Raw genomic sequence first — 72,089 nt, forward strand, 5'->3', positions numbered from 1 at the left:
GAGCTTGAAGATCTTCTTCCAAGGTGGTTCAATTGCATACCTGGCAAGCCAGCACTGGCTGTTGGCAGGAAGTCTCCATGTGGCTTTCAACATATGGATCTCTCCATAGAGTTGCTTGAGTGTCCTCATGACATGTCAACTACCTTCTCCTAAAGTGAGTAAGAGATAACAAGGTAGAAGCTATGTCAGAACCTTTATTTTCATAACAATTTGTGGTTCAACAGGTCAGGTGTATATTTTGTATACACTTATATAAACCCCATTCGATGTGAGAAAAGATTACCCAAGTGCATGAATACCAAGAGATGGGGTGTGTTTGCACCCCATCTCTTGGTATTTTCAAAATAGGCTCTCACACAATTGCCTGGGCTAGTATGCAGTGGCATCATAATAGCTCACTGCAACCTCAGTACCTGGGCTCATGCAATCTTGCCTCAGACTCTTGAATAGGTGGGACTACAGGCACATACCACCACACCTAACTAATTTTTCTACTTTTTGTAGGGATGAGGTCTTATTATGTTGCCCAGGCTGGTCTTGAACTCCTGGCCTCAAGTGAACCTCCTGCCTCAGTCTCCTAAAGTGTTAGGATTTACAGGTATGAGCCACAGACCTGGTCCTTCTGGGCCATCTTTTTGGTGGCTATTTCACCTAGGCAATCTTTTTTTTTTTTTTTTTTTTTTGAGACAGAGTCTCACTTTGTCACCCTCAGTAGAGTGCCATGGCCTCATAGGTCACAGCAACCTCAGACTCTGGGGCTCAAGTGATTCTCTTGCCTCAGCCTCCCAAGTAGCTGGGAAGATAGGCAGCTGCCACAATGCCCAGCTATTTTTAGAGATGAGGTCTCACTCTGGCTCAGGCTGGCCTTGAACCTGTGAGCTCAGGAAAGCCACCCACCTCGGCCTCCCAGAGGGCTAGTATTACAGGTGTGATCCACCCTGCCCTACCTCATCTAGGCAATCTTGTTTCATCTATACTTCTATCTCAGTCCCCTCAACATTGCATCATTTTATTAATAACTATTTTAATAGTTATCTCTAAAAAAAACCTCATACCATTTTTGTACCTAAAAAGTTAATATTCTCTTATTGGAATCCAATATTCAGTCACTATTTAAATTCTCTTGACTATTTTGTATACACTTACATAAATATACATACACATAAATCTTTTAATTTTACATAAATCTTTAATTTTATTTATTTGAGTGACCCTACTAAAGTCTATATATTAAAATTAATTGGTATAATTATTAGGTCTCAATCTGTGGGGCCATCCTTCATTTTTTTTTTAAAGATTGCATTTGTCTGCTGAAGAAACAAGGTTATTTGTCTTGTCCTACAGTCTGTAATTTGATGGTTGCAGTGTTTCCATATTTCTTTCCTCCCTTTATTTTTTATAGAGACATCAATATCTAAGGGGTGAGCAAAGAAAGAGGGGTTAATAAATAGACAACTTTGCCGAATGGCCTAGTGTGGAGATTCATATTTGGCCTAAAATTCATGCATTATTCACAGAATGAAATCTTGACCTGTAAGAATAAATTTGAATTCCTATTTTGATATGTAATTATTGTTACTATTTTATTGCTTAAAAATTGAGTATTAAATTCAAAAAACTTGATATTTATAACATAGAAACAATCCGTTCTGAGAACTATCTGTTCCTAGATGTCTTCTGTGGTCAAGGATCTGACTGCTCATAATACTGAATTTTCTTTAGTGGAGAAGCAAGGTGTTTTGGGATACCCTACTATTCTCTAATATTTTCTTCTTTGTATGCTTCAAATTGTTTCCTATGTTTGCATTAGATTTAACTTGTTGTGTCTGGATTTTGAAGCATTTTCTAATTTCAAAATTTTGAGGTGGCAACATTGGCATTTTCCTCTTAATTTAATCTTACAAGACACAAAAGTATCTTAAAAAGGACTATTTCTTCAGATACTCATGGCTTAATGCAATTAAACAGTGGAAAATTAAATATCATTCTCTCTCTCTCTCTTTTTTTTTTCTCGAGACAGAGTCTTACTTTGATCACCGTCCGTAGAGTGCAATGGCTTCATAGCTCACAGCAACCTCAAACTCTTGGGCTTAAGTGATCCTCTTGCCTCAGCCTCCCAAGTAGTTGGGACAACTACTTGTCCCAGGTGGCAGCCACAAGGCCCAGCTAATTTTAGAGAGGAGGTCTTGCTCTGGTTTAGGCTGGTCTTGAACTCAGGTCTTGAGCTCAGGCAATCCACCACCTCGGCCTCCCAGAGTGCTAGGATTACAGGAGTGAGCCACCAGGGGTGGCCTTTAAAAATATCATTCTCAAAAGTAATTTTATTTATTTTTATGAATGCTAGTATGCCAAGAAATCCCACGAAAGAAATTTATGCTATGCATATGCTAGTATGCCAAGAAATCCCACGAAAGAAATTTATAACTTATCTTTACTATTTTGACTTGTATTATTTTTATTTAAAATTTTAGAAATATTTTACTTTGGTTCAGCACCTGTGGCTCAAGTGACTAAGGTGCCAGCCACATACACCTAAGGTGGTAGGTTCAAATCCAGCCGGGGCCCGCCAAACAACAATGATGGCTGCAACCAAAAAAAATAGCCAGGTGGGCTTGGCACCTATAGCTCAACCGGCTAAGGTGCCAGCCACATACACCTAAGGTGGCAGGTTCGAATCCCCAGCCCGGACCCGCCAAACAACAATGACGGCTGCAACCAAAAAATAGCCAGGCGTTGTGGCGGGCGCCTGTGGTCCCAGCTACTTGGGAGGTGGAGGCAAGAGACTCGCTTGAGCCCAGGAGTTGGAGGTTGCTGTGAGCTGTGATGCCATGGCACTCTACCCAGGGGGATAGCTTGAGGCTCTGTCTCAAAAAAAAAAAAAAAAAATAGCCAGGCGTTGTGGTGGGTGCCTGTGGTCTTAGCTACTTGGGAGGCAGAGGCAGGAGACTTGCTTGAGCCCAGGAGTTGGAGGTTGCTGTGAGCTTTGATGCTACAGCACTCTACCCGGGGGACAGCTTAAGGCTCTGTCTCAATAAAAAAAAAAAAGAAAGAAATATTTTACTTAAAAGATGTGATCTTTTTACTAAAGATACCTAGTAATATACCATTTACATTTAAAAGCCATTACAAATCAGGAAGGAAATATATTTCCTTTAAGAATTTGAAAGCCTTTGTTTTTGTCATGAAACAGACAGCTTTCTCAATGGTTATTATGATTTTACTTTGGTAGTGACATGTAGTTTTCAGCTATACAGAGTTGATGCATCTACAGCACTCAAGATTTTCATTCTAAGTTACATCTAGAATGTTTACATTTGAAAGTGAATCTTTTTCACTGATAATAATAATGGAAAATAATAAGTAATAATCCGTTAGGGTTCAATAAAAAAAGATACCGTGTTATTCATAATGCAACAAATTTTGAATAAATCTAATAAGAAATATTAAACAATGATTATGAGTAACATAAAAGAAAACCTGAATAAGTGGAGATATATCATTGTTTTAAATGGTAACATATGATACTTTTTAAAAAGTGAATCAAAATCTCAACAGAAAAATTTCTAGAACTTGACACACTACTTTTAAATTCCTATAAAGAGAAAAGAATGAGAGGCTCTGTGCCTGTACTCAGCGGCTAGGGCACCAGCCACGTACACCAGAGCTGGCGAGTTTGAACCCAGCCTGGGCCTGCCAAACAACAATGACAATTAAAACAAAAAAATAGCTGGGCATCGTGGGGAGCACCTGTAGTCCCAGCTGCTTGGGAGGCTGAGGCAAGAGAATTGCTTAAGTCCAAGAGTTTAAGGTTGCTGTGAGCTGGGATGCCACAGCACTCTATGGAGGGCGACATAGTGAGACTCTGTCTCAAAATAAATAAAAAAATAATGGCAATGAATACAAAAATGCTAACATAAAATACGTAATATTAACTAGTGGATTAAAGAGCCCACTGAAATAAAACACTCAAAAATGCTACATATAGATGTAAACTTAAAATGTTAAAAAGGTTAGTAAAGTTAATAAAGACAGGATAGTTATGATATTGTAAAAATAAATGGATATTCATTGGGTCACTACCTCATGCCATGCTAAAATTAAATTCCAGGTTAAAGAACAAAATATTAAAAAATGAAATTTAGGTTTATAAAAACAGAAACTATCTTTTTGAAAGATCTCATGAATGTTTAGTGTGGGACAGAAAACCCAGAAGTCCAAAGCAAAAATGATGGCTAAGATTATATAGAAATTTTAAACATCTATCTACTGAGAGATACCATACAAATGTTACAATACAATCAATAGACTGAGGAAAGACACAACTAACGATAGATAGCTACTCATAATTCAGAAAAACCAATTACAAGCGAATAAGGAAATGCCAGACAACCCAATTGAAAACAAGCATAATTAGAACATACAAGTCATGTAAGAAATACAGATGGATGGTAAACATGAGATTTTGCTCAGCCTCAAGAGAGTCGGGGAAATGCAAGTTAAAACAATAAAAAAATGTTGCCCTAAAATGAAAAGAATGAAAAAGATTAATAACATCCAATAACAGCAAAGCTATCAGGAAACTTCATTACTATAAGTAAAATATAAAATCCATGGCAAAACCCTTCCACAGAAGAATATGAAAGCATGCTACTAGCATTTCCAGAGTTTGTGAAAATACAAAGAGCCCTGCCTAGCAGTATTAAATGTGTTTTCTTTAATTGTAGTACACGTACACTATCTGATAGACGCAAGTCGGCTGCTTCTCTGTACCATCCTCACTGCAGGGCCAGGGATTTGAATGTTCAGCTTCTATTGCCAAAAGCCCAGGAGTCTAAGAGGCACAGAAAGTAACATCAGAAAAAACTCACCCCTGGTTTCCTTGCCCACTCAGGGGCAGTTTGACTATTTGAAGGGTCAACAGAGAGGGCCTGTGCCAGCCAGCATGGCCTCAGTGTGAACAGCACAGTGACCAAATGGATGGCAAAAAATTGGAAAGTGCCGTGAAGATCTACACTGTACATTCTAATTTCTGACAAAGGATGCAATTCAACTCAACAAGCATTTACGTAGACACTATACGGGGTTAGGTGCTGGGGCTATGTGGATGAGCAAGACACAGTTTATGACCTCAAGAATTTATGTCTTTGTATTTGCTTTCTACTGCAGACACTTAGTGGTCATTGTGACTCCCTGGATCTCAAAGTAAGGCCATGGCATCAGCAGAATCAGCATCTCCTGGAAATATGTTAGATGCACTGGTTCTCAGACCCAGCTCCAAATCTACAGAATCAGAACCTCTGGGGTCAGGGGAGTCCTCCAAGTGACTCGGATGTACCATTAAATTTGAGAAGAACTACTCCTAACTACTACTACATATTAAGCATTTAAGCAATGTCTAGATTGTTTTCCTTGTAAAAATTTTGCTTAAGATCACTTGTAAATCCGAAAGAAACCACTGTGTAATGTGTATATGCTCTTTGATTACAAAACAGTGGTACACATTTTGTGCATATGACTTCTGAGACCGCCCCATTAGCAGAGAGCTACCCTCTGTGTGGAATGTTCCCGTAGCAGAAACTTACTTACAGCTAGATCAATGCATAGTTACTTCTTGAGCTCCTATTATTTATCAGACACTCTAGATAACGTTGTAATGAACAACTTCATATATTAATAGGTAGCTTTTCTGGTCCAGAATTAATTCCATAGGAAAAATTTCCAGGCCTGGGATAACTATGTGGAGAAAAAAAGAATAGGAACATCTTTATAACTCTTGGTGCGTGTTGCCATACTGGTTTCCAAATGAGTTTGTCCTCAAATGGTATCAGCTGTCCTGTGAGTGTAACAGTTTCATCACCAACTTCCCCACACTGGCATCATCATTCAATTTTGATGTGTATAAAATGTTGCCTCCAGGCTGCCCTATTCTACTTTCTTTGTTTTCTAATGAGGTTGCAGATTTTTCCCATGTGTTTCTTTAACATTCTCATTGCCACTGTGTGACTCATCTGTGGATGACTCCTTGGCTATCAGAGATATCACTTGAAAATACACCCACTCAAGAAGTCCCTACTAGACTCTGGGAACAGAATTGTGTTCTGGGTGTAGGAGAGTGTGGAATTAAGCTTCCAAAAGATAAGGAATCGTTCCCTTGTCTGAGTTGGTGGGCAGAGCTTCTGTAGCAGGAGCTGTTTGAGTCCACCCGGGGCTGCTGCTAGCTCCTGTGCAGTCTTTATGAATTTAGAAGTCTTCTCCTGGGGCTGCAATCAGTCCCATGCCCATGCTCCAGGCGAGAGGCTTGGTGAACAGAGGGTTTTTGGTCCCCGTTTGTACCCTAGCCCAGATGCCCTTGAACAGTGAACAATCTGCTTGACCTTATCCTACCACTCAGAGGCTGTGACTCCGAGTTCCAATGCAGAACTTCTGATTTTCTGGAAATAAAGTGAGCAGCAGGCCCACTGCCATTTCCTCATTTCTACAGCCCGAGCTTCCTGCTGGTGGCTTCAGGTTTGAGGGACTTACCACGTCTGAATGTCCTTTTGGCGGTTTGGAGGGAAGCTCTGTGCTAAGGCAGTTTGGTTTCTAACAAAGACCCAGCAGTTGGAGGTCATCTCCTGCCATGGCTCTTGAAAATAAGTGCAATGGGTGTATGTTGCTGTTTCCTGTTAGTGTAATGGGGAGTTTGTTGATCAGGTCATGTCAGTAGAGTCTAAGGAAATGCCCTGCGTCACTAGCACCTAACCTCACCCCTGATCACTGACCTCTTCCTAATTCTTTTTAGTCTTCTAGATGTTGACGCTCTTTTGCACCATCAGCATTATATGCTCAAGCCTTTATCCTTTCAGCCTTCCTTCTAGCTATGCCCTTTCTCCTTCTTACAGCTCAACTTCTACATGATCCTATACAGTAATCTCTATGCTTATGGTCTGAAAGTTTGTGTCCTTCATCCCAAATTCATGTTGGAATACAAACCCCTGCTGTGACAGTATTAAGAGGTGAAGCCTTTTGGAAGGTGATTAAATCATGAAGGCTGAGTGCCTTTATCAAAGAGGTTGAGAGGCATTGCCTCACCCTTTCTGTCATGCAAGGATATGTAAAAGGAGCCATCTGTAAGGAATGGGCTCTCATCAGACACTGAATCTGTGGTACCTGGATCTTGCACGTCTCAGCCTCCAGAATGATGAGAAAAAAGTTTTTCACTTATGAATCACTCATTCTAAAGTGTTTTGTTATAGCAGCAGGAACAGACCAAGACACTCCCCTTCTGTACCTCCCATTCACTACTCAGCCCTTGGTAATTTGGCCTCCAGCACAATTCCTCTAGAACAGTCCTCACCATGCCTACCGACTTCACTTCTTAACTGTCAAGCCCAATGGACATTTTTCGGTCCCTATTTGAGTACTAGCCGTATTTATTCTCACAGCATTTTCAGAAATGTCTTAGTTTATGTAGACAATCATATTATCCACAATTAATGATCACATGTCTTTCTTTTCTCCTATGTATACGTATATTTCATTAAAAATATTTTCCTATCTTGTTTAATTTGTTAGTACAGCTAATAAAATATTTCATGATTGCAGGGATGGCAGGTTTTCTGGTATTTTTTATTTTAATGAGATGCTTTAATGTTTTATCATTAATATGGTCCTTTCTATGGGTTTCTGCTATCTTCCCTTATAACATTTGTTAGGGCAGCACCTGTGGCTCAAAGGAGTAGGGCACCGGCCCCATATGCCGGAGGTGGCGGGTTCAAACCCACCCCCAGCCAAAAACTGCAAAAAAAAAAAAATAATAATAAATAACATTTGTTAAGTTAAAGAAATTTCCTTTTATTCCTTTTTCGAAGTTTTTTTAAATTTTCAGATCAGAATGTGTATTGAAATTTACCAAATGCTTTTCCAGCGCTATTAAAATTTGTATATCTTTTACTTTGATCTTTTATTATTTTATTATACATAGAATAAATTCTACTTCATCGTAACATCTTATTCTCTTAATATTCTGCGGGATTCAATTTCCCAATGCTCTGTTTGTATCAGTTCATAAGGGAAGTTTGCTTAGGAAGCATTAATCACATACTGACCCACCGAGCCCCCTCCTGTCCTCTGTGCTCGTTCAATCCCAGTTGAGGTTCTGTGGGCTTTCCTAGTCTTTATGGAATTTTTATCTGGTGTGTTTTGATTCTCAAACAATTACTCATGATTTCTAGTCACTGAGGAGACGTTCTCCTATTTTCCTGTGCTTCTTGGGCTTATTGCTGTAATATTAAAAAAATTTTGGTGGGTATCATCTTGATCCCAATCCAATATAGTTGCTGCTATATTTAGGAAAAATGGTATGTATGCCTGTTTTATAACTTTCTGCCCTATTAAATTCTCTTTTTGAACTAGTAGGCTTTTTTAATTAATTGCTTTGAGTTTCTTAGTCAATGATATTATACACAAACAATTTTATCTCTTTTCCAAAAGCTACCTATTTATTTTCCTTTCCTTGTTCTATTTCATTAGCTAGAAATTTCAAACCCTTTTAAATGCTCATGGAGAGAGAGGGCATCCTAACCTTATTGCTGATGCTAACAGGCCTCAACTTTTTACCATGTATATAATCTTCATTGTTGATTTTATATAGACATTCTTTATCTTATTTGGGATATATCTTTGTTCCCTTTATTTCTAAATTATTAAGCAATTTTTTAAAATTAGGTATGAGTATTAAGTTTTTATCAACATTGATAAAAACAAGGATCACTCTGTTGCCCTGGGTAGAGTGCCCTGGTGTTACTGTAGCTCACAGCAACCTCAAACTCTTGGGCTCAAGCCATCCTCTTGCCTCAGCCTCCCCAGTAGCTGGGACTACAGGTGCCTGACATGATGCCCAGGTAGTTTTTCTATTTTTAGTAGAGATGGGGGTGGTGGAGATGTCACACTTGCTCAGGCTGATCTTGAACTCCTGAGCTCAAGTGATCCACCCGCCTCAGCCTCCCAGAATGCTGGGATTATAGATGTGAACCAAGGCACCCAGCCAACAAATTCCTTTTTGTCCTTTATTTGGGAGGTCATTTTCTCTCCTGTTCACTTATTGAAATAAACACATACCCTAACTGAGGGAGGTCACCATCTATCCTTTTCTCCTAGTTTTTCTTCAGTTGTCCTATTGCCACTGCATAGCAAGATGAACAGCAAACCCTGGCAAGAGATAGGGTGTCTTCTGCCAGGGAAGATGGCAAGGTGAATAGACTGAAGTACGTTTTTCTAGGTTTTTTTTTCTTTTTTCAGTAATGGTAAAGCATTTTCATCATTCTTCAAAACCTAAGCCATCCCAGAGAGAACAAAGGCGTGTTGCAAGTCAGCTGCCTGGCCAGGGTGCTAGGTACACACTGTAGCCATTGCACAAAATGAAGCCAACTGGGAAACAGGATAGAAACCACAGCCCTGGCCCTTCATCAACTGCATAACCAGGCACAGACATCACAGACAGCAACATGCAAAGGGGGACATGGGGGTAGAGTGAACTGAGATTCCCTCCATGGAGCTTCCATGCTCCCTCCCATATTGTTTGTTTGCTCTTTGAACGGGGGATTTATTCTGAAATACTCTATATTTGGCAATTTTTCTTGATGCTTAAACTCTAGAATTAAGTCTCAGGATTTCAGATCTCCATGCTTTTCTTGTGGATACTGTTTGTTGACTGTGCCCAATTAACTCTTAGGCTCAGAATTATTTCCACAAGGAACATTCTGAACCTTTCTAACGGAATACAAGGATAATAAATTATGTATGTGGGATCTTTCTCTTTCTCTTTCAGGTATTTAGCAGAGTCATGGTAGGTGAACCATCTTTCCATGAAAGTATGATTGTAAAGGCCTTTCTTAGTATTTAATTACAGGATAAGACAATAGCCTACAAGCTGTGTCCTAGTGATGAGCTTTGTAGGCTAGGTGCTCAGATTTTGAAAGAGTATTTGAAGTGTTCTTGCTGCCCAAAAATATTCTCCATGAGGGGAGATCTAGGAAACTCTAATATGACCTCAAGGTTGTCACACTCAAGACATCCAGCACCTTTGCCATTTGGACCAATGAAGAGTCTCATAGTCCACCCCAAAGCTCTCTTCTAAAAGGCAGTGCTGTGTGCAGTGAGTGGTCACAGTTGTTATGTTACGTGCATTTGTCCCCATTACTACTGCTCCATCACATGGACATGTAACAGACTAACTTAAGGATGATCCAGTGATGGGCAAGTTAGGGACCTTGCTCAAAATGTTTTGGATAAATGATATTCCTCTTCCAGCAAGGAAGAATTGGGGCACCGTGAGACCAAACCAGTGAGAGATCATAGTAAAGTTGGGGTAAGAGAAGTCTTAGGAGGCCAAGTACAAGTTAAAGTTATGAGGGAAGAAAGACTGTGAAAAAACAGAGGAGAATGGATGGTAAGAAAGAGCAGGAAAGAACAGATGTGCTGAGAAAAGCAGATGAGTCCTAAGAAATAAAGTGATGTTGGATCCTGATGGTTCCCCAGCACATAAGGCACCGGGATGTGATACAGTTTCCTGTCTCTGGGCTTCTGTGAGATCCCCACGAATTCTCATAATACCCATCCTTTCTATGTGTCAACTTGAGTGTTCTTGCGATCAAAAAGGCCTGGCCTGAAATACTGGCAGTGTGAAAAATCCACATTTAGGCAGGCAGTGGAACTTTTAAAACTCTATTGCCAACCAGTTATTCTTAATTTGCCTTTCTCCTTATAGGAAACCTCATGGAATTAGAATGTAAATTTCTTGGTGCAGGATGGGAGTGCCCAGAGATTGAGGCCTGAAGGTTTACTGGCAGGGCTGAGGGCTCTTCACACTTGTACTCTAGAGGCTTGGCCATCTTCCACCACCTCAAGAAAGTTTCACCTAATGCTTTCAAATTGTGAGTGATTCTTTACAAATCATGCCAGATAAACAGTCTCTGACCTGTCCACTTACACCTCCAGAACTGTTTATGGGGATGAAGTCACTCAGTTCTCCTTTCAATTATTTGGTCAACAAAAGATCAAAGAAACAAAAGGTGACATTAATTATAGGGAGTGAGCATATTAGGAAAATATTTCTGGAATCAGCAGAGATAGAGAAAGCCAGAATGGGATAGAAGTCTGCTCTAGGAATTTTCTGAGCACTAGGATTCTTTTTTTCTTGAGACAGAGTCTTACTTTGTCCCCCTTAGCAGAGTGCTGTGATATCACAGCTCACAGCAACTTCAAACTCTTGGGCTCAAGCAATTCTCTTGCCTCAGCGTCCCTGAGTAGCTGGACTACTGGCCCTTGCTACAATGCCTGGCTATTTTTAGAGATGAGGTCTTGCTCTGGCTCAGTCTGGTCTTGAACTTGTGAGCTCAGGCGATCCACCCACCTCAGCCTCCCAGAGTGCTAGGATTACAGGCATAAGCCACTGCTCCCAGCATTTAACACTAGGATTCTTATGAACTTGTTGTCATCCTTCAAGGTCCAATTTGTGAAGTAGCTTTCCTTGAATTTCAAATAGAAGGGTAGGTGGGATTTGGGCATGCAGCCTTGAGAAGAGTGGCATTCCTTATTGAAAAAAACAACATCACCAGAGAGACATGTGCACTATACGCATGGAAAACTAAGGATAATTCAATCTGGCTGGGGTGCCAGGTACACATAAACAGGGGATGATGGGTGTTGAGTCAAAAATGTAAATTGAGACTAAACTCTGCAATGGGTCTGGGCAGGCAAAGTGAACATCAGAGATTCATAAGCAGGGGAGTGATTCATCTGCTGCCCTTCAGAATAATAACTAGGGGCCAGCATGGTGGCTCACACCTGTAATCCTAGCACTCTGGGAGGCCTAGGTGGGTGGATTGCTCCAGCTTGGCAGTTCGAGATCGGCCTGAGCAAGAGCAAGACCCCATCTCTAAAAATAGCTGGACATTATGGTGGGCACCTATGGTTCTAGCTACGGGAAGGCTGAGGCAAGAGGATCACTTTGAGCCCAAGAGTTTGAGGTTGTTGTGAGCTATGTCACCAAGGCACTCTATCTAGGGTGACAAAATGAGACTTGGTCTCAAAAAAAAGAAAGAATATTAACAAGGAAGCACCATATTGTGAGGATCAGAGAAAGAAGGGTGGGGAAGTCAGGAGAGCTGGTGGGAGATAAGAAGACAATAGTATAGTTTTTTAACAAAAGGAGAACAAGGCGAGAAAGAGTCTGTGTTACCCTTGGAAGTTTCCTGCTTACATTCTGGGAAGGATGATGAGGGGCCTTTTAGGAAAGTTGGGAATGCCAGAGAAGGAGGGGAAAGGAGAGAAGAGGAGGAAGACATGGGGGAAGGGAGGCCATTTCTGAATCAATTTAAGAAGCTTCAAAGACTCAATTGATTGTGTGAACATCAGATTTAAACATACCCTGTCTCTGTTAGGGACAGACTCAGACTGCTATGTTATGTCATGGCTTAATTAGGCTGAACGTTTCATGTCTGCACTGGCGGAAGTGTGTTGGTCTATGTCTGTAACATGTATGTCATTAAATTCTCCAATGTGTTTGCAACTTGTACAAAAATCTCATCTCCCCCAAACAAACAAACAAACAACCCAGTCTCCCACCTGTCCTCCAGGAGATTAAGCTATCCTATGTCCTATAGCCTCGGATTTTTATTTCATTGTTGATAATTTTCTGATCACTTGAAAGTTTCTTGCATATTACCATGTTATGACTTCAAATTAGAAGAAACTAAGACTTTCTGTCTTAACATATTGCATCTCTGATAAGACATCTTTCCACAAAGACATTTGAAAGGTAACACTGATGAGACAGTAATTTTGAGTGGATTTAGAGTTTTAATTACTGTTTTATTGAATTTCAAGTGGGTTCTGTGGGGAAAAAAAAAAGCCATCAACAAAGGAAATAATTGTTCCAAGGAATTACATCTGCACTGTATTCTCTGTCAAAAATTTCTCATTAAAAATGTGTTTCTTTAGAAGTAACTCAAAGCAGCTGATGAAATACAAGAGCATGGAAAGTTTCAAATCCCAGTGCAAATTTGGATTCATCAAGGATCATTTGCCAGAGACTTGACTCAATGGCAAAAGAGCCTCTCACCATTTCTCACATCCATTAACTGGATTTCCTACTTACATTCAGATGGTGGCAGTTTTATTTCTGTTGGGGACGTTTTTCGCTTGAATGCTCTTTTCAGGATGCTTTTGATGCCTCAGGAGTATGATTACTGTTTGACTTTTCCCAATAGTAGTGACACTCTGACTCCTGTCTCTTTCCTTTAAAAGAGTGGATAAAGGAAGAAAGAAGCTCCACGCAGCTCTCCTAACCAGGTGAAAGTCCCGAAAACCATCCCGCAATGTCTGAATCGCTGTGTGCGAAATGATATTATAGTTATTGAGATTGTTCCCAAACATTTTCTCTAGTTTTTTGGAAACTACAAAGATCAGGTTTGTGTGAGAGGTCACTGGGGTGAATCTTAGAAAAGAATAAGGCCATAGAGGGGAAAAATGGAATAACCGTATGACCCAGCAATCCCGCTTTTGGGCTTATACCCAAAGGAAATGCACTTGCCCTCTCGTAAAGGGATCCTCACGCTCATGTTCACTGCGGCATGATTCACAAGAGGAAGACATGGAAACAACCTAAGTGTCCGCTAATGAGTGAAGGAATAAAGAAAGTGTGGTATATACAATGGAGATTAGTCAACCTTAAGAGGAGTGACTTCCTACATTGCCCACAACCTGGATGAGCCTGGAGGACATTATGCTAAGTGCAATAGGCTAGGCATAAAAAGACGAACGGTGCATTATTCCATATGTGGAACAAGAAAACATTCAAATCTACAGAGATAAGAAGGAAACAGTGGTTACTAAGGCAGGGAGGAAATGGGAAGGAACAGATCAGAAGATGCAAAGTAGCAGATGTGTGGGAGAAACAAGTGTAGAGATCTAACATGACAGGCAAGGACTGGGACAGCCCCAGTGGCTCAAAGGAGTAGGGTGCTGGCCCCATGTACCGGAGGTTGTGGGTTCAAACCCAGCCCTGGACAAAAACTGCAAAGAAAAGGCAAGGACTTCAGGTGGTGAAATTGTACTGTATACGCAGGATTCATGTGTAATGAGCAGATTTTAGCTACTCTCACCACAAGAACCAAAAAAATATGAATAACCGTGTGAAATAATGGATCTGTTGAGATGCTTTACTGTGATTATATTGACCTTCTAAATGTCTCCCATACAAACATATACCTTGAATACACATAGAAACATACTTCCCAAAGCTGGCACTGCTGATGAAAGCGAAAGCAATAGGTGGAAGAATAAAGACAAGGTCACATCTCAGATTGGGGCGATAGTTTCCAAAAGGAAGGTGACTACCTCATCCACAAATTTGCTGAGCACCTATCATGACGTGAGGACAGATTGTTAAAGGCTATGGGAATCCCTGTTTTGAGGGTGTATAATTATAATGTCTATTCAGGGAACAAGGCACATATATACCAAAATGATTTATTCTAGCAAAACAAATTTGTTTTGACACAGGGTTTCTCTCTATTGCCTGGACAGTAGTGCCATCGGAGCTCAGGACTTCCTCATACTCCTGGGCTCCAGTGGTCCTCCTGCCTTAGCCTCCTGAGTAGCTGGGACAACAGGTATGTGCCACCATGTCTGATTAATTTTTTAATTTTTTTGTAGAGACAATGTTGTCCAAGGTAGTCTCCGACTCCTGGTCTCAAGTGATTCTCTTGCCTTGACATCCCAACTAATATAAGTGGCAAGATAATAGAAATGGAAAGATTACCAGTAGCTACTGAGCACTATATATACCTTGTTTACTTAATATTTACCAAATCAGATGATGACGTAAATGCGTTAGTTGGAATGTATTTGTTGGCTAGCAACAGAATAGCCAAAAAAATACTGGCTTAAACAAAGAAGGAGGTGATTTACATCAGGACACCAAAAGCCTGGAGTTTGATGCCTCAGTCGTGGCTGCCAGGGTCGTGGGCTGCTCTCTATTTCTTGTCCACAGTCCTTACCCCTACAGTCCCCTTGGCTGCCTTTCCAAGGGCCACATCTGGGTGTAAGGCAGGATAAGGAAGAGTAGAGGAGAGGGCGGCACTCACAGAAGAAAGGCAATCCCGGAAATCTCGACAGTGTCAGTAGGTCACCACTGGCTTCAGGGAAGCCAAGAGATGGAGCATTTTAGCTGAGTCCATTGTCACCCTGAATAAGACTGGGGTTCTGTAAGGAAGGAAAAGGAGAGAAGATGCTACGGTGGATTGACTTCGCCATTTCACAGATAAGCCTTGGAGGCTCCGAGAGGTTGAAGTGGTTTACTCAACCAGTGAATGGCAGAGCTAGGGTTAAAATCCAGATGCGGGTGAGGCCAAAGTTCTTGCTCTTAATTCCCATTCAGTACTGTCACCTGGCAGTTCAAGTGAATGACAGAAATAACTTCATGGTAAATTCAGGGTGGAAACAGATCAATACGATTTTGGTAGGTCAGCAATAGGGAGCAGGATCTTTCAGAAAGAAAGATGTTTCCTACCTTTAGGGGCATTGAGAGGACAGGAAAGCGTCCCCGTGGACTACCAAAGAGTTATTGTTAAGAGAGCATGAGAGGGAGGCTCAGAAAGAAAGGCCGGGACTCCATGATTATGTGATAGCCCCAAGATAGCAAATCCAAATGGAACTTCTGATTTTTCCGTTCCCTAACCTGTTTTCCACTTCCACCTTTTCCCATCTCAGTAAAATGCACATTTGTATGCCCAGGTGGTTAAGCGGGAAATCTGAGGGTGAGCATTAGTCTCTCCCTAGCCTCACTCCTAAAGCATTTACCTCCAAAGTATCTTCACACACATCCCTCCCCTCATTGCCACTGCCTCAAGCTTAGGAATTGAAAAAGCCTTCTGAGTTTTTTCTTTCTTCTTTTCTTGTCTCCTTTAGCCAGTTTTCTGCTTGATAATTATTTTTTTATTTCCAATTAATATGAGGGTACAAATTTTTGGTTACATTGTTCTCAATACCAGGGCAAAGTTCCATTTGTAAAAGAGCCCCTCACCCAGGGTGCGTGTTATACACCCTCACAATGCACATCAGGGGAGATCCCACCTCGTGCCCTCCCTCCTTCTGCCTATAGTCTTTCCCCCTCCCCTTTTCCCCTCCCCCCTCCTGCCTCCCTCTACCCCCATACTAGACTATATTTGTGTCTTATTGTTCATATGAGCATGTAGTTGTTTATATACTGGTTTCATATTAGTATGGGATACATTGGATATTTATTTTTCCATTCTGATGATACTTTCCTAAGAAGAATATATTTCAACTCCATTCAGGTAAATGTCAAAGATGTAAAGTCTCCATGGTTTTTAATGGTTAAATAGTGTTCTGTTATACACACACCACAGTTTGTTGACCCATTCATGGGTTGATGGGCACTTAGGTTGCTTTCACGACTTGGCAATTATGAATAGAGCTGTAGTAAACATTCGGGTGCAAATGTCTTTGTGGTATAACAATTTTTGTTCTGGGTAGATATCTAGTAGTGAGATTACAGGATCAAATGGAAGGTCTACTTTTAGATCTTTGGGGATTCTCCATACTTCTCTCCAAAAAGGCTCTATTAGTTTGCAATCCCACCAGCAGTATAGAAGTGTTCCCTTCTGCCTGACAATCTTAACCAAACCTTAACAGCCAGATCACGTCACAGCACCCACTCACATCCCTCCAGTGGTTTCCATGGCACTTGGAAAAGACCCCACTTATGCCTTTGGCTTTGACCCCGAGTATGTGTGAGACCCTGCAGAGTCCAGCATTTCCCAACCCCCTTTCCAATCTCACCTGTGCCACTGTCCCTTTTGCTCAGATTAGTCTCCTCTTTGCAGTTTCTGAAATGTTCACTTTCCTGCCCAAGATCTTTCTTTATGCTTTGAAGCACTTTGCCTGTAGTTGACTCCTGTTTCTTAATATTTGTGCTTAAACCTCCTCTCCTCAGGCAGGGTCCCCCAGGGGCTCTCTCTTTATTCAGCATCCCTCTTCTTCTTCTCCATTGGAACAGTATGATTTTCTTTTTTTTCTTTCATATTTAGAGCATTTTCCTACATATCTAACTGTACATTTATTTGTTTACCTGTTTCTCTTGTTCCCTCCATCCCTTTTAAGAACAATGAGGGCAGGGTGGTTGTGGTGGTTCATGCCTGTAATCCTAGCACTCTGGGAGGCCGAGGCAGGTGGATCACCTGAGCTCAGGAGTTAGAGACCAGCCTGAGTAACAGTGGGAACCTATCTCTAAAAAAATATCTGGGCATTTAGGTGGGTGCCTATAGTTCCAGGTACCTGGAGGCTGAGACAAGGGGCTTGCTTGACCCCAAGAGTTTGAGATTGCTATGGGCTATGACACCATGGAACTCTACTCAGGGTGACAGGTGAGACATTGTCTTAAAAAATAAATGAGGGCAGGAGTTGTATTTATTTTGCTATTGCTGTTAATTATATCAAGTAATTAACACAGAGCTTGGCACAAAGTATGTGTTTAATAAATGCTTTTTTGAATGAATGAGTGAATGAATAACCAAATAAGATTGACTTGGGAAAGTCTCTAATGCCAGGAGGATGTGGTGTACAGGCAGGTAGAAGCGAGCTTGTTAAAGCAATGTCTGGCAAGCAGGCCTGTTTTGCTTACCAGAATCAAATCTCAATGGCAGGTGAGAGGAAGCTCTGTAGCAGTCCCCACAGGGGCCTAATAGCTGAGGACTTTCTGGAAACAATACAAGAATCAAACGATGACTTAGCCGGGCTATTAATAAAGAACTACGTATATATAATTCTACAAGAACTTAACCATCATACTATATTCAGAGGGTAGAATTTTGAGGATGGCAACCACTTCCTCTTCCCTGAGGAACTGCTGAGAAACCTTGTACTGTGTGGTTCAGGGGACAGTTTCTGTTCTGGCTCCATCCAGATTCCTCTTCTGCCCGCATCTGCTGACCTCCTTCTGAGTCTGACGTGGGTCCTTAACCTTCTCTGCTCAGGACTTCCTTGTTTCGGAGTCTTTATTACTTACTATTTGTAGATGATTCTCAGTGTCTGAAAAATGTGATTGCTCAAATTTCACTTTACATACAATCTGTATCAGTTGGTATTTATAGAACTTTGACTTCCCTTTAATAGACGCTACAAAAAGCTGTCTGCTGGTTTGAAATCTGTATCTGAGTTTTTTGCCTCAGTAATAACAATGACAATTTCAACCAGAATAATAGCATAGCCACTATTGCTTAGTACTTACTGTGTGGCAGGCATTGCACCAACTCCTGTAAGTGATTAATTTTATCTTTGCCGTAGATGAAGAAGCTGAGGCCTACAGAATGTATTACTGAATGGAGGGGGAGAACAACTGTACCACACAGCCTAACTTTTTGCTTGTGTCCATGAAGTTTAGTGGTCAGTGGTGCCCACTCCACATAGTTCTTCAGGGATTCATTCAGGCTTCTTCCATATAGATATGTAATCATACTCTAGGTCTCAGGATCCTCCCTTAGATCCTCTGAATCTCGTCACAACAAATAAGAGAAAGGGCAGAGAACATGAACCCACACACAAGGGTTCAGGGTCCAGGCCTAGAAATGGTATAGCGCTTCTGTTCAAATTCCACAGGCTAGAAATCAGTTACAGGGCCCATATAAATGCGACAGGTCTGGGAAATATTGTTTCCTTATTTACCTAGGAGAAGAGAAAATGATTTGGGTCAGTATCTAGCTAGTCTCTGCCATACAGATGTTAAGTGACTTGTCATACCATACATAAGTCCAGATCTGGGATTCAAACCCAGGTCAGTTGCACTCCAGGCTAGCCTATTAACCACAGATCTATATTCTCGTGCTGTGCTATAGCCACACCATAAAGAAAAGGTTGTAATCTGCTCTTCATCAGGAAGACTCATTACCTGGTTAGGGGGCAAGCTGACAAAGTCTTCGAAGAGACAGAGAAGTAGATGCTATGACACCTCGTGAAGCTGTAAAACCTTCCTGTTTATGTCAGCAACTCAGGGGTGATGATCCTGCTTAATTAAATTCCTGCCAGGTATCAGGACCACATTAGATTAGGACTTTGGACCTTACCCTGTGGTTGACCACTGTGGAGCCAATAGTGGGGATACTAGTAAACAAATGAAACTCTTAGTTGGATGTCTTCAGACTGCAAATCATAGTGTCTCATTGCTGTCCAGAGAGGGCCTTACACTTGGGCCTAACTCTGTTCTACAAGTTTAGGGATGTAAGAAATGTACTTTAATTTTTTTAAAACTCAAATTGCCATATTTAATGAATTCTTTTTTTTTTTAGCTTTAGAGGACAGGGTCTTTCTTTGTAGCCTCAAATTCCTGGACTCAAGTGATCCTCCTGTTTCAGCCTCCCAAAATGCTGAGATTATATATGTAAGTCATTAATTCTAATACATGCTTTTTTGTATGGTAACATCTCTGAAATCAGAATGTAATAATTGCTGACATTTTAAAATTGCTTTTGGTCAGTGATATTGCTGATATACTCGGCATTGCCTGTGCATATGGGAACTGGTCTAATCTCTAGTTGAATTATATACATTGTTGATATTACCCAGAGAAAGTTTAGTTGCTGTTTGAAATATTTTCAGAAAGATTATTCTGAGTTTCAGTAATGAAATGAAAAGTTCCAGTGAACAGATATGATATTAGCAAAAAACAAATATATTTAGCGGAATCACTTCAAAGTGACAGTGTCATACAGGGTGAGAGAGATAGATTACCACAAGTATATGAAACTATGATACATTTTGTTACTGAGTTACATAAAGGGCATTGCCTGTTAGTACATGCCAAGCAAAAATGTATCCACGTTCAACCTTTCAGAATGGGCAGTGGCATCTTGGAAGAAAACCTGGAGCCAGCAGCGGGTAGAGTAGTAAAGAATGCTTCATAACCAACACAGAGGATGATAATGTAGTGAAAAATATGAACCTTGATGCAGAAGAGAGAAGACATTTTCAGGAATTTCTTAGTCAATTTGTTTTCCTTATATATGCAAGGAATGATATACTCTTGTACTTTATGTTCCAACAAGTCTTTTTTTTAATTTTAATATAACCAAGGAGAGACTTCTGTGACACACAAGTCTTAAAGAGATTTTACACCAAGTATAAAATAAAAATTCTAAGTGATGAGGAAGCATTGTTTCACATTAATGGGAGGCATCATTCTTCGTGTTACATACACTACGGACGCATTTTATAGTCTATGGCAACTCAGTATCAATGAAATAGCTAATTACTTATTTGTGTTCCTATTCCTCTGGGTATTGGAAACTGAACTTAAGTCAGTTCAGCTGTTCCTCTCCCCCTGGTCGTTACATAGCGTTTCCTGGTGGCTTAGGTAGGCAGCTGCGAAGATGGTGAGCGTTCTGCCTGACCTCAGGTCTTGGGCCGGAAACTTCTCCTTCTCATTTTAGGGCTCCGTCAGAGCTGAGGTGCTCTTTGTGCTACTTCAGTGTCCCACCTGGATCGCAGGAACTCTGAGCCTGCTGAGGCCCACTGTGTCCTGCAGGACGGCTGGCTGGCCGGGAACTGCCACAGCTCCCTCCTCTAGGCCCTCTGAGGCCTGCCAGACTCCAGCTTTTCTCCTGCATCCTTTTCGCGTGGAAACCCCAGCAGGCTCTTTGCACTGTCGCTGTCTCTCAGGCCAGGTTGTCTTCCCTGGCGTTCTGCCAGCGCTGTGGCTTTGCCTGGGAAAGGGGAAACACACACCCTTAAGCCTTCGCCGCTTTGAGGCCTTTCTCCTCCCTTACCAGACAGTCAGCAGAGGAGCCAGGCGAGGGACCCGCTGTTGGGGACCCACCAGTGTTCAAGCCGCTCACCTCCCTCTCCATATCTCCCTTCATCCCAGTCTGGGCACTGCTTTCTAATCTTGAGGACCAGTTAGCCTCTCCCTCACTTCACACCCCAATTCTCCTCCTCAGGGGCCCTGGGCTCTAACACCCAGGCCAAAAAGAGACGTTCTTTTTTTTCTGACAAGTGTCTCAGAATACAGCTGACCAAACGGAAGAAATGACTAGAACTGGGTGAAAAGAAACATGAGAAAATCACATTGAGTAACATTTCAAAATAGGGCGGTGCCAGTAGCTTAGTTGGCAAGAGTGCAGCCATATACACCTAGGGTGGCGGGTTTGAACCCAGCCTGGGTCTGCTAAACAACAATGACAACTGCAACAAAAAAAAAGTAGCCGGGCATTGTGGCTGGTGCCTGTGGTCCCAGCTACTTGGGAGGCTGAGGCAAGAGAATCGCTTAAGCCCAGGAGTTGGAGCTGTGATGCCACAGCACTCTATCCAGGGAGACAGCTTGAGACTTTGTCTCAAAAAAAAAAATTTGTTTTTCAAAATAGTATCTGAAAGCAGGTCCTCAAACCCTTAACATGTTCATTTAGGTTCATTTCCCTTCCCTTCTTTTCAGACAAAGTCTTTCTCTGTCTCCTGTACTAGAATGCAGTGCAGTCATCATAGCTCACTGCAACCTCAACTCTCAGGCTCAACTGATCCTCCTGCCTCAGCCTCCCAAACAGCGAGAACTACAGGCACCTGCCACCACATCAGGCTAGTTTTTCTATTTTTAGTAGAGATGGGGTCTTGCTCTTGCTCAGACTGGTTTTAAACTCCTGAGCTTGAGCAGTCCTGCCTTGGCCTCCTGGAGTGCTAGGATTACAGGTGCGAACCATTGCACCCAGCCATTTAGGTTCATTTCTTACCTTGCTGGTTTTTCGCACACTGTTGGTTTTCTGCCTTCCATGTTCACAACCTGGTGCCGAATTTCAGCAAACCCTTAGGTGTTCCTTTTTTCCCTAATCGGTCAGAAACCAGGGTGAAGGTAGAGTTATTCTCTTCCTCCACCTCCTTTTATATTTATAATATAAAGTTTGTGATTTTGTTCCATTAAATGGGTAACACAAAGAGAAGTAGAAAAGTGGGGGAAATCGTTCAAAATCTCACTACTCTAAGACATCCCCCAGTTGGTGACATTTTGTTGCTTTTCCTTCTGGTTGGTTTTTACTGCTTCTCTGCTGTGTGTGTGTGTGTGTGTGTGTGTGTGTGAACACACAGTTAACATTACACCAGACAGAGACTTCTGCCTATCCTGAATTATTCATTCAACACTAAGACTAGCTTTTCTGCGTCTTATAAAGTCTTCAGAAACGTTAAATACTATAACAGAGTTTACTCAAACCATTTTTCTAGTATTGAGCATTTAGCTTATTCTGACTGCTGTTGTTATAAATAAATATGATAGGTGTATTTGTGCATGAAACTTTTTCTACATTTCCCGATTATTTTCTTGAGATAGACTCCCAGAACTGGTATAACTAAAGAGACTACCATTTGAGAAACAAGACTTGAGGCAGTGTCTTCTTTCTAAGTAGGGAAATCTTTTGCCCGGGGACACCGTATCATATCAGGTTTTACTTGATGTTCCCAGGGGGGAAACATCTAATTGCTGCTGCTGCAGATCACTGTATATCTTCATGAAAATAGGATTGATCATACAAAAATGTAGAGGTAAAGCTTTGTCTATTCTTTCCCCATTTGTCAGTAGTGGCAGTGACGCTTATCTGAGGGTAATACAGAGGGTGCCAAAAAAATGGAAATACATTTTAAGACACTTTACCAACTTTTTGAAGTTGAATTGAAGACACCGTTATTGGTCACATGTACCTAGACATGCTACACACATCCATTTTTACCTGCAGTTCATATACATTTTGGGAATGATCGATTTTACTTCCAACAAGATACCTTAAATGTGTAAATTTTTGGCACCCCTGGTATATACTGTTCAGCTGGAAGTTTTCCACAAGCTGCTTTCTTTCACCTCCAGCTTCATGGATCTTGTGGACTCTTCTGATCTCAATATAATAATTGGACATTTATTCATAGAAGGAAATGTACTCTGCCTTCAACTGCAAAGCCTGACTCAGTTACATCTGAGTATTATGATTATTTTTTAACCTAAATTATGAAGAGATAGCCCTTGGTATTAGAACTAGAGGATTGTATCGAATGTTATAAGTTACGCGGTGGGCCGGGCACGGTGCTTCACATCTGTAATCCCAGCATTTGGGGAGGCCAAGGTGGGTGGATGCTTGAGCTCAGGAGCTTAAGACCAGCTTGAGCAAAAGCAAGACCTCATCTCCACAAAATAGCTGGACATTGTGGCAGATGCCTGTAGTCCCAGCTACCTGGGAGGCTAAGGCAAGAGGATCACTTGAGCCCAAGAATTTGAGGTTGCTATGAGTATTCTATCCAGGGTGAAAAAGTGAGACTCTATCTCCAAAAAAAAAAAAAAAAGTACACAGTGTGTTTTGTTTTAAACAAACACCCGACACCCAAAGCCCAAAACTGATCTATTCCAAGCACTGTGCTCTTTAGGCAGCTACTGTAGGTGGCTGTTATTCCAACAAAGTGTCATCAGTCATGTTTTAGCCTCCTCTTTTGAAACTACCCTCAGAATGTCTGGCACATTCTTTTGAATATCCTCAATGAAGACAAATCTTAATCCTTTGAGGAAAAATTGGATGTTTTGAAACTTGCACTGGTATTCAGAAACAATCTGAGTGGAAATAAGGTAAGTAGACAAATAGACAAAATTTAAAGAAATAAAACCCCAAGGTACTATTATAAAACAATGAGACTGACTTTGCTGGATGATGGGTAAGTAACGCACATCGTGAGAACAATGCTGTCAGGGTAAGGAGTTGGATTTCAAGCTGTGGCAGGATCATTTTGATGGCCAATTGAGGTGCTTATACTCCAAGGTGTATGTATAGATGTGTGTATTTAATCTAGGTTCATTCTTTACTAGTGATACAGCTTATTTATTTATTTTATTTTTATTTTTAAGACTGAGTCTCACTTTGTTGCCCTTAGTAGAGTGCCATAGCATCATAGCTCACAGCAACCTCAAACTCTTGGGTCAAGCAATCCTCTTCCCTCAGTTTTTCATTTTTAGTACAGATGGGGTCTCACTCTTGCTCAGGCAGGTCTTGAACTCCTGAGCTCAAAGGATCTACCTGCCTTGGCCTCCCAGAGGGCTAGGATTACAGGTGTTAGCCATCCTGCCCAGCCTCTAGTGATAATGTTTAAATTAAAATATTTACCTTTTTTCTCTTTTTTTGGACAGAGTCTTACTCTATTGCTCTGGTAAAGTGGCAGTGGCATCATCTTAGCTCACAGCAACCTCAGGCTCCTGGGTTCAGTGATCCTCTTGCCTCAGCCTTCCAAGTATCTGGGACTATGGACAAACATCACAGCACTGGCTAATTTTTCTATTTTTAGTAGAGATGGGGTCTCACTCTCGCTCATGCTGGTCTGGAACTCCTGAGCTCAGGCAATCCTCCTGCATTGGCCTCCCAATGTGCTGGGATATTACACATTGTGTGAGCTCTTGCACCCGGCCTAATATACATACCTATTTTTAAGCAAAATCCAGTTTGAAAGAAAGAAGAAATATAAAATCTATGCATTGAAATCCATTAACTTGATTAATTATAACCCAGCTAGAGAGGACTCTGCCTCTTTTAAAACAATGTTATTTTATTCCTTTAAAATAAGTAACACAGACTCATTGAAAAGAATTTAGAAAACTCAGAAATTTCATCACTCAGAGATATTCCCTCATAATATGTATATTTTTAAATTGGCAAACTTTTAGGGATGCTTTAGGTTCACAGCAAAATTGAGCAGAAGGTACAGAGATTCCCATATTCCTCCTTTCCCTTTCCCCCACGGTCAATGTCCCCACCACAGTGGTCCACTTATCACAATTGAGGAACTACACTGAGACAACTTTCTCTCCCAAGTCCACTGCTTACATTAGGGTTCATTTCTATTGTTGTATGCATATCCTTCAGGTTTGAACACATTCTAATAACGTGTATCCTGCCCAGAGTGATGGCTCACACCTGTAATCTTAACACTTTGGGAGGCCAAGGCTAGTGGATCGCTTGAGCTCAGGAGTTTAAGATCAGCCTGAGAAAGAGTGAAACTCTGTGTCTACTAAAATAGAAAAGTTAGCTGGCATGGTGGTGGGCACCTGCAGTGCCAGCTACTCGGGAGGCTGAGGCAAGAGGATCTCTTGAGCCCAAGAGTTTGAGGTTGCCGTGAGCTATGACAACGCCATGGCATTCTACCCAGGGGGACAGAGTGAGACAAAAACATGTATCCACTATTACAGTTTCACTGCCCTAAAAATTCACCCTGCTCTACCTCTTTGTTATGTAAAAATTTCTTAGACTGGGTTCCCTGGAAACAGACTTTGAGAGCCGCCTGCTGAATGTTTATTGCAGGGGTCCTCAAACTTTTTAAACAGGGGGCCAGTTCACTGTCCCTCAGCCCGTTGGAGGGCCAGACTGTGGGCCCTGGGACCAGTCGGCTGCTAAGCAGGACAGACAGTGGCGGCAAAAACACCCAGTGGGCCAGATAAATGTCCTCAGTGGGCTGCATGTGGCCCACGGGCCATAATTTGAGGACGCCTGGTTTATTGCAAGAGTGCTGTCAGGAGATGCCTCTGTAAGAAAGCAGGGGAGAAGGCCCAGAGGGAGACTCTAACTCCAAAGGCTGTTGCAACTCAGACTCAGTTGATGGGGGCAGGGGGCTCTGGCCTCAACCCCTTAGCATTGGCCCATGGTAAGGTGGGTGGGCAGGCCTTTGTATCCTTGCATCTGCGAGTCATCGGCCCCCTAGAGGGGGCTAATTTTGGATTAGTCTATATCCTAGGGCCAAGAACAATTCCCAGTAGGGGATGCAGCTGTGAGCTATCAGCAGCAATAGTCTCAGCAGCTGGGGAGGGACGTGGCCTCCACAGAGGGGATTTGGGCAAGGACTGCATTCGTTCTCCACTGCTATGTTATGTCAAAATCCAGATCATTTAGTACATGCAACTTCTCAGCCTACTGACTTAACATCAGTCGATAAACTGTTCCCATTTCATTGCCTTCTGCCTGAAAACAACATTTAAACCATCTACCTATTTTATTATAGGCAAGTATCATTTATTTAACTGTTCCCTTATTGTTGAACAATTACTTTATGACAAATGTTGGCTATAATTGTAGTATTGCAATGGACATCCTTGTGTCTTTGTAATGAACATGATACTAATAAAAAGAGAAAACTGAGGCAAAGAGGTTAAGTAGCTCATCTACAGGAGCATTGGAATAGTGCAGGCCCTGTAAATCCAGAGCTTACGCAATACACCTGGGGCCCTCTGGCTGCATGCTGAGGTTGTGAAGGCTTTTTTGCTTTCAGTGGTGTCCAATATCAGGACAAATATCCACAGACCATTTTTTTTCTTGCTAATTAGCTTTCATTAGCGTTTGTGTATTTAATGTGTGGCCCAAGACAACTCTCACTGTTCAAATGTGCAGCAAAGGAAAAAAAGGGTGGACACCCCTGCAATACATGCTACATGGTGCCATTTCTCTCAGCCTGTGTTTCTGGTGCTTTTTCTAAGTTTATATCCTTAGCAGGAGAATTCCAAGGTCAAAGAACTTGACTTATTTTCACATTCATGATAAGAATTGCCAGATCAGTTTTAAGAAGTAGTGAGAACTTCTGCCAGTGGAGAATTAGAGTCTTATTTCATCATAGTCAACAACAAAGAACCCAAATTCTTCTATGATAAAGAACAAGTAATCCATTTTCCTGTCTTCCACCAGACTTGATGAACATTGGTTGTCCTTAAGTAGGACTTCCCTTTTGTTTTTTAGTTTTTAGATCATCTTCTAAGTGTTTACTAAAATGGATCACCTACCTTTCAGAGAAGGATTTTTTGTTTGTGGAATGAATGAAAACAGGAGATTAGGGAGAGCCTGGGTCAGGGAACTTGACTTGATATATCAGGTGCTCCATGAAGCAGGCAAGTGGGAAACTTGCAGAACAAAGTCCTTCAAAAACTGGGACGTGAATTTTGACAGTTGGAGTGTTTTTCAAAATTTTTTTACTGGGGTCTTTTCTAATTTCTGTTGAATTGCTCATGTAACAAACACTTACTGGAGTCTCTTACCTACCAAACTCCATCATGGGCATGAAAACAATGCCTTTTAATTCTGGAAGGAAGTTTGGGGTCATGTGACCCTTATTACACAGAGGAGGAGCTTGGAGCCTCAGGATGGTTTCCTCTTCTGGGGGTGGGAGGTGCTTCTACAGGTGCTGGGAGGGTGGGACTACAGGTGCAGGTGGGGGCCATTCTGCTTTCCTCCATTTGAAGTCAGAGGAACTCTTCAGAAATGTGCTAGAAGGCACTTGGAGTTATGTTATGTTATTTTAGCATCGACTTAGACTGCTCTTGCCTTTTATAGCTCAATATTTAACTTATTTCTGAATCCTGAGGGATTTCTTTGGAAAACCCAAGCTTTTCTGCTCACTTCTGACCTTTGCCACTGTATTGAACCTCTCAAAGTTCATTTACTTACCATCTTGTCTTCCATTTGGGTTGTTGCGAGGCTTCAATGAGCCAAAGTATGTAAAGTTCTTAGAATAATATTTCCATGGAGTAAGCAATCGATAAATATTGACTTCAGTCCCTGCCTTCTCCGTGCTGCCCGTGCTTGCTCTTTCCCAGAAGGGTGTACAGTTATGTGACCTTTCTGGGCCCCAGTTGTCCTCATCTGAAAAAGTACAAATCATGCTTCACTATATACTCACCACGTAGGGTTTTAGTGGGGATCAAATGAGGTAATCCATCTCCAGCAACTTGCATAGCACCTGGCACAGAGCAGGCAGTCAATAATTTGTAGCTGGGATTACTTTAAAACCTGTTAATGTGCTGCAAGCCAGTGGTTGAATTCGCCGGGCTGTTTAGAGAAATGGATCATATGCATTTGATTAACTTGTGGCCCTGTTGAATTTATTTCCCCTCCCTCCAGCTTTATGGATGCGACAAATAAAATGATGTCTACTTTACATGTCCAATGTGATGTTTTGATACACAAGAGTCCACCCTTATCCTCAGGTTTGCTTTCTGTGATTTCAGTTACCTGCAGTTAACTGAGGACTGCAAATAGTATAAGACATTTTGGAGAGAGAGAGAGAGAGCAAATTCAACTTTTATTATAGCATGTTGTTATACTTGCTTTACTTTGTGTTGGTTAGCTTTGTTAACCTCTTCCTGGGCCTAATTTATAAATTAAATTTTATCATAGGTATGTATGTATAGGAAAAATCATGGTATGTGTAGTGCTTACAGTTTCAGGCATCTACTGGGGGTCTTAGGAACATGTCCCCTCAGACAAAGGGGGAATGCCTTTACATAGACATTGTGGAGAGATTACAGCAATTAACATATCCATCACCTCCTAGGGGCTCCCATATATGTGTGTGTGTGTGTGTGTGTGTGTGTGTGTGTGTGTTGAGCACATAAAAGATTTACTCTTGAAAATTTAATACAAGAAAGAAGTATACAAATATACAAGTATTCTTCTGAACTATAATTACTAGGTTGTACATTAGATCTCCAGAAACTAATTATCTTATAACTGAAATTTTGTGTCCTTTGACCCAAATTCCCCCATTCGCCTATCCCATGTCCCCTGGCCAGCACCTTCCTCCTCTGTTTCTATGATTTTCATTTCTTTCGACCCCGTTATGTAAGTGAGAGCCTGGGCTGTCTGTCTTTCTGCATCAGGCTTGTTGCACTTAGCATAACATCCTTTAGGTTATCCTGTGCTGCCTTAAAATGGAGGGATTTCCCTGTTTTGGGACAGTCCTGTTTTAGATTAAGTCCAGAACTGGCATAGAAATGATATAGGAAAATCGTAAGATAGATTTTATAAGGCTGGGTGCAGTGGCTCATTCCTGTAATCCTAGCACTCTAGGAGGCTGAGGCGGGTGGACTGCCTGAGCTCACAGGTTCTAGACCACCCTGAGCAAGAGTGAGACCCCGTCTCTAAAAATAGCCACCTATAGTCCCAGCCACTCAGGAGGCTGAGGCAAGAGAATCACTTGAGCCCAAGAGTTTGAGGTTGCTGTGAGCTATAACGCCAGGGCAATCTACTGGGGGTGGCAAAGTGAGACTGTCTCAAAAAAAAAAAAAAAAGGTTTTATAGATGAAATGTAATGTCAGCCCTGTATCTTTGATTTTTGTGTTTTCTCATCCTTTTTCCTTGATTTCTTCTTTCCCTTTTTCTGAGTCTTCACTGTTTTCTATGGTGATAACTGAAGTTCCCTCTTCCTTAGGCTTTGGTTTGAGGAATAATTTGTGCCAGTGAGAAGCAGCTGAAATTACTGTCACAAGGCCATGTAGTCTCTTGGTTGTTAAATCCACTGGATTGGTCCCCATGGCCTCTCCCAGAGTTTGGCATTGCTGGACCCTCCTCCCCTGGGCCTGAGGGACACCACTCCCTCCTTTCTTCCTCTTTGAATAAACTTTAGGGACTTTTCCTCTTCCTGCACCCCCCACTCCAGTTCTGAAATTCCCCTGCCTCTAACACGCAGCCCTCTCCTCTCCTCACTTCCCACTCTTTCTGGGCAAGCTTCTCTCTTCCCACGATGACTTCACCTTCCTTGTGTTAAGCTCCAAATTGGTGCCTCTGACCTAGACTGCTCAGCGACGTGCAGAGCCTAGACATGGCCTCTTGGAGATGCCACTGCCCAGTCAAGCTCAGCCTGTAGAGAACTGACCCCACCATCATTTCCCCCCAAACTGGCTCTACACCTTCAAACTTTGACCTCTCTGCCACCACTAGGACAAAAATGGTCAGTTCAGATGGCACAGAATGAAATATGATTCTTGCCTTTTCTGAGGAGAAGTTCCCTTATTTTTCAAATGTTACCTTTTCCATAAAGACTGATTGGACACATCATTTCATTTCCTGTACCTATCCGTGCTATTTTATATTTTGCAGAGCTCATTTTTTTCTATTGCTATGCTTTACTTGTGTTTCTTTCCTTCTAGACCAGAGGTCAGTAAAATTTTTTGGTGAAGGGCCAGAGAGTAAATATTTTAGGCTTTGCGGGCCATATGGTCTCTGTTGCAACTACTCAACTCTGCGGTTATAGCATGAAATCAGCCATAGACAAAACAAATGAATGAGTGTGGCTGTATTCCAATAAAACTTTATTTACCGAAACACCAGAAAGATAGATCTTGCCCATAAGCCAGGGGTTTATGGAGCCCTGTTCTGGACTCCTGTGGACCCCCTAGAGGGTTATCTAATAAGAGTTCAGATTTTAGAGAGCCTTTTACCTGCCAGATAGATGCAAGGTGCCTGAAGAACACTAGGCGAGTGAGATCTCGTGTGGAAAGCCAGCACACACGCTGTGGTTGAGGTGTGGGATAGTCCCCTGGGCCTGCTGTAACAAAGTGTCACAAATTAGGTGGCTCTATATAATAGTAATGCATTGTCTCACAATTCTGGAGCCAGAAGTCCAAAATCAAGGTTTGGTAGGGTTGGTTTCTTGTGAGGGCCATGAGAGAGAGGTTCTGGTCCATGCCCCTCTTTTAGCTTCTGGTGGTTTGCCAGCAATCCTTGGCTTAGAGATGCATCATTCACCTTCACCTGACATGTGCCCAGTGTCCTCTTTGCATGTGGGTCTCTGTGTTTACATTTCCTCCTTTTACAAGAACACCAGTTAGATTAGATTAAGGCCCATCTTGGCTGGGTGCAGGGGCTCACACCTGAAATCCTAGCACTCTGGGAGGCTGAGTAGGGAGGATTGCTTGAGCTCAAAGTTGGAGACCAATCTGAGCAAGAGTAAGATCTTATCTCTACTAAAAATAGAAAAATTAGCCAGTGTCATGGTGGTCACCTGTAGTTCCAGCTACTCAGGAGGCTGAGGCAGGCGGATCACTTGAGCTCCGAAGTTTGAGGTTCCTATGAACTGGGCTGATGCCACAGAACTCTAGCCTGGGCAATGAAGTGTCTCAAAAAGAAAAGAAAGAAAAGGCCCATCCTATGACCTTATTTAAGTTTAATTCAATTACCTCTGTGAAGACCCTCTATTTCCAAATAAAGTATCTGACTTTATTTGGACTGTTTCACATTGGGCCAGATATTTTGACATCAAAATATCATCTTTGCGGAACATAATTCACTCCATAATAAGGTGCATGTATTTACCACTTATATGCCGAGGGGACTGAGGTGAGGGAGGTCCATCCTCCTACAGTGGTGGATAAAGAGAGGGAACAGAAACCAGTACAGCATTTGGCCTGGATGGATGACTAACATCTTACTAGAATAAAGAAGTCAAAATGGGAATTCCAGGTTGAGCAAATAGCTTGAGCAAATGCAGGAGGGCAGGATCATAAGAGTGAGGGATGTCTATTGAATAATTGGCCTGGTGCGGCTACAGAATGATGAGGTTGCTGGAAGGTGCTCAAGTTGATGCCAGAAAGAAAAGCCGGAGCAAGATGGAGTGTGTGGTGCAGGCTTCAGGACTCGCCTAAATAATGCTTGCTGACCGCAGGAAGTATTGGAGTTGAAAATGGAAAGAGTGTTTGTGACAAATCGACAGCTGCGAATTCCCACTCAACGTCTAGGGGGGCTCATTGTTCCGGGTATTCACTAGCATCTGGACGGTTGTCCCACAGGCCCTTCTTTCAATGCTACTTACTTGGGTTCATAGCTACCTTGTAATTTTTGTGTTTCTGTGTGTACTAGAAGAATTCAAGGATGATATAACTGAAGATCTAACTCCTAAGTAAATGTTCTCTAATGGAAATATGCAGCATGCTTGTTGTTCAGTAATCACAATAGCCAACATTTGTTGACTGTCTACTCAGAACGGGGCGCTGTTCTAAGCATCTTACGTATTAACTCATTTAATCCACTTGCTCCAACGTGAGATGCTGTTGTCTCCCTTTCGTACCCCACGTGGTTGGGGTTCAGCGTGATTAACTGGCCCAGTGTGAACCAGCTGATGAGTAATCTCTAACCTCAGGCTGTTCTGTGTCCCTGTCTCTCTACCCTCCCCATCCCTCTCTCAAGCCACGCTTGTCTCTCTGCAGCCCCTCTTGGGTCAAGCATCTTGTTTCCATTTGCTTCCACCCACCTGTGAATTAGTGTCTGCCATTTTGATTCTTCTCTGTCTCCCACCTTCTCTTTCCTCCCTTATTCTCATGCTTTCCCCATTTCTCGGTCTTTCTTTCCCTCTCTCTACCTTGGCTTATTGGTCTTTCCTACTTGGTGTTGGTCATAGATCTAATTATGTTAAAGGACTTTTCATTATTCTTAATTCTCAATGTCTAAATTCTTACTAGCTACATATTAAAACGCAGCCCCCTACAGATCTCACAGCTAACCCCATCCCTGTTTTTGAGGGGGCAGAGGATAGTCAATAGGCTGTACGTTCACATATAAAAATACAAAATGTCATCGTAGCTATCAGAGTCCCACTGGAGAATGGGATGATGAGAATGCTGAAAAGAATAAACTTTTAGTCAAGTGTGTACAAAGCACTTGTTTTTTGTTGGCCAGGGCTGGGTTTGAAGCCGCCACCTCTGGCATATGGGGCCAGCGCCCCACTCCTCTGAGCCACAGGCACTGCCCTGTACAAAACACTTTTGTATCTTGTGATAACAGCGTCAATTCTGAGTTACTATTATTCTGACCTTTTACACAAGTCTAACTTTACCCATACATGTTGAAGATTGAGAATATTTTCCTAAATTTGTCATTTCTGATTCTATCCGAGGACTAAGTTTAGAGAGACGTCACGGCTAATCACCCAACAGTGGCTTGCTAGAACAAAGGCCATGAGCTTTGTACTGAGGGAAGCTTTGGAATTTCAGAGGAGTTAGTCTTAAGAGGAATTCTGGGATGATGGTCGGTAGGAGGTGGGGTGGGCACTGGGGCTGTTTTCAAAATCATCATGCTAGATTTAGATTTTTTCCTCTAAAGCCTTCTTCAGGGGCCCTTGTGCTTTTATCAGAGTAACTTTCTTGGATAGAAAATAAACAGCAGACTTCTGGTTCCTGACCACCGCGGTACCTACAGAAAGTGGCTTTTTAGAACTTGCGGGCGGCCTCATGTGTGTGTGCACGTGTGCGTGTTTGGCAGGAATTTTCTGGAGAGGCATGAAGCACTACTTTAATTCCCATGGATGCTGTTTGTTCCCCAGAATGGAAAATGTTCTATTTTTGGCCACAAGAATATTTCTGAGGAAAAAAAAATTAAACAAAGCATGGCCACAAGTTCACATGTGTAGTTTTCCGAGTTTTATGAAATTACGAGTTGAACGGGTTTGGGGGAAGAGCAGCTTCATGGAGACAAGGGTTTCAGAGCAGTAACAGAAACTGCTCAATTTGGATTCCTGAGTTAGGACCCAATGCCTGGGCAGAGGCGCACAGCTGGGTGGGTCCTGGCTATCAAGACAGCAGCCTGGCCTTTGATGGCAGGAGACAGATTGGCTGGCCTGGAGAAAAATGCCTTCTGCTCCTGAAAACCCTTGAAGACGGGCCTCCGGGGCCCAGTGCCTGTAATGAACCTGTCTTGGGTGGTGAGCTAATCTCCCCCAAGGCAAGACGGTCCCCCTGGCAGCCCTGCTTCAGCCTTACCGTCAGCCACAAACCTTTGAGGGGAAAGACTTCTCGGGGCAGGCTTCCCGCTGCCTCTGATCTCCAGACAACTCTGGGGAGTGGCCAGCCCTGTGCCCACACAGTCTGTTCTGGTCCATCCCCTGTCAGATACCTTTCCAGGAAATAGCTTTTTCTTGCCACACTCTCTTTGGCTACTGTTTGACATCCTTGATATGAAAAGTGGGAACACAGACAAGCACCCCATTAACCAGCACCTCTCAAGGAGCATCATGGCTGGCTGAGGGATCCTTTGAGATGGGGCCTGATGCCCAGCCAGCAGCACCCAGGGGCCTAGGGCATAATCCTGAAGGTAAGGGCTGCGTGCTGAAGTAGGTGGAGTAGCTGGGAAGACCCATCACAAAAACCGTAAAACCCTAAACGTCAGGCCGCCGCCGAGCTGTGCCCTGCGGCTCGGATTCGGAAACGCAGGCCTGTGTGGCTGGAGCTGTCATTTGATCCCCGGAGGCGAACCTGGGCGGGGCCCTGGGAGGCAGCCCGGGAGTTTCTCTCCCCAACGGTGCTGTTGAAATATTCTCAAATTCCAGTTGGTTGTTTCTTTCATCTGCTTCTGCCCTAGCCCTTGGGTACAGATGCCGTCCTGTTTCTGGGTAACGCTGCATTCTTGGTAGGAAGGGCTGTTCTCTTCTCACGAACAGATCCCATATCTCTGGAGTTACGCAATGAGGTGCCGGTGCGGAGACCTGTTATTACTTGTTGCTCCCCAAGCAGAGTGTTTCTGAGGAGCGCTATTCTTGAAAGCCTCTGGGCTGATGATGGCCTGTGAGCTCGGGAGTTTTTCTGCTCGGCCCCGGTCTTTTGAAATGTGTGCTGGAGACCGAGGAGCTCTCGGAGCACAGATTCAGAAATGTGTACAGCCTGCGTGGCCACGTTTGCCGGGAGCCAGCGGGATGTCTTGTGCCTTTGCACTCACTGATTCCACAAATCCTACTATGTGGAGCAGGGCAGGAGAAGCACCTACTATGTGCCGGGAGGAGGGCAAATACAAGAAACAGTCTCTGCTGATGTGCTGGCAGTCCAATCGGAAAGACAGACAATGTATAAATCCATCCTGGGGAAAGCTTTGAAGAAAAAGAACCAAGTGCTCAGAGACAGAATAATGATACATGTATTTTAGCAAGGTGGGCAAGGACTGTCTCTCGGGAAAGGTAAAATTAAAGTGAACATCAGAAGAAGACAGTTCTGTGAAAAAAGGAAATGGAACTTTCAGGCCCACGTGCAAAGTGGTGTCTGGAGAGCCTAATAGCACCTGTGCAGGTGGAGCCGAGCCAGTCAGGAAGAGGAAGCCCCGAGGGGGCTTGCAGAGGTAGCCGTGGGGCTGGGTCACTCAGTGCCTCCCAAAGGCGAACCAAGGAGTTTCTGTTTTATCCTCTGATGTCTAGAAAGCCCCTGGAAGGCATGAAGTAAAAACAGGATGTGATCTCCCTACAGTCTCCCGACAACCTCACTGCCGTAGATAGAAGGCTGGAGACAGAGGCAGGACTGGAAGCTTTAGAAGGCTCCTGCTGATGTCCAGGCAAAAGGAGACCGTGGCTTAACTTGGAGGGTGGCATCAGCTCCTCCATGCCCATGTTCCTCTGGTCTCCCACACATGGATTGTCCTTCCTGCCAGTGTTTTCTGGGGGAAAGCTGCCCTTCCTAACAAGCTCCAGGGAGGACTGGTACTTTAGACTTCCCCAGTGCTCTTTTACGGACCCATTTTATTTTATTTATTGATTTATTTTTTGAGACAGAGTCTCAAGCAGTCACCCTGGTTAGAGTGCTGTAGTGTCACAGCTCACAGAAACCTCAAACTCTTGGGCTTAAGTGGTTCTCTTGGCTACAGGCTCCTGCCACAATGCCTGGCTATTTTGTTATTGCAGTTGTCATTGTTGTTTAGCAGGCTTGGGCCAGGTTCGAACTCGTTGGCGCTGCCCAAATTGACCCATTTTATTATCTCAGTGACCCTGTGAGGGATTCCAGAGATTAGGATATTGTTCCCATTTGACAGATAAGTAAAAAAGGAGGTTCTAGGAAGTTCCTGGCAGAGCCCTGCTAGCCCTGGGCTCCCTGCTGCTCTAGGCAACTTACCCTGTTCTTCTGGTTTTGCACTAGCACTCAGAACTTTCGCTTTTGTTAAAAAAGTGCTGGGCAGCACCTGTGGCTCAGTGGGTAGGGTGCCGGCCCCATATACCGAGGGTGTCAGGTTCAAACCTGGCCCCGGCCAAACTGCAACAAAAAAATAGCTGGGTGTTGCGGTGGGTGCCTATAGTCTCAGCTACTAGGGAGGCTGAGGCAAGAGAATTACCTAAGTCCAAGAGCTGATGATTGCTGAGAGCTGTGATGCCATGGCACTCTACCGAGGGTGACAAAGTGAGACTCTGTCTCTTAAAAAAAAAAAGTCCTTTCTAAAAAGTTAAAATCTGACTCAGAAATATAAAAAGAGCTTAAGTCAAGGATTTTATTTAGCTCATTAATTAGCTAAAAGATCTTACTCCATTGAGACATGATAGCCCATTCAAAGACTACGAAGTGAGGATATTTACAAGCAATTTTAATAAAAAAAATTAGAGTAAGATTGCTGAATTAGATATAAACTGGTTAATGTCCAAAAAGCCATAAATATTTAGGGTAAGCTATTCCACCAGACAGAAATTATTAATATCTCTACTGGACAAACATTTACAAGGTAACAGGTAACTTCCATAAGTCAGGGACCTCTTAGTCAATAGCAAACCATGAGAGGAACTCCACATACTTTCCTAGGAAATCCTTGGGTGGCCTAGGAAAGATGTGTGGCTCATCTTTCTTTTTTCCTTATTTCCAAGCTTTGGCTGATGGTTGTGATACTGTTACTCAGAGCAGTGATTCCCCTGGTATAATGCCACTACGATGACGCTAATAGAGAGCCTAGGAATAGAGATCAAAACCGAGAGGTCAAAGACTGAAAATAACAATTATTCCGAGACATGAGGGGAAAGGAAAATGGAATCGAGGCTCTGTGTGGGCAACAGTGGCCTTTATTTCCACCCGGGTGAGGGCGAGCTGCGTTTGATAAAGAAGTCAGCGTGTGGATAATGGTGGATGGGGTTTTAAAGGTTGGAAGGGTGGGGGGATTGGCCCACTCAACTTTCTTAGGTGGGACATCTATCTATGGGGAGAGGGAAGGGCTTGGCCCATCCACCTTTCCAGGGTAGGACTCCTGGTCGAGAGGGTAGGGGGTGATCCACTTAGGCAGGTCTGCTCTGTTTGGGCAGGGTTCCTACGTACGACTGTATCAAAAACCAGTAAGAGACCGATAAATTCAAATACAACCCACCTTCTGAGAATGCGTTAGAACTCAAGTCAGTTTTTTAATTTTAGGAAGACTTCTGTTGAGCCCTGCCCATGCATATGCAGAACCCTGGGCTAGGACTGTGGGAACGCAGAGCTTAATACAAAACAGTTCCTGCCCTATGGACCTCAGAGTCTAGACAGGGAGACAGACACATAAATGGACACATTCTGATTTGTTGTGGTAAAAGTCAAGCAGAGATGTGGGGATCGTGTGGGCGCTGGAGAAGAGAGTGGTACCCCTCACCCTGGGAATTCAGGGGCACTTCATAGGGAAGGTGTGTTTCAGTTCCATCTTGAAGGATGGGAAGAGGATTGCCAGGCTGAGAAGGCCACTAGACAGGATATAAATGACAGCTCTGAGAAATGGTGAGATTTACCTTCTTAGTATGGCAGATTTAGAATTTTTCTCCTTAATTCTCATATTAGTCACGGAAATCTAAGTTTCTGGGGAGTGGGGAGGGGATGGGAGTGGAAGGAGAAGTTAGAGTCTCTTGGGCAAGCTTGCAACATTTTCTTTAAATATTAGGTCAAATTCTCTATAAAAACCCTATTTAAAACTTTTTCAAAGACTTTGAAGTCCCAGAGAAACAGGAAGTTAATTAGAGTGGCTTTGATATCTTAGGGTATGTTTTAACAGCTGCTTAAGACAGTTTAAACAATAAGAACTTATGTGGTTTGGGATGCCTCTGTGATAGCCCTGGCCAGAGTGAAATATCACTGCATCTGAGAATTAACAGCAGTTGGCTTTAATTTTAGAAAGACTTCAAGCCAAAAAGTTCTCTAAAACTCAAGAGAGGAACTTCTAAAGAGGAAGACTGCTTCTAGAGAATGTGTTTGGAGGTGAAAGATGAATCGAGTAGGGAACAAATGATCTTAACTTGGTCCTAGGAGGAGCGCTGAACGCACACATTTCTGAACAAATCTCTTAAGGTGGATTTAACTAAGGCTATTGTTGGCAGCTGCCATTTGTAAAGAGATCCAAATGGGGGTGGATTAGCATCTGTAAAGAACACTTGAAAAACACAAGAGGTGTCCAACCAATTTAAATTTTCTGGGGATTGTCATTGTGCTCCGATTAACACTTAATTTGTTTCCCTCCTCAACACCTTTAGCACTCTTAATTGTTTAAAACTTTTTCGACAAATGGTTTCTCAGACTCTGCCCCTGATTGGATCTCTCCGGAGTGGAGAAGAACGCATGCAGGAATACAGCACTGAATAAGAAGGATCTGCCTGGGGAGTGGGCTTTTATAGATTAAGGGAAGGCTGCAGCTGGTGCCGATGGTGCTGATGGTGGTGGGGGTGGTGGCCATGGCGATACTGATATTAACTAACATTTGGAGAGCCAATGTTTCTATAATGGGCACTGTGCTGGGCATTTTATACCCTTTCTCATGTGGTAGGTATTTTTATCCTCATCTTACAGATGTGGAAACTGAGTTTCATCGACTTGTTCATGCATTCTTTCATCTGCCACGTCTTTGGTTTCCATCGAGACTTCCAGTTTCTAGCAATTTATACATTCGTGTATTGTAGCCTCCTGCCCTATATGTAAAAACTGACTAAACTCATAAAAGTGGTTTGTAGAGAGGTGCTTTTGGTAATGGGTCAATGGCTGGCTGACAGATGACTGTATCATCCCATTCAAGAGGGACAAATTTATCTTCCAAAAAATACTGCCTTGGGTGTGTCATGCCTATCTTCCAAAGACTTCCCATTTTCCACGGAATAAAGACCAAATGCTTCTGCCTGGGCTAAGTATGTTAGTCCTCTCTGCTGAGGGATGGGATTTGGGTCCTGATTGAGCCCTCACTGCTCAACTGTTTTGTGAAGACACTTGTTTGTTTCTTTAAAAAAAAAAAATAGGTACCATAAGCACAGATTTATTTTCTGGAGAAAAACTGGGATTAATCAATACAAGAAAATGAAATGCAAACTGCAGAAGACCACATTCTGGCAGCACATACACTCATACTAGACGGACTGAGGAAAGACTGTGCGGGTCCTTCCACAAAGATAACATGACTGTATTTTAACAGCTCCATTTTTGGTGTAGTCACTGCCCAAAGAGCTTTAATACATCCTTGTGAGCGGTGTGCATTTGTAAATGGAGAAATTTTATAAAATGTCCATGAACACACAATAGTTTTCCATAATTAGTGATGATTTCTTGGTACATTGTTGACATTAAACTACTTAACTTTTTTGGGTTTTGTAATGTGTATGTATCTACCTTCCTTCCTTTTTCCCCACCCTTCCTGCCTCCCTCCCTCCCTTCTTTCCTCCCTTCTTCCCTCCCTCTCCCTCCCTCCCTTCCTCCCTTCCTTTCCTTTTCTCTGTTACCTCTATATCCAGGTACACATGGGCTGCCCAAGTCCCACGGGGAAGAGTGTATAAGAGGTGTGTGAGAAAAGCCCCCATAGAAAACCCAAAGGGAATAATACCCTTTTTAAAAGAAGAGGCACTTCCCATATAAAGGAGAAGGCTATGGCAAGATGTAGAAGAGGAAGCCCAGAAGCTTCTCTTTTGTTTTTTACTCAGATGTAAAGTTGCCTATTTCTCAGGAACAGGCTTTGGTGTTCACTGTGTGTGTGTGTGTGTGTGTGTGTAGGGGCTGTTCTTTGTTGTCTCTGTCTCCTCTGATTTTATCCCATTTGATAGGTCCTGGCATTCTTTGACTGATCACTCAACCTTTTGCTATACAAATATGGGTAGAAACTTTTGCCTGAGGTCTACACATTGTCTCTGGGAAACAGAGCTTGGGGCTTCCTTCCTTTTGGTTAGGTTGGGCTTTATCTTACCATTGGGCACCTTGAAGTGTCATCAATATTCTTTAGATAGATAACGGTATGGGCTCACTTCATCAAAAGCAGACTGAATTCTGGCTTGACGCCTGTAGCATAGTGGTTACGACGTCAGCCACATACACTGAGCTGCTGGGTTCAAACCCGGCCTAGGCCAGCTAAACAACAATGACAACTGCAACAAAAAAATAGCCGGCACTGTGGCAGGCGCCTGTAGTCCCAGCTACTTGGGAGGCTGAGGCAAGAGAATCGCTTAAGCCCAAGAGTTGGAGGATGCTGTGAGCTGTGATGTCACAGCACTCTACTGAGGGTGACAAAGTAAGACTCTGTCTAAAAAAAAAGCAGACTGAATTCTGCACACCATAGGGAGCCCTGGAGTTCATTACTGATCACAGGTTTCTTGCCGGGAGAGATTCCATCAGCAGTGACACGTTAGCAGCCGGCTAGTGGGATGAATTGAGTAGAGACTGCTGCTCTTAATTCTGAAAGCTTAAAGGAATAGACTCTTGACAATGCAAAAGGATCTATTCCACTCTACCCATTTAATTTAGGAATTCTAGTGTTTTCAAATTTTCAACAGATATTACTCTTTGGGTATGAGAAATCATAATTCCAAGAATTCTTAGAAATTTACTTAAAAAGAAGTTATTTAAAAATATTTTAGCATTCTTCACATTTTTTATTAATTATCATGGGTATTCAAGAAAATGTATTTAATACATTAGAACTGTTAAGTTTAGTAGTATAGGTTGAATATCTCTTATCTGAAAAGCTTGAAACCAAAAATGTTTTGGATTTTGGAATTTTTAAATTTTGGAATACTTGTGTTATACCAGTTTAGCATCCCAAATCCAAAAACCTGAAATGCCAAATATTTTAGTGAGTATTTCCTTTGAGCGTCAAGTTTCAGATTTTGGAGCATTATAGATCTTAGATTTTCAGATTTGGGGCGCTCAACCTGTATTTACAAAGAACCTATGTCAAATATTAAAATGCTTGAAAATGTCAGCATTTGGGTGAGTTATTGGGAAATGTTCAAAATTGAAATTGCCAGGTTAATGACTTATTTGCAAAAATTTGTATTTTTTGAAACAGCACTCACAGGATTTCTATAAAGTATGTTTGTATAACTTTATTAATATTACTTTTTTCTCCCCCAATGACAGCGTTGCCAGCTAATAGGATCATGCACACACATTTATAACACAGCAACAGCTACAAGCAAGAGTGAGGGACTGGGCTGGGGCATCTTCCCTCCTATGGCACCTGTACTAGTTCCCAGGAATGTGCACTTGAACCTCCAGCTGTGTGTTACCTGTTCCTGTTCTTGCTTTCTATTTGACATCAGTAGATTTCTTCAAACCAGTAATGTTTCTATACTGACTGCAAGCTTTAATTCTCACAGTAAATGAATACTTTTTCCCATTTTCCCAATTTCTTGTCTGACTTTTATTGCAATTTGGAATTCAGAAAAACATAAATTTCCCAAGATAGACTGGAAAAGAGGTCTTTCCTGGACACACTGAAGTATTCTAAATTAGTTTCTGAATTCTGCCCATTCATTATTGCATGTCCAATCTTGGATAGAATCACTCTTTCTGGGAATAATCCAGGACACCATCACTCTTCAAAATGGGAGGGTCAACTCAAAAAATTCCCACTAGCTGACCACGGATGCCAACCACTGTCTATTATTCAGTTGTGTTTACAAGTTAACAAAGAGCTACTTTAAACAATATAAAACCGGGACCCTAACAGGCAAAGAAAATTCATAACAGGAGTGAGTTAGAATAGAGCATTGATCTGGGAGCCCTGTGGCCTTTGATGGAAATGGCTGCCTTGGGCCATTTTGAAGCCTTAGATGTTAGTTACCTCATTTTATCATGGAGAACAGAATGACAGTACGATTAAGAGCGTCAGACCACCTCATTTGAGATTCTGGCACTAACCAGCTATGGAACAACAGCAGTGACTTAGCTTCTGTAGACCTGTTTTCTAGTCCATGTGGACCTCACAGGGTGGGTGTGAGGATTGGATGAGACCACCTGCCAGGGCACATGGTAACTGCACCAGGAGGAAGCTGTGTTGTGCTGTTTTCTTCTAGGAAAGGACACACAGGGTTACTGGGAGGTCACCCAACCAGCACTTTCACTCAGTACTTGGGAGTCTGAGTTTTATTCCTGGTGGCCACAGATAGAACCCTGCTGTCTGTCTTGGCACTGTAAACTTCTAAAATAGTGTTGCCATGATCAGGCTGGAGGCCTCAAACCAAATCAAAACGATGGTACGAGGAAGTTTGGTGACTTCTCATCTTGACATCACAGGTCTTCCAGAGGCAGCTGTGGGCTTGTGTTGTTGGGCACTCACGGGCAGGGAATGGACTGCAGCCTGGCAGCCTTGAGACCAACTGCAGAGCACTGCAGACTCCCCCACTCTGAGGCGGGTCTTTGGGGTGTTCTGCCCACACTTCTCTGCAATTTTCAGGGGTGAGCACAGATGTTGTAAAGGAATGGGCCACTTGGGAAGGGCTTGTCCTTGGAATCTCTGTCAGAGATGTAGGACCTCTCAGATACGGTCACAGAATCTGAAGTTGTTTCGTCACAGGGTAGCCAGTGAACCATTTGCCTTGGTTTATGGTAGAAGGTTGTAGATTAAGAGCACAGGCACAGACTTTAGCACTTCTAAGTTTAAAACCACGTTCTTCTTTTACTATCTGTGTGACTTTGGATGACTTCCTGTTCATCTCTCAAGTCCTGTTTCCTTGGCTGAAAAATGGTAATAATAATTATACCCACCTTGTAAAGTGATCTTGAAGTTTAAATAAAATAATACACGTGAAAATGGGTAGAGAGTTTCAGTTTTCTGAGGTGAAGGGTCGGGGAGCTGGATGGTGGTGACGGCTGTACAGCATTCTGATCATACTGAATGACAGCAAACTGCTCTAAAATGAGTAAAATGGTACATTTTATGTGCATTTTACCAAAATTTTAAAAATTGGAGGAAAGAAAGCTTTCAATAGAGCTTTTAGAACACAGTAAACAAGAAATATTAGCTATTTTTATTATTGCAACTGAGTTAAGTAGGTATATATATATATTCCTTGACAGACTTTAATGAGACATCCTTTTTGTTATTTTGTAATTTTTAATTTTTTTTTAAGACCGTGTCTCACTTTGTCACCCTCGGTAGAGTGCCATGGCGTTGCAGCTCACAGCAACCTCAAACTCTTGAGGTTAAGCTATTCTCTTGCCTCAGCTTCCCAAGAAGCTGGGACTACAGGTGCCCACTACAATGCTCTGCTATTTTTAGAGATAGGGTCTCGCTCTTGCTCAGGCTGGTCTTGAACTCCTGAGCTCAGGCAATCCACCCGCCTTGGCCTCCCAGAGAGGCAGGAATACAGGCATGAGCCACCATGTCCAGGCGTGAGGCATCCTTTTTAGAACATCAAAAATGAATTTCTCATAAGAACATGATAAAGAAGAGAGCAAGATGAGTTTAGGCACCCTGGGGAACCTAATCATCTCTCATCTCGGCCTATGTTTGTACAACATGGTGTTTTGGATATGGATGGTATTGATGGGTGGGGTGAGAACACGGGAGGAATGACTACAGGAGGACCCCTGTTGGGGGTTAGGTGAGGAAGAGTGTGTCCTGGAGACTCCTCCCAGCACCACCAGAGTGTGAAAGCTGGAAAATCTCCTTCAGCCTTTCCCTGCCAGTTATTTAACTTCTCTAACCTGTTTAACTTATTCCAATCCTAGTGCAAGATTTTTATTTTTTTCAGAGACTTCTTGAGTAGTCTCTTGTGAATAAGGCTTTTTAACGGCACCCGGATCCACTCCCTGCCATGCCTGCTGGATAGGAACCATTCTTTGCAAAGACCAAGTTTATCTGATCTTTTCAAGTACCATTGAAGAGACTTCAGGTGATGAAAATATCACCTTTCACTGGGGCCAGGTGGAAAGTTATTCTTCGGCATTTTTTTTTTTTTTTTTGATTAGAGACTGGAAGAGATGAATCTTCCTGAAAGACTTCATTTCCTGATCCATCCTTAAATTTCTGATCCATTAGCTATTAAAATGAAATAAAAAGAAGTGTGAAATTAGAAGCTTTCAGGGCCTCTTTCTCAGACTAAATTGGCTATTCCCACCACTCCTGAGAATGTGCAGTCAGCAATGTCTTGTCAAGATTGTGATGTTCTCTCTTCCCCAGAGGGCAGGATGGATTTTCAACCTATATATATCATGTGACTCCTCCCTTCCTGGAATGATTTCTGATTTGGAGCATGTGTGATAATAATTAACATCACAATAACAAAAGAGGCTATTTTGGGTGCCTTCTGTGTGTCAGGCACATACATCACTAGATACTTAGATTATTTCACTTAATCCTCACAACAGGTTAAGTATCATTATCTCAAGTTTACAGAGGGTGATACAGTGGCTTGGAGAAGATCACTCATTTGCAGTGAATGGAACTGAGATCTAAACCTAAATCTGTTTGACTCCAAGGCCTTTGCCTTTAACCGCTAAGCAGTGGCTTAAACTGCCACAGTCATGGCATCAGCTCCTCATTTTGGAGGATGGGAGTGACGTAGGAGTGAATGTACGTGGCAGACGACTCTCTCTCCTTGACACCAGCCATGCCCTAGGAATTTACACCAAACACAAGTCTCTCTTGGTTCTCTTTTTAAGACAGATGCTCTTCCTTCTTTTCTGCCCCTGGATGTGGGGTACTGGCAGTTCTTGTATTAAGCTTATGACATTCTCTTATTGGCTGACATTCTGATCTTGTGGTTGTTAGCTAAGAACTCAAACCTGGAGTCGGAGCCAAACTACAGTCCTTCAGGCAGGTGGGGTGGCTCACACCTGCAATCCTAGCACTTTGGGAGGCCAGGGCAGGTGGATTGCTGGAGCTCAGGAGTTTGAGACCAGCCTGGACAAGAGCGAGATCCTGTCTCCAAAAATAGCTGTGTTGTGGTAGGTGCCTGTAGTCCCAGCTACTTGAGAGGTGGAGGCAAGAGGATCACTTGAGCCCGGGAGTTTAAGATGCTGTGACATGAGCTATGATGCCACAACACTCTGCCTAGGGTGACAAAGTGAGACTCTGCCCCCAAACAAACAAACTATAGTCCTTCTACTGTGATCTGTGACTCTAGGAAAGTTGCCTAATTTCTCTCAGTTGTTACATCTGTAAAATGGGGACAGCAGCAGGACCCATTCTTAGGGGGTGTTATAAAGTTTAAATGAGGTAGAAGAGCTGACGGTTTATATAAGCTGCTTAATGTAATCATTCACACCTGGGAGAGTTCACTGAACCATAATTGTAACTAGGAAGATGCTAAGCATTTACACACCGCCACGACAATGTTTAATTGTTCCACCCTGGTTTGGTTCCTTTACACATTTATTGAATGCTTACTGTATGTCACTCATGGAGATGTCATAGATACAGAGGAGAATAAAACACCAGTTGTCCTTGTTCCCAGGAAACTCAGAATGCAAAGTTCGTTAGGATCCTGTGGGGGGATACATACATTAATCTGGTTTTTCAAGGAAGAGCAGGAGGTAGCTACATGTAGAAAGATGGGACAGGATGTTTATGCAGAAAGAGTGTGCCCAAAGGACACAAATGTGGGAAATAAGGCAGGTGGGAGGGCGTATGAGTGATTTCTAGACGTTAGAATGTACATTTTAAGCTAGGAAATGAGGCTGGAGACAAATGTAGGGGATGTGGAGTTTGCGCTGCATTCTGTAGGTCATGGGAGAGCCACTGGTGGGATTTTAGCAGGATAATTACAGTGTGGAGGATGGGTACCAGGGTGCAGGAGGAGTGGTCAAGATCCGAGCAGGGAGACCAGCTGAGAGGCTTTTGAGAGTCAGAATGGTACAAATGGGAGCAGCCAAAGTGGGAGGCAGTGGAAGGGCTGAGTGGAGAAACATTCAGGAGACAAGATTGCGGGACATGTAATTGACTGGATACGGGGGAGGGGAGGCAGGGCCACGTGGAGACGGTGCTGACTGCCTTTTGCTGCCGTAAATCCTGAGTTAATGCATCCATTCCCTGGGAGTTCTCATTGTGGAGGACAATTCTTATTCCACGTTTTCAGAGGGATCAATTTAGACAATTAATTGTATAGGCTCTTAATGGCCAGTAGAGAAATCACCTGAGAAGTTGAAGTCAGTTCTAAGTAGTCAACTTATAAAAAAAAACCAGTGGAGATACGATAACATTTAGTGTCTCTGTGTCTTCGCCTGTAAAAGGCAGTGCTGGCTCCATCAGACTGACATGAAGACTAAATGAGACAAAGCTTTCACAGCAGCATCGGCCACAGAGCAAGTTCGCAACATAGGTGAGCTTGGTTGTTGTTGTGACTCTTATTTATTTTGTAGCACAGCCTCTGACTACCTGGATTCAAATCCACCCTCTGAAAAGTTGGAAAAAAAATTATTTAACCTCAGTAGGCCTCAGTTTCCCATCTGCATTTCGAGGACATAATAGACAATAACAAAAAATGTCCTTAGTGCAGAGGCTGTGTGCAGATGGAATGCAGGAATGTATACCAAATGTGTAATGGAGACCCTCACTCACATCGTCTAAGGGTAGGGGATGTGATCTCCATTTTATAGATGAGGAGATTGAAGTATGGGGAGTTTACGTGATTTGTCCAAGGCTACACAGTGGTAGCTGAGCTGGTGTAAGCTGTTCCCTTTAGAATGCTGTGATACTTTCAGGATCTTTAGGAAAGTTCCTCTAGGCCCATAGGGAAAAAAGTTTTCAGTTATATTCAGTTTGTGACCATACTGATTTCTACCAGAAGGGAATTAGAAATCATCATACAAAATTTGAGTTGGAAGTCGTTTATTGAGTACCTGGAAAAACCAGTGGCAATCCTGTGTGAGTCTCCCTACTGGTTGTTAACAACAAAACAAACTGAAACAGCAATAAAATGCAATATACTACAAAACTTATGCCAAAATCCAGTATGAAACACAGATCATGTGGATCTATGCCGGCTAGAAGAAAGGTAGGAGAATTCGAGCCTTTGCCCCATCTTTCTAAAGGGTGCAAAGCCCTGAGGAAACCACAGATTAGTCCCTTCTTTGAGTGATGAGAAAACTAAAGTAGAGGAAAAAAGTGACTTTCCTGTGTCATGTACCAGGGACTCACTGAAGTCAAAGGTGGCAACTGATCTCTGATGGTCACTGCAGCTGTGGGGTCACCCCTTCTGCATACCATGCAGAGCCTTGATGAAGGATGCTCCCTTTTAGATAAAAACCTATATTAATGCCCATAGTACTGATACTTCTCTTGTATCATTTTCTCTGCATTCCAAATTTTTTGTAATAAATATACATTACTTCTATAATCAGAAAAAAAAATTTAAAAATATTAAATTTGGGCTAGTCGTGTTGGTGCATATCTATAATCACAGCAGTTTGGGAGGCTGAGGTAGAAGGATTATTTGAAGCCAGGAGTTTAAGCTAGCCTGGGCAACATAGTGAGCTTCTGTGTCTACAAAAAAAAAAAAAAAAAAAAAATTAGCCATGCATGGTGGTGCATGCTTGCAGCCCTAGCTACTTGGGAGGCTGAGGGAGGAGGATCATTTGAGCCCAGAAATTTGAGGTTACAGTGAGCTGTGATGACGGCATTGTACTCGCACTTGGGCAACAGAGTAAGACCTGGTCTTTAAAGAAATAATTGTTTAAGAGGGAGGAGGGGATTTGTATGCCCAGTATAGAATAATCCCAAATTTGTAGACTTTTCTCATCTTTTGATTTCTCTGACAAGCTTGTTGCAGTGACTTTGGATCGGGTTTGGGTACTGCTCCAAGGGATATGGTACTGTTCTGTGAAGGTGTGTTTGTTCTCTATTTGCTCATTTATTTTTTTCCAGTTTTTGGCTGGGGCTGGGTTTGAACCCACCACCTCCGGCATATGGGACCAGTGCCCTACCCTTTTGAGCCACAAGTGCCGCCCTATTTGCTCATTTTTAATGCTGCCCCAAACAAGGCCCAGCCTTGGAGATCTTTCCTCACTTGTCACCAATCTTACTCCTCTAATATCATCTGTTATCATTTCCCATGACCCTAGTTGAAAATGGCTAATTGCCTGTCAACCACACCAAACCAATTTCTGCATCTGTTTTTCTTTGCCCATATAGCCCCCTCTAAGAAAGACTTACTTCTTCCTCTCTCTCTGCTATCAAAGTACTCATATTGTCTTTCAAAGGCCTATTTCACATCCACTTCACTCATTCATTGATTTATTAATTCACCCACAAATATTTATTAAGTGCCTCCATATGCCAGACATCGATTGTTCTAGGCCTTTGGACTAGAATGGTGAACAGAATGTACATGATTTCTGCAATTACAGAGGTAAATCTTTAGTGAGAGAATGATATTAAGCAAATAAACTTAAGAATTCATCCATCCATCCATCCATCCAGCCAGCCATCCTTCCTTCCATCCATCCATCCATCCAGTTCCAAAATGTACTATGTGCTATGAAAGAGAATACCAATGTTGTCCTACTTCAGAATGTGTGTTCAGAGAAGGCCTCTCAGGAGAAGTGACTTTGAAGCTGACACCCCAAAAATATAAGAAGAGGGCTGCGAGAATGGGGAGGGAAGAGCATTTTAGGCAGAGGGGGTCCTCAGGTGGTAGAGTTGGAGGAATTGAAGGAAGCCTAGGGAGTCTGGAGCAGAGTGAGCAACTAATGACCATCCTACACGCTAACTCTTTTGCTTACATATTTTATTATTTTTGTCTCTCTGCTAGAGTGTAGACTTCATAAAGCAATGTGTTTTCATCTGATTTGTTCACTACTTTATCCACAGTGTCTAAAACAATGCTTTGAACCAATGCTTTGAATGCAGAAATGAATGAATAAAGAGTGAAATGAACAGATACTAGAGAGGCAGGGGTAAGATCAGATAGGAGATCTTTCCTCACTTGTCACCAATCATACAGGACCTGTGGATTATGAAAAATACTTGGATTTTATTCTTCATGCAGTGAAGTAACAGGAATTTTAATAGAAGAATTATGCAATCTAGGGTGGTGCCTGTGGCTGAAAGGAATAGGGTGCCAGCCCCACATATCAGAGGTGGCAGGTTCAAACCCAGCCTTGGACAACAAAAATAAAAAAACTGCAAAAAAAAATAATTATGCAATCTGATTTATACTTTTAAAAGATATACTCTGGGGCTGGGCATGGTGTTCATGCCTGCAATTCTAGCACTCTGGGAAGCCAAGGCAAGAGGATCCCTTGAGCTCAGGAGTTTGAGGCCAACTTGAGCAAGAGTGAGACCCTGTCTCTACCAAAAATAGAAAAACTAGCCAGGTGTTGAGGTGGGTGCTTGTAGTCCAGCTATTTGGGAGGCTGAGACAGGAGGATTGAGTTAGCCCAGGAGTCTGAGGTTGCTGTGAATTATGATGATGCCATTGCACTCTACCCAGGGCAACTAAGTGAGACTTTGTTTCAATAAAAAACAAACAAACAAAATGAAAGATATACTCTGACTTTTAGGTGGAGAAAGGCTTAAAGTCGGCAGTTGGAGAATCAAGTTAACTTTAAGGTCTATTGCAGTAACTCAGAAAAAGGCATTATGGTGCTGCTGGTAGTGTAGACAGAAAGAGATGAATTCATGATGTATTTTGGAGGGAGCCAAAGCAGGACTTGCTGACTGCTGAATTTGGTGGCAGAATTCCCAATATCCACTACCTCCTCTTCCTTACTAATATAATGCTATGGAATGTAAATTATATAACATTTTAGTATAAATGGTGTTTGAAGTGACAAGGTACCTAACAAAAAAAAAATTCTATATTTTCTAGCTTCTGTTGCCACCAAGGGTAGACATTGACATTGTTGTATCTGACAAAGTATAGGAGGGAATTTCTGGGTAGGATTTTGGGAAAGTTCTTTAAAAGAAAGTGGATTCAATTACCCGGATACATTTCCCCACTGGTCTTCTCCTTCTTCTTGTTTGAATTATAGATGCTGGTGCAGAGCAGCCACTTTGAGGGCAAGAGGTAATATGCACGAAGAGAAAGTCTCCAGTGAGGAAACAGAAAGATAAGAGCCTGATCTCTGATCTGGAGCTGCCCTCCCATTTGAGATTGCTTTTTTTTGGACTTCTTTTGGGAATAAATAAATAAATAAAATGAACGCCTAGTTGGTGAAATTATTACAAGTTTTGTTTATACACAGTCAAATTTATTTCTATCTGATTCAGATTAGATGCGGGAGAATCAAGAAAGGGGAATTCTGATTTTTTTGGGCTTTTCTTTTCTTCAAACAACTACTTAAGTGGAAGATCAGGTGAAGATCAGATTTCAGGTGAGAGTTGTGTGTGTCAGTATGCACATGTGTTTATGTTTGTGTGGGGGGTGGGGGAGAAAGAGAGAAGACAGAATCTAACTTCAGGACTTCGGTTTTGGATATGTTAATCTTGAGATTTCTATAAGATATCCAGGTTGTGAAAGTTAACCAAACAGTTGGTTATATAGCCCTGTCCTTCAGAGAAGAGTCTGGAATAGAGATAGGAATCTGGCAGTTGTGAGCATAGAGATGGTATTTAAAATCATATAAATGGCTGAGATTTCCCAGAGCAGGAAAGTCCAGAGATGTAAAAGAAAAAGGCCCATGGCTAAACCTGAGCATGTCCACATTTGCAAGGCGAGGAAGAGCTGCTGTGAAAGAGACTGAGAAGGACCAGCCCCTGGGGATAAGTGGGAGGTCCAGCGGTGGGCTTCCTGGCCCTGTGTCACTTTTGCACTGTGCATTTGTGTGGTGTACCACCCACCTGGCACCTTCCACATCCTGTATGGAGATGTTATTTCCCCTTTGGTGTATAGCCTGCTTTCCCTCAGGATGAGACCTGAGGTCTCCAGGACCCGAGGCCATGTCTGTCCCTTGGAACTCCCCACACCAGACACAGCACTTTCCCCTCAAGGTGATGCTCCCTAAGGCTTGGCAGTGACAATCTGCTCACCGGGGTCAGGGAGAAAGAAGAAGGTGCTGTCATAGAAAACTGGTTTGGAAAAGTGAAAAACTTGCAAAGTGTGCTCAATCCCAGGTTGGAAGACTGACTGAGCAGCAGACAGAGATGCGTTGTCTGACCAGAGGGGAGCCTGTTGGAATTTAGAGAGCATAGGTTGGCCGTAGGTCCCAGGGCGGAGGAAAAATCAGAAAGCTGAAAGAAAAGTGATGTAAAATCCAAGAATTCCATTGTTTCAGGGTTTGGGTGGGGAGGGAGACTTCGACCAGAAACACCAAGGGCTTATTATACCGGAAGCCGAGCAGGAAAAGGCAGCATGTTCTCAGGGCTGGGATGAGCTCATAATGGTTGCTGGGGTGAATGAAAGAGGAAGGAACTATAAAATCCAGGCTACACATGACCCACAGCCGTGGCATAGGCGGACTGTAGAGATTTCCTATAGTGGTCTTTGGCATGAGGTGCTGATGCCCAACTATGGAAACCCAGGCTGTGGGAGGGAAGTGAAGCCCCAGGCTAGAAGGCCAAACTCCTAGTGATTCATTCGTATTTGATATGCAATTACTATAAACAAGTCCTGGGGATAGAGTGGCACAAAAGAGAAAATACATACCTGATTTTATGCAAGCCATACTCTAGTAGGTGTGATTTGTGTGTATATGAGAACAATAAAATTAGAAAAACTATGAGCTATGATAAGATGACCAGACACGATGATATGCTGCAGCTAGAGCTCCCCAAAGCCTGGTCCTTGGATCAGCAGTAGGACGTTGTCTATGAGCTTATTATAAACAATCTCAGAACTCACTGACCTCTGATTCAGAATCTGCGGTTTAACAACATCCCTATGAGATTTGCATGCTAATGTTTGTAAAGCACTGTGCTAGAAGGTTCTTGAGAAGCGGGATCCTTTAGGTTGGGTAGTTACGGAGGTTTCTCTGCCCAGGTGACACAGGAGCTGAGACCTGTGGGGGGAGAAGCATCCGTGGAAAGATCCAGGAGCAGAGCACTACAGACAGCAGGAAGGCAGGGGCCAGGGGCCAGAGGGGAACAAACGAAAGATCTGCTTCTTCCTCATGGAGCAGCTCCTTTCTTCTCTCCTCACCTGGCTAGTTCTCACCCTGCTGTGGGACCTCAGCCGAAACCTGGTGCCCTCTGAGAGCCTCTCCCTCCCGCCTCCTTACTCAGCTCTGGTCCTGTGAGAGTGGTCTGTTTGTTTACCTCCGCAGCATGGCTGTGACCTTACTGTAATTTTGTTTAACGACTATTTACATGAAAGTGAAAAATCGAGAAAGATGGGAGAGGAAGCCTGTAGAAGCAGTTCATAGCTTTGCTGAAGGGCATAGTCGATAACTCTTGAAAGCTCCTAGCCTTAGCCTGGCAGAAGCACTCCCACCCAGCCCTCTGTGCCAACAGTCCTCACACTTCCCTCTCCCCTTGGTCCTCATTACTCAGATGGAGATCTGTGGTCAGACCCTCCCTTAATACTTTCTTTTAGTCAGGGTTTCAGGGTCCGGCAGAAGATATGGGTTATTAGAAAGTAGGTGCCATTGAGTCAACTACAACACTACGTGCTGGAGACTGAGAACATGGGACTGTGGGACCTCAGAGAGGGGCTGGGAACCAAATACTGGGTTTTTTAAGAAGTTTCAATTCAGCTGGATTTTAGGAGAAGAAGAATTTATTTTTCAAGTTTAAGGGGGTGATGATGAGGGCCTGAGTGGTAATGGTGACGGAAGACAGTGATGGCGACACTGCTGATTTGCAGAGGTTGTGTTGGCAGTGATGGTGGTGGGAACAATGACAGTAATGGTGAGGTGAGTGGCAGTGGTGAAAATGGTGATGGCAGTGGTCACGGTAATCATGGTGCTGGTGAAGTATATTCCAGACAGAGGCCACAGCATGCCCATGAGCAAAAAGTCATGAAAGATCTTATTAAAGGTCTTGTGGCAAGATGGTGAATCAGGAAGACTGTTCTGCTGGGCTCTGCTAGAACCCGTGAGAGACGGGAGTTAGTCAGGCTGTGCTTGGCATGAAGAATTCTGCCTGGAACTGTGACTAGGGGTGCCCTGCCAGGCAGCGGGGTGCTTGTTGCTGTGTGGGAACCGGGGTAGCTGGGTTGAGTTCTGACATACCAGGCAAGTCTTGAGCCAGCCAGGGAGAACCGCAGGTGGGGGCCACTGGGGCTGAGGGGGAGATCTGGGATTTGAGGAAGGCTTTTTGCACTTTTCAGTTTTGGGGGGAAGCTGCAGGTTAAATGGAAAGCCTGCAAGTGTGGGTGCACCTGAACAGTGTACAGCAGCCAGATTTGAGGGCTGGTTGGAGTGGATTTGCCACTGGTTTGGCTGCAGTAGACGGCCATTCTGGGATGTCCTGGCAGCAAGGGGGTGGCAATTGTAGAAAAGTCACTAGAAGGTCGTGAGGGTGGGCCTCCTACAGGGACATAGCTATCTTGGGGTCTGTGCCTGCCAGGATCAGACCTCCAATCATGACAGGCTCAGGGATGCCCTCCCTCCACAGGAACTGTTGTCTGGTGACATAGTGAGACCTGTCTCTGAAGGATTCCGGAGAGATCTGAGTTCCCAACCTGGCAGAACCTGAAGGCTGAGGAAATAATCAGGCAATCACTGTGGACAATTAAGTTGGGGATCAGGTCTATGCCTGGGATCTACAGTGAGGTTATTAGCTGTGTTGTCCATTCCCTAAAACTACAGTGTTAACTGACATTCCAGCAATATATTGCAACATAAACATATTTCTACTAAAGTCGGACCCTCCTGCTATATGTATGCTATTATATATGTACATAGATAATTAGTTTTTAAAATTTTTTTTCTTGTTGTTGTTAGTATTTTCTTTCTTTCTGTCTTTTTTTTCTTTTTGTTCCTTCGTTTATTTGTTGCTGAGATTGCTTATTTTTGGTTTTTTTGTTATTTTGTATGGCTGTGTTTTGTTTCTTGCTTATTTGTATGGTTGGTTCTTTAATAGAATTTTTCTATTTCATTTTCATTCTACTTAATTTTTCCTTATTATTCTTTGTTTTTGCTCTTTTCCTTTTCTTCGTAGTTTTTGCAGAGGAAGAGTCTGGCTCTGCTCAGGCTGGTAAGGAGCACCTGATTTTGAGGAACCCTCCTAGTCCATTCCCCTCAAAACCCTTGAGTTATGAGCATGGCCTTAGCCCCATGCTGATCAATACCATTTCTTCCATCACTCTCAGCTTTTCTTCCTGGTCTCCTTCTCTCCTATTTTTCATGTTTTTTTTCTTCTTTACTCCCCCTGCCTTTTTTCTCCAACTTTTTCTTTTCTTTGACTCTTTCCTTCATTTTCCTCTTTCTTTCTTTTCCCCTGTTTCTCCCTTCTCACTCCTTACCTTTCTCCTCCTGTTGGCCTCACACTGAGAGGCCTCTTCATCACCTAAACTCTGAGACAAGGTAATTTGAAGCGAAGGAGGAAGGGAGAAGGAAAAAGGAGCACAAGGAGGTGAAGAAGAAGAGAGCACACATGAGGAGGAAGCAACAGAAAAATTCAGGCACCATGAAAAACTAAAATAGAGCTCTCCTCCAAGGGTCCATGAAGTTGCTTTTACAGAAGATGCCTCCTGTAGAGAATTAATGGATCTGACAGAAAGGGAATTTAAAATACGGATGATTAAGACAATGAAGGGGATGGATGAGAAAATGGAAAGACAGAATGAAAAGTCAGATGAGAGATGTGTAGTATACAGAAAGGACATGGCAGAGCTTAAGGAAATGAAGGACACAGTCAGGGAATGTGAAGATGCAGTTGCAAGTATCAAAAGTAGAGTAGATCTAAATGCCCACCAATCCAGGAATGGATTAATAAACTGTGGTATGCGTATACCCCGGAATACTATTCAGCCACTAAAAAAAATGGTGATTTTACATCTTCCGTATCAACTTGGATGGATTTGAAATACATTCTTCTTAGTAAATCATCACAAGAATGGAGAAGCAAAAATCTAATGTACTCAATTCTGATATGAGAACAATTGATACTAGCACCTGAGGGAGGGGAATTGGGGCGTGGAGAGAGGGGGGAAGGGAGTGTGGGGCCACAGTGTGTGACACACCTCTTGGGGATGGGACACTATTATTAGAGGGACTTGACCCAGCAAATGAAAGCAATGTAACAAATGAAAGATTGACACTTTGTACCCTCAATGATTCTCCAACAATAAACAAACAAACAAACCCTAAAAGATCTCATTAAGTCTAAAAATTGGAAAAAGTTCTCTTGGTAGGGTGGCTATAGGCAAAACAGACAGTAAAGTCAGAGCCACATGTAAGGGCCTTATGGACCAAGATGGACACATCTTCATTAAAGATCTAATAAAAAGAAATTGTTGGCTGCACTGCAGGAAAGGGGAGGTGATAGTCCCTGTCTCCTTGTTTGGTAATTGTCCAGTTAAACCCCAGTAGGGAAGGACCAAAGGAGTGTATGGCATATGCACAAATCTGCTTCTCCTTAAACCCGGTACCCTAGGAGTGAGTAGAATTTCCCTTTTGGGGTATGGTAATATTAAAATTACTCTAGAAAGATATTTAGTTATCTTATTTATGTGCTTTCATCTACTCAATCATTCATTAATTCATTTACTCACTCAAAATGTTTTTATTGAACGCTTGCAAAGTTCACAGAATAGGGCATGACAGTCAAAAAGAACAATAAATAGCTTCCTTAAGACTGTGAGGGGCTTACAAACTAGTGGGTACATGAGAGGTAGGCTGGGAGCACACAGAGCCGAGAGTCAGGGGTCCTGTGTGCAGATCTCCACTCTGAAGACTAGGCAACTCTTTTCTTTTTTTTTAAACAGAGTCTCACTTTGTGGGCCAGGGTAGAGTGTGGTGGCATCATAGCTCACAGCAACCTCAAACTCCTGGGCTCAAGAGTGATTCTCTTGCCTCAGCCTCCCTCATAGCTGGGACTATAGGTGCCTACCACAACACCTGGCTATTCTTAGAGTTGTGGACCTGCCCTTGCTCAGACTGGTCTCGAACCTGTGAACTGAAGCAGTCCACCCACCTTGGCCTCCCAGAGTGCTAGGATTACAGGTGTGAGCCACTGGGCCGAGCCTGGGCAACTCTTTAACTTGCTCACTTTCTTCCTGAGTCATTGCATGTTCACAGTATTAAAGGATGGAAAGACAAGCAAAATAATTGTTGCCCTGAGAAATAAGATATTTATAAGCCAAGGAGGAAACTTCTCCAGACGTCTACACTCTTCATCTATATTATTTGTGTGTTTGTGTTTGGGTGGGCAAGGAGAGGTTGACCAGATGATCTTTTAAAGTCTTGTCTGAATTTCTTATTTTGTGACAAAAAGATTCAAGATTTGTAGAGAGCTCTTTCATGAGAAATAAGCCCACGTTAAGTTCTCTATTTTCTAGATGCCCTAAAAATTAGAGAAACTCAGCCCCTCCACACCCACATACACAGAGTAAGTTATCCTGAATCCTTGTAAAATGCTCATGGTGGATCTGTGAGGGGCTGTCAGTTCTCAAACCTAGGTACAGAAGACAGGGCCATCCAAGGGAATTCCAGGACCCTGAAGGTTGTGGCTTGAGATGTAGTCACATAAGGAAAGTTGTTCCGTGTTCACACCAGAGAATGAACGTGGTTTGAGCAGCTGTGGGAACGTAAACTTTGTGATTTTCTGTGTAACTGACCTCTCAAACCCCAAGTGTGTGGAGGTGACTTCTCTGACACAGCGCATGGAACTTGGCTCTCGCCTGATGTCTGTTTTTCTTGCTTTTAGGAGAAGAAAAAGCCTAAACAATCCTCGTGAACCAACAGTTGAAAAAATATTTGTTTTAGTTTTACTGAGTGCTTTGCCCATTACAACACGAACGTTTTGACGAACGTTTGAGGGGAAGGGAGACCCCTATTGTGTGCGTTTGATTCATTTATGCTTAGCAAATTGATTGTTTGGGGTAGAGACTTTATGTCCAAGAGGGCTATAGAAAACTGTATGGCCCTTTTCCTTTCAAACAGGAAGTTGCATTTTGCCAAAAGTAAACAAATGTGAACCGGGGAAAGTTTGTTTAGTTCCTAACGCTGACTTCAGGACCTGAGAATGGAGTCTGTGCTTGGCAAATATGCCTTCTCTGGGATTTATCCAGGCCAAAATATTTTCTGCTTAGACCTGGCCTTTGCGCTGTGGTAAACATCCTCCTCTCACCAACCCCCGGAAATCGACTGGCAAAGTCCCTCTGCTGCTTTGCTGGTTAGTCGAGAACATTCTAAAGGTGATGGTGACTTGGAAACATACTTTTAGTGGGACTTAGCTTTCTTGAGAGTGGACACTTTGTAGAAATTCGTCAGCAATTTGGAAATCTCAGGGGGTGTACACACAAGTAGCCATCATTATTATTATTATTTTTGAGAGAGTCTCACTCTGTCCCCTAAGCTAGAGCGCTGTGGTGTCACAATAGTTCACAGCAACCTCAGCCTCTTGAGCTCAAGTGATCCTCTTGACTCAGCCTCCCAGTAGCTGGGACTATAGGTTCCTGCTCCAACACCTGGCTAGTTTTAATATTTTTAGGAGAGATGGGTGTCACTCTTATTCAGGCTAGTTTTGAACCCCAGAGCTCAAGTGATCCACCCGCCTCCGCCTCCTGGAGAGCTGGGATTACAGGTGTGAGCCAGTGAGCCTGGCCCAAATTGCCATTTCTGTGCTTAGGTGTGGGCTAGCTCTTCTGGGTGAAGAAGCTTCTAGGAGAGTGACTGTCACTCCTCAGCTAACATTGTTATGCTAAGCTACCTATGGGACTGATCTCAAGAAATCCTTACACAAACCCCAAGAGGAAGGAACTATTATCATCTCCAATTTACAGAGGCGGGAACTAAGCCTTAGGAAAGGTAAGAAACTCATACAGCTAGTCAGGTCATGGAGCCCTTTGATCTTTCTGCCTCCTGGTTTGGAGATTTTAACTAGCGCAAGGTCAATATCTAAACTCCAGGAAGTTACAGAATATCTGGGGAGACAGATATATTGATATCAGGTGAAGATCAATGTAAGACCATTTACCATTATAAGTCAAAGAATTGAGCAAGTAGCATTTCAAGCTTTTAATGAATGACCTTCATGTAGAAGCTTGTTCCAGGAAGGATTTAAGGCAGCTGATGTAAACCTGAGACATGTAAGAGTAGCCAGAGACAGGGAGGGCTACAGAGGAGCAACTCTGATTGGCCCTGGAAGAATGAGTGGGATTAGATAAGTAAAGAACATTTCAGATTTGGGGAACCTGAATTGACTCTTTTTAAGGAAGATTGCATTAGAAGATAATTAAAATGTTCTAAGGACACGGAGAGACCTTCTTTGAGCTGCGATACTGTATTCTCTGAACTAGTGTGTGAGAGATACTTTATCCACCCAAACATACAAACATTTGACCTGTCAAGAAACCCATCATTGAGTGCCAGTGACAAAGCTAGTCAGTATTGGGCCTGAAACTCCCCCCACTCTACTTCACCTCACTCTGCCCTGTCACTAACCAATGATTCCCCTCCATGTCCCACGTTCTAGTGTCACTAGCCTTGCCATGGCTCTGAAAACATGGTATTGCTTAAATGCATTTCCCTGCTGTGCTTTACGAGCATTATTACTAATCCTCATCATTGCTCTAACATGGGGGATGAGATTAGGCCCATTTCACAGCCGGGGAAACTGAGACTGAGAGGGATTAAGAACTTTGCCCAAGTCCTATGACTTTTTGTTGGTGGAACTAACTAATTGCTGGGAGACAAAGTCCATGTTCTATCCACTCTGCCACATACTCTCCTTAGAGCAGAATGAAGACTCCCCAGGCAGCTTTTAGCTAGTATTCTGGATTTGTTTAAAATCCTTATGAGATGTTAACAGCTTTAAGTCCTGTGGCGGTATGGGAGACCTGAACACCTGGGTGCATTTTCTTTTATTCAGTCTAACGGGGGCACAGACCTCTGGCTTCCTTCGTAGAACCCCGCTTTTGATGTGTCTCTGTTTTCTTCATTCAGGAGAACAGATCAGCATTTCTCATGCAAGGCTTGGTTGGCTCTGTGCCCATCTCACTTTTGCAATGAATTTAGCAACATCTGCTTTGCCCATTAAAGTGATTTTTTCTCTTCCTGGCCCTGAGCCTGTATGCTTGCTGCAATTGATTACCAGCAATTTCCTTCCCAAACCAGAGGGTTCAGTGAACTCTAAATTGAATTGTTGCTCACTGGTCTCCTTTAGACCAATGCGTATGGCTTACGTGCAGAATGGTCAAGCCGCTCAGTTCCCGAATCTATAGGCTGATGATTCTGGTTAAACAGGGAGGGCGGTGGTGGGGGACCTGGTGAGTGACATTTCCCATTTCTGAACATAGTGGTTTAGGGCTGTGGTCATCTCTAGATTTCTCAATCTCGGACCTAAGGTGGGGGAAGGGCATGAAGTCACCTTGCTCACAGAAAGGCTGTTTCATTGCACACCCTCCTTTCTTTCAGTCAAATTGCAGCACCGATGTCCTCAGATGCAGCTGACTAGAGGCCTTACCTAGAAGATGAGAAACAATATCTTGAGCTTTAGACATGGCTTATAAAGACCTCAGGAAGATGCAAATCATTGTATACAACCGTGGGTCCCTCTAAGTAGTTCAGGCTTTATTTGAAAATAAAGCAAAATCAAAAATGATTCTGAGCAGGCCTACCAGGCCTGCAGCTCCATTTTACTAACCCTAACCCTAACCCAACTCAGGAAGGCTGCCCCTTTTTCTTCTCCCCATAGTCCAACTACCTAGCACCTCAAGGACACCGAGTATGCCCCCCACGGATGAGTGAGTGAAGAATGCTGCCGCCTTGTGAGAAGATTTTACATGGACACTCTGCTCTGAGTTGTTCCTGAAGTGTCTCTCCTCCCCCACAGCCAGAACAGCTTTACACAGGGCAGTGAAGACTTGTTCATCAAGAAGACACTAGGACTCAGCAGTCTCCTCTACCATACACATAATCCTAAAAAAAACTAATTAAAGGAACCCATCACTGATCAAATAGCTGCTGTTTATTAGGGTGGTTAATTTAAAGCTAGGTGTCTAAAAATAAGAAAAAGGTAGCATAAATGTCTAACTCTAGTAATAGTGACAATTGCTTGAAATTATTTGAGTCACCACATGTTCTTTCTTTGAGATGATGTTCCCTATTTCCACCACAATTGCTGACAGCAAACCCACCTGTACCATCAACTACTCCTGAAATGATTATCAAAAAGGAGGCTGTTCATACCCTATTCTTTGCAGAACTCTTGTGCAAACATCTTTAGCATTGAGCTTGAGGCTCTTTGCTTTTATTTCTGGAAGAGATCTCATTACTAATAGTGAGAACTATTAGAAAAAGCAGAGTATTCCAAAAAGTATGGCTCAGCTTGAAACTGTGAGATCGATACCTCTTAGGCAAACAAATTCTGAGCTGAACCTCCAAAGTATTTAGGGATTCCCAGGGGTTTTTAGCTTCTAGAAGGGCCTTAGGTCTTTAATTCTTTATTTAACCTCTGCACATTGATAAGTGGGCCCCATACGCCTGCTGAGGAAATGAGCTGGTGAACTTCAAGGGAAACTTAGCTAGGCCTTGCATGACGATATGCAGTTAGGGAAAAGAGAGCCCAACAGAAAAAACGCTGGGAAAAGGTCCTGATTACCTGCCCTTGCTCTTAACCATTCATGGATCAGATGCGATTAAACCAAATGTTCTTCCCCACTCCAGTCCTGGCAGCAGAGAGGGAGAAACCTCAGCCGCCTGTGTAATGAATGAGACAGTCTATGCTTAGTCAGGCTGTTTCAGTTCTGCTGCCTGTCACCCTGGTAGCTGGGATTAAAACACATCCTTCCCTTTTCCAGAGTTTCTGGCTCAGGCTAAACAGGACTTTTCCAAGAGAAATGGGTTGCTCTAAGATCCAACTCATCCCTCCCAGGCTGCGTCTGAAATTCCAGGTCGAATAAACCATTAGGGTTAGGGAGATGTTAAAAATTTACCCAGCGCTGACGAAACCTCCTTCACCATCAAGTCACCGCCACTGCCACCAAAATGGCAGTTCACATTAAGTGGAGACTTAGGTACCAGGCACTGGGTAAGCACCTAACATACTCGATTTCATGTGGGATCTGCACACGAAGTCACCACGTAGGTTTCAGAATTCCATTTTACAAATGAAAAACCAAGGCTCTGAGAATTTACTTTTTTTCAGACAGAGTCTCACACTGTCATCCTGGATAGAATGCTGTAGCATCATAGCTCACAGCAACATCAAACTCTTGGGCTCAAGTGATCCTCTTGCCTCAGCCTCCCAAGTATCTTGGACTACAGGAGCCTGCCACAATGCCCGGCTAAAAATTTACTTTTTTTTAAAGCAACAAGTTTTTATTGAGAGTATCATGCACTGTGGTAATGCTGAGATACAGTGGTAAATTGAATAAACACAACCCTTTCTTTAGAAATTTTATATTTGGCTAACAAATATGATATAGCCAAGACTGGAGCCTCTGTTAGCCTGATTCTAAAACTTAAGTTAAGCCCTATGTACAATTCTTCATAATCTAAGATACTTCTTGGAGACTCTCTTTGAAACTTAGCCTGCTCAGCATAGATATTGCATAGGCAGAATATAAACTAAGTTTGTCCTGTCCATCCTTCTATTTTTTTTGTGTGTGTGTGACAGGAGTCTCTCACCTCATTGCCCTCAGTAGAGTGCTGTGGCCTCATAGCTCACAGTCGTCTCAAACTCTTGGGCTCAAGCAATCCTCTTGCCTCAGCCTCCTGAGTAGCTGGGACTATAGGTGCCCATAACAATGTCTGTCTATTTTTTTTAGAGACCAAGTCTTGCTCTTGCTCAGGCTGGTCTTGAACTCTTGAGCTCAACCAATCCACCTGTCTCGGCCTCCCAAAGTGCTAGGATTACAGGTATGAGTCACTATGCCTGGCAAGTTTATCCTTCTAATGTTATACCCCCATGAAATATAAGCTCCCATGAGCAGGGACAATGTCTGTCATCTGCTGGGTGCACAGCAACAACGACTTGTCCCTAAGTTGATCTATGTTTGATGAATGAATATTATCACTCATATTTTGGTCTTCTGCCTGAGGCTGGTCCCTGCCAGGTTCTCAGTGAGAGCACATTGAAACCATGTGCCTAACAGGCTTTGAATCTCTTATGTGTAGTTGGTCTAATTCTTCTTTTTTTTCTTAATTTTCACATGCCCTTGCACTTCCTGCTCTTGCCCGGGCCTGGAAGTGGAAGTCCTGAAACACCGATACAAACTGTTCTGATGGTTTTTAGAGGCTGGTTGAAACCAGGAAGAACAAGAACATCAGAAGCTGGTTCTCTCTGGGTTCTTTCTCTCTCAGAGACCAGAGCTAGGTTTTGGGACACTTGGCCATGTTTCTGCTCCTCCATTGAACTGGTTGGACTTGATCTTGACTGTAGCTTTGCTGTTCAATGGCAGGTGGATTTTTGTTCTTTTGACTTCATTTCCTATCTGTATCTGAAAGGTCATGCCTCTCTTGGGAGGCAGAGCTGATATTTATTTCCTGGTTATAGATCTGGGTATGCACTGATTTGTTCATCCAATAAATATTTATCAAAGCACCTACTTGTATGTCCTTCACGAAGAGCCCTCATGGAACTTGCATTCCAATGGAGGAAACAGAGTAAACAAAGAATTAAACGTACAGTATGTTAGAGGGTGAAATTAAGAAGAGTTGAGGAATGGCTGATTGGTGGGTGTTGCAATTTTTTTTTTTTTTAAGAGAAAGTCTCACTGCATCACCCTTGGTAGAAGCCTGTGGTGTCACAGCTCACAGTAACCTCCAACTCTTGGGCGTAGGTGATTCTCTTGCCTTAGCCTCCCTAGTAGCTGGGACTATAGGCTCCCGCCTCAACGCCTGGCTATTTTTTTGTTGTAGTTTGGCTGGACCTGGGTTTGAACTCGCCACCCTCAGTATATGGGACTGGTGCCCTACCCACTAAGCCACAGGCACTGCCCACGGGTATTGCAATTTTAATAGCATTGTGGAGAAGGCCACAGGGAGAAGGTAATATTTGAATGAAGATCTAAAGGAACTGAAGGAGCAAGCTATGTAGACATGGGAGGAGGGGGTTCTAGGCAGAGGAAACTAAGTGCAAATGTCCTGAGGTTTGAAGCTGCTTGATGTGCACCAGGAGCAGCAGAGTGGCCAGTAAGGCTTGGAGCACCATCAGCAAGGGGAAGAGAAGACGGAGAGATATGGTCAGAGAGGAAATGGGGTTAGATTGTGTCATGAAGACCTTGAGAACAGAGGAAGTCTTAGGTTGTTCTGTGAGTGAGACAGGGAACCTCTAGAAGTTTTCGAGCAGTGAAGGGATGTGATCTGATAAAGTAGTATTGAATTAGCTATTTTTGCAGAAGCAATAATATACCTTCTGACTGGCCTGTGCATGAGAAGCAAGGAGTAACCATTTGAGATTTGATTGAGTCTCCTGACCCTTTAAAGTGGCAAGGCATCACTCCCACTTTACTTGAGGCCCAGAAAGCTCAGAGAGTTTCAGAGACTTCCTCAAGTGGTTAGACATACAAATAGTAAGTGGAGGAGGTAGGCAGCGTCACTGTAGACTGCCTCCTGCCTGTGTTCCTTCTGGAGGCTCAAGGACAGAATTGTGCCCTTGCTTTTCCTAGTGTCTAGAACAGTGTTTTCCAACCTGTTAAAAATCTCACAGCACACTTGAACCTATAAACTTCCATGGTATACTTAAAGTATGTTGAAAAGAAAAAGAGTAAAATGAAGAACATACTTGTTCTGAACTTCTTTGGAAAATAATTTAATGAATGATCTTTAACAATTTTCTCAGCACACCTACGATCCTCTCACGACGTATCAGTGGGCCTTGGCACAATGTTGAAAATCACTGGTCTAAAGGCTGTGCACATTCCTCGGCTCGCGGCCCTCTTCACCTTTAAAGCCAGTGACATCACATCTCTACCACCTTGCTTTCACTCTCAGTCTCTTTCTTCCATCCTAGCTAGGGAAGATTCTCCATGTTTAAAGATTCATGTAATTAAGTTAGGCTCACCCAGGTGATCCAGACTATCCTCCCCTTCTCATCCTTTGTAAATTTAATCATATCTGCAAAGTCCTTTTGCAGTGTAAGGTAACATATTCACAGGTTCTGGAGCTTAGGACATGCACAATTTTGAGGGACTATTCTTCTGCCTACCACAATTATTAAGCACTTGCTATGTCTTAGTACATTTTATTTATTTATATATATGTATATTTTTTGAGACAGAGTCTCACTTTGTCACCCTTAGAGAGTGCTGTGACGGCATAGCTCACAGCAACTTCAAACTCCTGAGCTAAGGGATTTTCTAGCCTCAGCCTCCCAAGTATCTGGGACTACAGATGCTCACCACAACACCCAGCTAGTTTTTTTAGAGACAGGCCTCTCTTTTGCTCAGGCTGGTCTTGAACTCCTAGGTTCAAGTGATCCACCTGCCTTGGCCTCTCAGAGTGCTAGGATTATAGGTGTGAGCCACCGCACCTCACTGTCTTATTATATTCAAACAACATCGGAAGGCAAGAATGTTAGCTTATTCCCCACCTCCCCCAAGGTTAAACGCCAGAGTTAGTGCATGTCAAGGGAGTTTAGAAGAGGCTGGGATAATTAAAGGCAAGTCAGCTTATTAAAGCGACTCAATGCCTTAAATTAAGTAGTATGTTGTGAGTCTCCAGAAAATGTGGGGGCAGGAGGGAGTCAGGAATGGAGAAAGTAGATAAAGAATATAACACTTAAGGAGCAGTGCCTGTGGCTCAAAGGAGTAGGGCGCTGGCCCCATATGCCGGCGGTAGTGGGTTCAAACACAGCCCCAGCCAAAAACTGTAAAAAAAATAAATAAATAAATAAAAGAATATAACACTTGATTTTGGGTCCTTCCAGGTCCTTAAATAGAATTTTAAGTGCTTAGTGAAAGGTTAACACACTTTACAAATGCTACCATTGTCTGAAAACATTCCACAGGGCAGGGTTCATCTTTATACCTTTGGGTCCTAGCAAAGTCTCTGGCCTATTATAGGTGCTGAATAAATATTTTATTCCTGAACTAAATTTCCTTCATTCTTCATGCCCTACATTTGAAGCTTTGAAACACGTTTAATATCTTTTTTTCTATTTCTAACCAATTATGTACTTTAGTGCACATCATTCATATGCCTTGGGTGGTGGCCATACCCAGACATGTAGGATAATCCCTTATATTTCTGTAGACCGTGACAGATACAAAGTATATTTATTTGTATAACCTTGAGATAACTCTGCAAGGCAAGTATTATTAGCTCATTTTATGGACAAGAAAATGGACTAAGAGAAGCTTTTAGCTCATCTGCTGTTAGGCAGCTGCTTCTTCGGTATCTTAGCTGAAATCTAGGAATTCTCATTTTATACTTGTTAGTATGAAATATTAGTTTCCTGTGGCTGTGGCAACACATTTCCACATACTTGATGCTTTGAAACAACAGAAATTTATTCTATCACAGTTCCGGAGGCCAGAAGCCTGACATCAGTTTCACTGAGTCAAAATCAAAGTGTTGGCAGGGTACTCAGCAGTTTCTCTGGAGACTTTAGTGAGAATTCATGCCGCTTTCTATCAGTTTCTGGGGGTGCTGGTGCTCCTTGGCTCGTGGCTGTGCTGTTCCAGTCTTTGAGGCCAGCAGCTTCAAATCCCTCTGGGTGGTGTCTTCACACAGCCCCCTCTGTGTGTCTGCTCCACCCTGCTGTGTCAAATGTCCCTCTGATAAGGTCGCGTGTGATGGCAGTTAGGGCCCCTCTGAACAATCTTCCTAACTCAGGGTCCTTCACTGAAGCACATCGGCCAAGATCCTTTTTCCAAATAAGACAACATTTACAGGTTTTGTGTCAGAAATCTTTTGGAGACTAGTTTTCAGGGGCCACAATATTCATAAAAATGTTCTCCCCCACTAAAAGAAAAATCTTTGTCTTCATTTTTGATATTTTGAAGTTTGTAAAGTAATGTAAGTTCTTTAATGAAACATGTCTTATTGAAAAATTCATAACTGTAAATAGAAACAATAATTACCTGATTATTAGCATTGGACATAATTTGTTTTGGTTTTTGGTTTTCTTTGCTGTGCCTAAATTTGCAGGTGAATAAAATAAGGATTATCCTCTTGGTCTTCTGTCCTTTCCTCTTTCCCTGCTCTTTTCTCCTGACCACATTCTTCTCCTGAGGCCAGGAGCAGGCATTTAGGTCACATAACTTGCAAGGGTTTGCTTTGCCCCGCAGCTTCAGCATGTATGCATCAGAGGGACAGGAGGGGTCTGGTTTCTGGTTATCCTTGAATCTTCCCTGCCCATCTCCCTTACTTTTAATCAATTCCAAGGTTCTAGAGATTCTATCTACAAAGTAATTTTTCTTTTTAAAGACAGGGTCTCACTCTGCTGCCCAGGCTACAGTGCAGTGGTGAGATCATAGGTTGCTGCTGCAGCCTTGAGCTCCTGGGCTGAGGGATCCTTCTGCTTCAACCTTTCAAGTAGCTGGAGCCACAGGCACACACTACCGTGCCTGGCTTATTTTTCTATTTTTTTGTAGAGACAGAGTCTCACTCTTGCCCAGGCTGGTCTGCAACTCCTGCCCTCAAGTGATCCTCCTGCCTGGGCCTCCCAGAGTGCTAGGATTACAGGTGTGAGCCATCATGCCCAGACAAAACAGTTATTTTGATGTCCTAAATTCACATTTTCATCACATTTCCGCTAGGTGGGCACAATAACCAGAGCTGGGGTGACAATAACCCCTACTTTCACCCCGTTTCTAGGCTTACGTCCCCTTGTGTAGCTCCAGTCCTGCTTTCAGCTCTCTGTCCTGGTGTCCCCTCCCCCAGACCCCTTCCCTTTCCATTACATGAAGTGGAATAAGCTTAGTCTGCTATTCCAGTCGGTTATAGCGTGGTCCCACCCAGGCATCTCACTGACTTACCCTCCAGCTAAACAGACAGCAGGCTGTGCCCTCACGTGTTTCCAGCTCTCTGTACCATTGCTCCTGACTTTCCCCCTCTCTGGGATGTCTCCTGTCCCTCCCCTGTTTTCTGTGGGGTTATTGAAATTCTACCCGTCTTCGGCTTATCTCAATCGCCATCTGAAATCCCCATGAAGTCCTTGTTGACTCGCCCAGCAGGTGTGACTTATCCCTCCATTGAGCTTTCTCTAGGGGCCTTTGGGCCTTACTCTGGGGCTTATCCCATTTTACAGTTATTTGTGTGCTTGTCTTTTCTTTCTTACTAAGTTATACTCTCTTTAGAGCAAGGACCAGGTCTCACTGTGGGTCAAGTTCCCCGTGGGATCTGCACACACGCAGGGCCTTCTGAGAGCCGGCTGAGCTGCTGGCAGGAGCCCACACAGTGAGAACACTGCTGTCTGATGCATCATTGCCGGGACAATGAGCGAGCGAAGGCCCACTGCGGGGTGATTAGAGCCCCTTCCGTTTCTACGGGCCACGTGGATTTTCATTCTCACATGCGTTCTCTCAGTGATTCATGAGTGTCATTCATTTGAGTTGTCTTTTCACAACCTTTGCTATTTCTTCATACCACCTCCACTAGTATTTCCTGCGTTATTTTTACATTGACTTACTTTTTTAAACCAAGCCTTGTCTTAAGCCATAAAAATCTACAAACATACTGGATTTGATGTGATCTTTAGACACAATGAATAATCGCAAAACAAGCATCTTCACTGCCAGAATAGTTACGTCAAAGGACCACACTTTGGAAAACCCTGGCTGAAACCTGGACAGGAATTAAGGTCACTGAGCTGTTCTTTTTCCACTAAACTAGATGTCCTCAAAACACAAGACCAGGACCTAGAAATAGAACATACAGAGTCTGTGGCACTGCACGCTCCCTCAGGAACCAAGACGGTCTTGCTACCATTGTGTGGTAGGCACGCTGTAATTATGAGTCCAATCAGTACAGAACATAGACTTACAGCCACGGGTAAACTTGCACGCATATTTAAAATCCAAGTGAGTGGCTCTGTGAGGGTTTTGGTTCACTCTTCCCTTTCCTCCTCAAGTGTTCCTCAGACTTTACTGATGTTAGTTTTCCATCACCCGCAGCCTTTGGCTTTGCCCGTGAACCTTAGTGAGCCGTTGCTCAGCTGCTGTGCTGCCCCAGCCAGCCAGTCCCTGGCCTGGGGCTCCCTCTGCTCCCTCCTCAGGGCAGGTCCACTCACATCTGCCACCCTGCTGGGAAGCTCTTCCCAAGATGCAGGGCGTGAGAAAGGCTTCGTGATTTGCCCAGGCCTTTTGAGACTTGCTGTGGCCAGTCACTAGAGCGTCCGTCTCTGAGAATCTCTGAAGTGTCTTCACAGAAGAAAACAATTGCTCTGAAATGATATTAGAGATAAGAAGTGGGGTCACGGCAGTGTCACTCCGGGGTGACAGGGCAGCTCCAAGTTCCTTTTCTCTGCCTCGCTTCTCAGCTCCTGCCTTTCCCCTCAAAAGGAAAGAACACATTAAAATTACTTAAAGACTCTGCTCACTGTTCAGTGTCATTTCATGTCAGACCCAGACTGGGACAAAAGCAGATACCTGTTAGGTTGTAGCTGATTTTAACAAATTTCTTCCGTGGAGCACGCTGTCTCTCCTGTCACTGAGGCATCACATTCTTTAGGAGTTTGACAGCTTGTGAGAGAGATTGTCTGATGTGAGAAGTGAGAGTATCTGGGACACCTCAAGCCACGATGAAGAAAGAGAACAGGGACAGAGAGGCTGCAGGCTCTAACTCAGGTGGAACACCCCTAATCTGAAACTCCCAAATCTGAAATGCTCCAAAATCTGAAAGGTTTTTGAGTGCCTACGTGAGGCCACAAATGGAAAATTCTGTACCTGCCCTCATGTGATGGGTCACAGTCAAAATGCAATGATAACTTCGTTTAGTGCAAAGAAGTATTAAAAATAGTCTATAAAATTTCTTTCAGGCTATGTGTATAAAGTGAATAAGGAAGGATCTAATGAATTTTGTTTTTAGACTTTGGTGCCATTCCCAAGATATCTTATGTATATGCAAATAGTCCAAAATCTGAAAAAACCTGAGGTTTGAAACACTTTTCTGGCCCCAAGCATTTAGGATAAGAGCTACTTAACCTGTAGGAGCAACCTTCACCAGCTTTGGGCTCAGAAAGAATGGAGTTCAAATCTCGTCTCTGCTGACGTTAGCGCAGCCAGGGGTGAGGAACTCTTCATGTTGAAGGCCTCATTAATTTAACTGTAATCAAATAAGGCCTCATTCAAGAAACTTCAATTAGACATACCTAACAATGTACAATATTTTGTTAAAATCTAACTACTATGTACTTAATAAATTAAAAAATTAGAAACTATTCGCTAATTTTAAAGTTAACCAATCTTTTAATGACTATGTTGTGTCTGCTTTTGGTTGGAAAGCGTTTGAGTACTTCATTGCAACAAGTCCACAGTTTCAGTTAATCCTCTAGATGGACATCAGTCACTTGTGACCTTAAGGGCATCTTTATTTGGGTTAGGTAGGAGAATCCAGATGCACAGCAGTAAGTGGTTGAAAATCAAGAAAATATTTTGGGGGCATGTTGCTGAAGGCATGGGTAGTCTACTGAATGTTTCCATGTTTCCACTGGATCTTTCTTAGCATTAAAAATGACTTTGAAATGCCATCTACTGAGAGCTCAATCAACTCCACCTGTAGTTCTTTTTTTTTTTTTTTTTGAGACAGTTTCACTTTGTGGCCCTTGGGAGAGTGCTGTGGCATCATAGCTCACATCAACCTCAAACTCTTGGGCTCAAGTGATCCTCTTGCCTCAGCCTCAGAGTGGTTGGGACTGCAGGCGAACACCACAACACCTGGCTACTTTTAGGGATGAGGTCTTGTTCTTGCTCAGGCTGGTCTTGAACCTGTGAGCTCAGGGCACGCCACCTGCCTCAGCCTCCCAGAGTGCCAGGATTACAGGTGTTAGCCACTGCACCCGGCCTTCCACCTGTAATTCTTTAGGTGCCTTGGTGATATCAACTAGGAGAGGCCGAAATGCTAACAGAGCACGATATCATGATTCTCAAAGTCGGTGACCCTTTCAACATATTCTCCAATTACTAGGTCTGTAACAGCTGTGTACCCTTCAAATGATTCCCATGTATCATCTTGCCTGTCAATGACCTTTGCTAACTGGGAAAATGTCCATCTAAAAGTTCCTTTTGAAGAAGTGTTTTGAAAAAAGATAGCTTTTTTCCAAAGTGTTTGGATTTTTTGTCACATATCATATATGGACTTAGTGTTACCTGGCAAAGAAGTAGTCAAATCAGGGTGGCGCCTGTGGCTCAAAGGGGTAGGGTGCTGAACCCAGAGATGGTGGGTTCAAACCCAGCCCTGGCCAAAAACTGCAAAAAAAAAAGAAGAAATATTCAAGTCATTTTGATTTAATATGATATCACACAGAAATGCTGCATTCCTGTAGGAATCTTTTATCAATAATTCACATTGCCGATTCTGATCTCTGTCCTCACAGAGATAAAATTTTGGCTAACACCTATCTTGACGATAGCCAATGCACTTTCGAATGACAGAAAACCCACACTGAATACCTCATGGTTCAACTTTAGCATGTTATGAAACGGACATTGCTATGTTGCCTATGCACAAATACAGTTGACAATATTTATAACTTGTTGCCAAGTGTCACTTAAAATAGTAGCTTTAGCACAGATACTTTGTTGATGAAAATGAGGTGAAGAGAAAGGAGAATACCCAGATTTGTTGATACTTCTTCTTATCTGTGCAATCGCCCTTTTTGTTTTCCTGTCATGGAAGGTGCACCTTCTGTATATACACTCATTAAAGTTGCTGAGTTCAGTCCAGTTTCACATTTATCTTGAAAGTTGTTGGATATTTATTCACTGTGTTTTGTTTGCAAGAGACTCCCCAAATGAATAACTCTTTGTAACAAAGAAAATATTCCAGTATGACCCAAATGAAGTATAACACCTGCACTAGGCAGTATCAGTTGATTCATCCACAGAGATTGCATAATATATCTTTTCTTTTTGAAGTGCTGCATGAAGTTGTTCTATTAAGTTGAAGGCTAGTTCATGCCACCTTCTTGAGAAAGGCAGTTGTCTGTACTTTGAAATGTTATCAAGGTCTAAACATCCTACAGCTTTGACAATGCATTCTTTCACAATTTCTGCATCACTGAATAGCTTCCCCTTTTTTCACCCGTGAGGATATAAGCTACTTAAAAAAATAGCTCTAGTGGAATTATTTCCAGGTCGTATTTCTACTTGAAAGAATTGTCTCTGCTTTGGCTTTTTACCTTTAAATTTCTGCAACACAACTTTTCATACCTCTCCCTCTAATTCAAAATATTTATAATATTTTGATATTGTAAAAATATTGTGATATTTGCAATATTTGGAATAGAAAATTCAAAATTATTTGAATTAGACTTATTTGTGGTCCTTAGGAGAGTTATAATGCTGATGAGCATTGAAGGTCTGTAATATTGATATTGCAGTATTACAAAGCAAGCAAATCATCTTATCTTTAGTGGAAATGAGATAATATTGCAATTCCCAGTCCTCATTTAAAAATCTGTTGTTCTTCCTTCAGTGTTCTCTTGGTCTCCTTTGACACGATGGGTTGTTAAACAGACAGAATTCAAAAATACTGTTGAGCTGTGCAGCTATTTACAAATTTCACTTCAAATAGAAACACAGTGTATGGTTTTCAAAAGCTGATAACAGACCAGAGTACTCAACCCCCATAAACTCTCCCCAACCAGCCTTATGCAGAAGTGGCGTCAATCAGGTGGGGGAAGTTAGAACTAAATCATGAGTGTGGTAGCCCTAAGGCTTACTAATGTCCTAACTGTGTTCATCAACCTGGGAGGATTATTTTGTTGAAACTTATTTTATTCTTTAGTATTTGAAAGTTATTCATTTTAAAAGTAAAATAAAAATATAAAGGATGAACAAAAATGTATTAATAAAAGTGAAAGAATTTATTCTGTAAAATTCGGATTCAGTCTGGGCAGTGCCTGTGGCTCAAAGGAGTAGGGTGCTGAACCCATATGTCAGAGGTGGTGGGTTCAAACCCAGCCCCGGTCAAAAAAAAAAATTTTGGATTTAGTCAAAAGTGTGAAGTGGAGGAACTGGAAGGCCACAGCTTCCCTACCCCTGACTTGTTCCCTTGACCTTTCTTGTTCCGTGTTCTCACTTGTAGAAGGGGAAATAATTCCTGTTTCCCGGCATTGCTCCCAACCAGGATATACTGGAGGGAAGATGTCACAGAGAGGGAACTCATGAATGCT

This window comes from Otolemur garnettii, unplaced genomic scaffold (assembly GCF_000181295.1).
Source record: "Otolemur garnettii isolate 467f Iridium unplaced genomic scaffold, OtoGar3 scaffold00008, whole genome shotgun sequence".
NCBI lineage: Eukaryota > Metazoa > Chordata > Mammalia > Primates > Galagidae > Otolemur > Otolemur garnettii.